The sequence below is a fragment of the Pipistrellus hanaki genome (assembly GCF_964339955.1).
Source record: "Pipistrellus hanaki genome assembly, chromosome: 9".
NCBI lineage: Eukaryota > Metazoa > Chordata > Mammalia > Chiroptera > Vespertilionidae > Pipistrellus > Pipistrellus hanaki.
The window spans coordinates 46262621-46334709 of record NC_140511.1 but is presented as its reverse complement, the minus strand read 5'-3'; the positions used below and the strand labels follow the sequence as shown (position 1 = coordinate 46334709).

At 42.1% G+C, this 72089-nt stretch overlaps 2 protein-coding genes and 1 pseudogene across 3 annotated transcripts; 2 read left to right on the top strand and 1 right to left on the bottom strand.

Moving 5' to 3' along the window:
* The first annotated feature begins 23189 nt into the window (after positions 1-23189).
* On the top strand, positions 23190-48554 carry LOC311627656 (interferon-induced very large GTPase 1-like). The gene is made up of 3 exons (XM_084894141.1): positions 23190-23308; positions 27077-27141; positions 40231-48554. Exon 3 carries the CDS (start codon positions 40512-40514, stop codon positions 47511-47513), a length of 7002 nt encoding a protein of 2333 aa, XP_084750267.1. The 5' UTR covers positions 23190-23308; positions 27077-27141; positions 40231-40511; the 3' UTR covers positions 47514-48554.
* On the bottom strand, positions 33598-64568 carry LOC311627817 (non-histone chromosomal protein HMG-17-like; annotated as a pseudogene). Its single transcript, XR_014797068.1, has 3 exons — positions 64211-64568; positions 63137-63262; positions 33598-34076 (listed from the first exon to the last, which is right to left on the bottom strand). The product of XR_014797068.1 is annotated as a non-histone chromosomal protein HMG-17-like (transcript).
* Positions 64569-66655: 2087 nt separating this feature from the next.
* Positions 66656-68457, top strand: MRPL17 (mitochondrial ribosomal protein L17). Its single transcript, XM_084894401.1, has 3 exons — positions 66656-66887; positions 67183-67251; positions 67862-68457. The coding sequence occupies exons 1-3, from the start codon at positions 66714-66716 to the stop codon at positions 68135-68137; spliced, it is 519 nt and encodes a 172-aa protein (XP_084750527.1). The 5' UTR covers positions 66656-66713; the 3' UTR covers positions 68138-68457.
* Positions 68458-72089: the final 3632 nt, after the last annotated feature.

The window sequence follows — 72089 nt, the reverse complement described above, 5'->3', positions numbered from 1 at the left end:
CTGAAAGTTAGCAGGTTTGAATACTAGAAGGAGAGAAACTGGAAGAAAACTTCCTGGTCACATATATCATACTGGTCTGGAATCCTCACAGAAACATCCTTATTTATTTCTAAAATCCCTTCATCATAATTAAGAATCAGACATTTGGAAGCTTGACAATTCATTTAATACACATTTAAAGAGCACCTTTATGTGCAGTATACCCTGGCAGGTGCAATGTGAAACCCACTGAGAGCCCTATTGCTGCTGGGATAGTTTTTCACATACTTGGTGGTTTAAAACAACAGATTATGACCTTATATTTTTGGAAGTGTAAAGTTCAATACTGGGTCTTATGGGGCGAAGCACAAATTATTCTCAGGGCTATATTCCTTCTGGAGGCTCTAGGACAGTGGTTCTCAACCTTCTTACTGCAGCAACCCTTTAATACAGTTCCTCATGTTGTGGTGACCCCCAAGCATAAAATCATTAATGTTGCTACTTCATAACTGTAATTTTGCTACTGTTATGAATCGTTATGTAAATATCTGTGTTTTTCGATGGTCTTAGGCGACCCCTGTGAAAGGGTCGTTTGACCCCCAAAGGGTAACAATCCACAGATTGAGAACCGCTACTCTAGGAGAAAGGAAATTTGTTTCTTTGCTTTTTCCTCCCAAAGGGGAGAATAAACAATTGTTGTAAGTAAAAGTGAAATCATCAAGGGACACAGAAACAAAAAATAAATCAACTTTATCTTTGTTAATAGCCTATAGTGAAATGTTTAAAAAACAAACAAAAAAACACAACACAGCACTAAGTAAGAGATGAAGGGGAGGGAGAAGAGATGGGATACTTAAGTCAGTCCTTCTCTGACCTTGAAAGACCTTATAACCTCAGTAACAGGCAGCTCGCCTCACTAATAATACTAGGAAATAAAAAGAGGGTTGGGGGCAGAGGAAGAACACAACATGCAAGCCAAGATGGAAATAGCTAGTCATAGGATGCAGTCATTCCTGGTAAAGGTACAAGTTTCTTTCTCTACTTACAGCACTTCGGACAGCAAATGTGTGATTTCCATGCCAAGCAATTCTCAATTCTCTGTGACACCAGCTGAATGTCCTACAATTCATTTCTAACACTACCTACCCGGAGTCAGCCCTACTCTACAGGTCAGGGGCTTAATCCTCTGCTTCAAAAGCCAATTGCCCATCCCAAGTTGTCACCTGCTCTTCTAACCAACCAGTTATATATTTGAGTTTCTCATGATCCTCTCCTCAAGTTTGATAATTTGCTAAAACAGCAGGGAAGTGCTTTACTTACTCTTACTAGTTTTTATAAAGGATACAACTCAAGAAAAGCCAAATGGAAAAGCTGTATAGGGCAAAGTATGTTGGAAGGTTTTCACAGCTTCCATGCCCACTCAGAGCAGGTTGAATTACCCAGCCCCCCAAAATATTCATCAATCCAGAAACTCTCCAAAACCTGCTGTTTAGAGTTTTTGTGGAAGCATCATTGGTCTTTGGTGATTATGTCAATCTCCAATCTTTTCAATGAAAGTAGGTGTAAGGGAGTGCTGACAGCCCCAACTCCTTAATCACTCTAATCACATCGCTAGCTCCTCTGGTAACCATCCCTCATCCTCCAAGAGTCACCTCATTAACATCACCTCAGGTATAGTTGAAATGGACTTTTTATGAATCACAAAAATGCTCCTCTATCCCTATTACTGAGGAAATCTCAAGGGATTTAGGAGTTCTATGCCAGGAACCAGGGTTTAAGACAAATAAATATTGTTTATTTTATCACAACATCATACAGGGTTCTCTGCAGTCCTGTGGACAGGGGCAACTCCTTTCTCCCAGCAGAAGCTGACATTCTATGTACAGCATTTTCCTACCGGCTGGAATCTTTCTTCTTCAGATGCCTCTCAGCACATTGCTTGGGACCACTTTCCTCATCTTGGCCAGAACTACAGTCAATACCTGTGCCGCACCAGCACAGCCAGCCTGAGGGAGGGTGGTGAAGGATGGAGAAAAAAAGACAGACAAGAGAATGAGCTGGGTCTAGGTGGATCTTCTGTGCCTGTCTGAGGCCACAGAACTGATCCAGACTTCAAACCTGATGCTTTATTTCTAGTCAGAGACAAACAAGGTATTTTACAATGTTCTTGTAAGTTTCACTTGTTTTTGGCAGCACTTGCTGCCCCTCCAACAGCCCACTAGGTACCCAGGAAAGATCTAGGGAGCAGTTACAAGATCAAGCTTAATTAAGCTTAGAGGACTGTGCCCATCAAGCTGGAACTTGTTTGCGACTTTGCCAGCAGGTCAGTCCGAGGCTTAACCCTATAACAGCTCCCTAAAAATACCAACACCTGCTCAGAGGCACAACCTAAACTCTCATCAGGATTACTCCAGGTGTCAACTCACCCAGAATCCTCAGATCCACTTGAATGCCTTTCCTGGGGGCTCAGCGGGACACTCAGAGCCACTGGTACCAAGGGTCAGGGAGGTAGATGCAGTCCGCCAAGGAGGTGAATCATCTGTAAAGAATTTGAAAGTAGCAATAAAACTAACTAAAAGTCTATCTGATTCTTATCTCCTTGCATAACAATACTAACAATGTTAATGATGTAATAACCTTATCGCAAAAATCTTTTATTGATCTAAATTCTAAACAATTACTCTGGTTAGTGTTGAGTCACCAACATATGCAAGCATAAATAATCATTTTTTAAAATTAATACACTAAAAATATTTCTTCATGGAAAGTAATTTTTGCAGAATTATCAGTTACACAGTTAAATTCAGCCACAGACATAACTTTCACAGCAAATTTGGAAGAATTTAATATTTTTCAAACTCACTTCAGGTGCATTTTCTAGCTCCAACCCCTATGAAAGAAGATGGCCCTGCTATTGTAGTAGTAAAATTAAAATAAACTATCTTAAATGTATGATACTTTTCTGACATCTTTTTTTTTTGATAGGTGAAGTTTCAGATGAGGTCAATGAGACACAAAATTATTAGCAATCAGCCAAAATCATCCTTGAACAACATGCAGTAAAAACAAGTTTTACAATTGTTCTTTGAACACATACAAAAAACATTCTGTAGTAATCTATTAACTATGAAAAATGTAAAGAAATCGGCATAGAAATGATAATGAAATTCTGAAGACTATCAGAAGAGAGAAGAGATGATGGTCTTGTATGATCAAATTGAATAAATAAATAAATACAATGTTACCCTGTACATTTGCACCAAGAGAACACTTCTTCTGAAGCAATGAATCAAATAATGTCAGTGGCAATGTTCATTGTCTCCAAATTTGGCAAAAGATCTTCAGAAATGTTTATCAATAGATATTTATGGTGACTTTCCAATTTTGGAGTTTATTGAAAGCTGCAAAAGTTGATCCCTAAGAAACAAGACAGGGAATTGTAGTTTCTGGAATTTATTGTGAAATGTGATTTGTATAAATTTCTACCAAAATATCCATGTTTCCTAATCATTCGTTATCTGCTGCTTCAAACTAAATAAACCTTTCAGAACTGAAATTAACAAGAAGTGTTCTCTGGTGATCTATGAGCAAAGACAAGTGCCACATTCTAAGTATGCTGTCTAGTGAACATGAGTATGTGGAGACACGTGTATCACTTTCCTAGTGCTTCTGTGACAAAGTGCCACAATGGGCACCTTAACACAAATGAAATAGATTGGCTCCAATGTGTCAGCTGGGTCAATACTTTCTTTGAAGCAGCTAGAGAAGAATGTGGTTCATGCCCTTGTCTTAGGTTCCAGTGTTTGCCAGAAATCCTTAGCTTGCAACTTCGTAATGCATATCTCTGCCTTCTTGGTCACGTGGGGTCTCCCAGTGTGTGTGTGTGTGTGTGTGTGTGTGTGTGTGTGTGTGTTCAGGAGGTTATCTTTACTCAGTGTGCCCTCTCTTTCTATTCACCCCCGTTCTTTTTATAAGGACACTGATCACTTGGATTAGATACCTACCCTACTCCAACATGACCTCATCCTAAAGAATTGCATGTGCAATGACCCTCGTTCCCAATGAGGTCATATTCTTAGGGACTGGAGGGGAGGTGAAAAAGTTTGGGGGACATTAGGACATATACTTTGCTGGATGTGGGAGAATCACATTTCAATCCATAACAGAGAGCAATATTTTTGCAAACTTACAAGCATTCAGACTGCATAACAGAAACTATAATGTTATTGTATGTTACCTTAGCTCATAAATGCCTAGTAAATTTCCTCCCCTAAAAAATACACTGATGTAATTTAAAAGTATTAACGCATTACTTTTCTTTGAGTAATTTGTGTTTTTTCTTTAGGATGATTATATGTACCTACCTCAACAAAAGAAAGTTTTTCACTATCTGTATTTCTTAACTGAACATCATTGCTACTGCTTTCATTTCACCATGACTGCTGAAAACAATTGTGTCAAAAATGACGCCCTCCCTGTGTCAGACAGGCCTGCTCTGACCGTCCATGGCAGGGTGAGCCCCCAACCCAGGAGCACGACCCCTCCAGGCATCTCCCACCTCAGACATTCACTTTCCCATCAGGCTCCAAGGTGGAGCTTCCTTTGCTCTACAGGCCACATGAAGCCTGAGGCAGCACAACAGAACCCCTAAGGCTGGCTCCTCCCCAGGATGGGGCGCCTGCTCCCACCCAGACCAGGAGCTCAGGCAATGCCTGAAGTATGGCCAGGTCTCCTGCTCTGGAAGGGGGCCACACCCCTTCTAGCTCTTCCCCAGGTTGCCCACCAGGCAGGCTCTGAAGCTCATGCACAAACATGTCCACCAAGCCTTTAACAACAAAGTGTCCTTTCGAACCACCCCTCCCTGTAGTTCCCTCTATGTTTCCAGTTGCAGCCCCACAGGAGCAGTGAAAGGGAGCAACAAGGACCTCCTATAGCCCCAGGCCATATGCCCCCTCTGGACCTTGTTCCCCAGTCCTGCTTCCACCTCTTGTGGAACTTGCTTGTAGGACTAATGCCACAGGAAGGCATGGAGGCGTCAAGGGCATGTGGGGACCAGATGAAGGGTTACCCTGAGAAGGTCAGGGCGGGATGCTCTGTCCACAGTGCTGGTCTGGCCTGAGGGAGTGGGGGCGGACTCCACATGGGGAAGGAGTGGGACCCTCCTGGTAAGCCCTGCCCCCTAAGTCTGAACCCTCCAGTATCCTGAGCAAAGCCCACTTTCCTTGTCCCCAATTGAAAGACTGGTTAGGGCTGCAGGGTGAAGGGTGGCCTGAACGAGAGAGAAGCTTGGCTGCAGTCCAGCATTAGAGGAGTAATGAATGAGCTGCAGGCCAGCATTAGAAGACTAATCACTTGTAAAAAATAAAAAACTGTAATAAAACTAACTAAAAATCAACCTGACTCTTATCACCTTGAACAACAATGCTAACAGTGTCAGTGATACAATAATCTTCAAGCAAAAATCCTCCGTGGGTTTAAGTTCTAGACGATTGCTGTGGTTAATGTTGATCAAACTACATATAAAGGCTTCAAATGATCACTTTTTGAAACTAATCCAGACTAACATATAGTTTATTCTACATGGAAGTTAATTTGCAGAATTAACAGTCACACAGTCAAACTCGGCCACATATCTTACTTTTCATAGTAAATTAGTAAGAATTTAGGATCTTTCAAGCTCATTTCTGGTGCATTTTGTGCCTTCAGCCCTTGTGGTAGAATATAGCCCTGCTTTTAAAGCACTAACTTTAAAATAAATAATCTCAGTTGTTTTGACTCTTGTCTTCTATGACATTATTTTTTTACTGAGGTGCACTTTCAGATGAGGTCAGCACAAAACTATAGGCAAACAGCCCTGGCTAGTGTGGCTCAGTTGGTTGGAGCATTGGTGTGTGTGTGTGTGTGTGTGTGTGTGTGTGTGTGTGTGTGTGTGTGTGTTTGGAGACCCTACGTCTTTGGGAGTGCTGAAAGCTAAATGTCTCTGCAGTGGTGCCTCTCTCTGCTCTCTCTAAGGTTACTCTCCTCCTCTATGAGAAGGACATGATACCAAAACTGTTTCAAGGTCAGCTTAGGGGTTCTGAGAATGCTGCTGATCCCAAATTGGAATAAGCAAGTAGGCAGTGATGGAGTATAAGGGAACTGCCTCCCACGCCCTCACAGAGACAGCAGCCTTATGCTCCTAAACCAGCTACTATAGGTGCTGTGACAGCACCAGGAATCAAGCATCCACAGCCCACACACCTCAAACACCAGGGATTGAACAGGACTCAAAGGGTGTGCAGCCTTCATCCTTACCCATGATCATGTCTTTGAATCTCTTCACCTCTAAGAACTTAAGCTAGAATTGTGACATGGGCAGTCTTAATGGAGCCCAGAAGCTTCTGGGGAGCCAGATAACCCTCTCTCTGTTCAAAAGCTAAAATCCCTTGTGTTAATATATGCAAACTGACTTTCCCCCTTCCCTTGGGATTTCTGAGAATGAGAACTATCCAAATGCACAGCATATGTTGCTGGCTCTTAGATCTGGGTTTTATTTGGTTAGCACATTTGTTTTTCTTAATGTTGGTTTATATGGGGCATGTACCCTATAATGGCAAACTGACCCATACGTAATTGACTTATAACATCAAGCACTGAGACTGAGCCCCTGAGATTTCTTAGAGTAAGACTAAGTCCTGGTAGGGGTTGGAGAATCATCTGTGCCTTAACTGAGTAGCTCAGTTGGATAGAATGTTGTCCCAATACAACAAGGTTTACACAGTCAATCCCCAGTCAGGGAACACACAAGAATCAACCAACGAATGCATAAATGAGTAGAACAACAAGTCAATATTTCTCTCTCCCTCTTTTTCTCTCCCAAATAAATAAATATATGAATTATACATCTTTTACCTAAAAATCAAGATGAAGATGAAGAAGAAGAAGATGAAGAAGAAGAAGAAGAAGAAGAAGAAGAAGGAGGAGGAGGAGGAGGAGGAGGAGGAGGAGGAGGAGGAGGAGGAGGAGGAGGAGAAAGGAGAAAAACATCTCCATTAATTAAAGAGTAAGATGCAAATTGCCCGTACCCTCAAAATGCCCAACAGCCAATAAGGAGAGAGTATGCAAATTAAACCAACAAAGATGGCAGGTTAATGTACATACAGAGGCTCCAAGTGGCTGAGGGCTGGGCGGGATGCTTGCATCGTTGCCATGGCAATGACACAGGCCATCTGCACCACCCAAGCTGCTTCAGGCCTCTGGGCATCGTGGGAAGGTGGAAAGGCAGCTCTGGGCCAGAGCTAAGGCAGTGCCTGTAGCCAGGGGAATGAAGGCCCATTCTTGCACAAATCTTCGTGCATTGGGCCTCTAGTCTATAATAAACATCTATATTAATCTGGTACCCTAAGAACTATCAGGGAATACTACAAACATTCCTGTTTCTAGGCAGGAACACATAGTACCCTCATGCATTCCCCTCAAGCTCTGAATAGGCCTCAAAAGAGGAACAGAACTGAGATGTACTACTATCTTGGCCAAAGGAGTGCAAGCATTGACCAAGGCTATTGGACTCCAGGATCAGCTACTTCTTTTTGGAATGAAATAGGGGTTTGTGGGGGAAGTAAGGTGGAATGAATGAGAGGGTTGAAGTGGAAGGATGATTAGGAGGTTAAACCTGCTGAGAATTTTCTAGAAAATTTTTATTGGCAAACCTGGAACTCTCTGGGAATTCAGAAAAGGGAAATCCAGCTTTGATATAGCCAGGATATCTGAGAAGGAGGAAGCTACCTTATATACACTAATTAGTGTGAAGCCAAACTTGTCCCAGTCAGGATGTCCATCTCTCAGGGCTATGTCTTAACTAGGGTGAAGACTCAGTGCTTCATCCTAGTCTAACTGCGTCATAACCGAGGCCAACAGTTCCCATATCCACGATATGGTAGAAAGGAAAGATTTTTTTTAACCAAAACCTTCAGAGCGTAGCCGAAACCGGTTTGGCTCAGTGGTAGAGCGTCGGTCTGTGGACTGAAGGGTCCCAGGTTTGATTCCGGTCAGGGGCATGTACGTTGGTTGCGGGCACATCGCCGGTAGGGGGTGTGCAAGAGGCAGCTTGTCGGTGTTTCTCTCTCATCGACGTTTCTAGCTCTCTATCTCTCTCCTTTCCTCTCTGTAAAAAATCAATAAAATATATATTAAAAAAAAAAATCCTTCAGAGTGTATTGGGCCACCTTACCCACACATTGTCTTAGATGTTAAGAGTGTAGGTGAAGAGGTCCCTGGCCTAGCAGACAGATAGTAGCTTCAGTCACAGCTATTCTTGTGCTGTTTCACTGCAGCTTCTTCAATCGCACACTCAACTACTCCCAGCAGGGCTCTCCATGCCTCCTACTGCTCCAACCTGTCTTTCACATTATTACCAGAAAGCTCTGTCTGACATTATCTTTGAGTGACATACTAGACAATCAAGGGATTTATTAAATAAACATACAACTCTGAAAGCTTCTACCCTTCACTTATTCCTTTTCTGTGTTCTTAGAATGAACATTCACCTCAGCTACATAACTTAGAGTCATCCCTGACTCCTAGAGAAAGCTCTTTTCTTAATATTAAAATGACATCTTTAAGTATTATTGGCAATAGGTGGATTGTGGCTGACTCTTGTAGCTTTTTCATTTACCTCCATTCTATATCCACCATTGTAGTTTTCAGCAGTTCCCTAAGTGCTTATTAAGCATCTGCTAGCACCCATCATCAGTAAGCAGGGGTGGGGATCGTTCTGCACGTGGGCTGTATGAGGCCCATAAAATCGTCTAGTCAGGCCCTGCCAAACACTAGGAGTCAGTTAATAAATGTTGACCAAATATGGCAGGCTAATTTTTTAAGTTGATAAATTTGTGTGGCTTGCAAATGATTCTATAGATATCCAAATGGCCCATGGCAGTAAAAAGGTTCCCCACCTCTGCACTAGGGATAGAGTTTTTATAAATATTTGCCATATGTTGGACCCTTAGCTCAATACAAGGGATACAGATTGGAGAAGAAACAACCTCCCACTTCAACCTCCCACTACAATCTAATGCATCTCTACTGACGTTCCCCACTACCTTTGGTTGATGCAGTCTCTACCAGCCAGGAAACCCTCCTCCCTCTTTTACCGAACTAACTATGCACAAACATGGCATCTCCTGGTGGCTCCTCTGACCATGGACACACACAAGTTCATTACTTTGTGAACCAAGGTGCACTCCTATGCTAAAAGAGTAACATGCAAATTAACCATCACTCCACTACACCCACAAGCTAGGCCCATCAACCAATCAGAGCGAGTATGCAAATAAACCCAAACCAAGATGGCTATGGCCACAGAGAGCAGGAGGGAGGCTTGCATTTCCCAGGCAATGGAAGAAGCCAAGCTTTCTGCCTGCTCTTGCCAGCCTAGGCCTCCACTCAAAGCTACAAATTATAGAAGGTAAGCAAATCTAAACAACAATGGTGGCAGCCACCGAGCCAGAGAGAACAGGCTAGGGTTTCCTCTGTCAACAGACAAATAAAGTTTCCATACACACTGGCTGGCCCAGGCTTCTGCTTGAGGCTACAAACTTTCAATTGTAAAAGGTAAATATATCCGAGATCCAGGGGCTCTGCATGGATCACCAGGGGGCATGGCTGGCCTGCAAACCACCATAGGCCCCTCATTCAGGCTACCCCACGCCCCAAGGGAACCTCCACCCTGATTAGGGACACCCTTCAGGGCAAACCAGCTAGCCCCCACCCATATACCAGGCCATTAATAAAAGAGTAATATGCAAATTGACCACTAACTAATAAAAGAGTAATATGCAAATTGACCATCACTCCAACACACAATATAGCTGCCCCCATGTGGTCAAAGATCCTGCTCATATGTGGACACAAGATGGCCACCACTAGAAGGTCAGCAGGAGAGGGAAGTTGGGAGGGGCCAGGCCTGCAAGGGACGGCAATTGTGGGCAATCAGGCAAGCAGGAGAGAGCATTTGGGAGGCATCAGGCCTGCAAGGGAGGGCAGTTGAGAGAGAGCAGAACTGCAAGGGAGGGCAGTTGAAGGTGATCAAGCCTTCAGGGGAGGGCAGGTATGGGTGACCAGGCAGGCAGAGGAGGGAAGTTGGGGGCAAAAGGGCTGGCAGGGGAGGAGTTAGACATCAATCAGGCTGGCATGGGAGTGCTTAGGGGGTGATCAGGAAGGCAGGCAGACAAGCAGTTGGGCACCAGCAGTCCTGGATTGTGAGAGGGATGTCTGACTGCCTGGGATTGGGCCTAAATGGGCAGTTGGAAATCCCTTGAGGGATCCCAGATTGGAGAGGGTGTAGGCTGGGATAAGGGACACCACCACCACCCTCTGTGCATGAATTTTGTGCACCGGGCCTTTAGTACCTTAATAAAAAAAATAAATTAAAAAAAAAAAATTAGCAGCCAAAGGGCAGAAATTCTGCAAGGGTAAGCCTTTGGAGCCCCAGCTGCCTTGTGGCCCTGTGGCCCTACCCCCGACCTGCACTCCCCCTTGGCCTGATACTGCCAACTTCTGTCACCACACCCTCGGGCTTCCCTCTTTGGGGCAATTGCAGAGCCCCGTGACTGATCACCCTTCTGGCCAGTGGCTCGGGCCTCCCTCTGCAGGGCAATCATGGCATGATGGCCCAGGCCTATGACCAATCGCATTGTACCCGACTTGGCTGGCCTGGCACCAGTGTGTGTCATAGCGTGGTCCCAGATGGTGTCCAGATGGTTGTTCCACTGTTTGGCCATTTGGTCGATTTGCATATTACACTTTTATTGGATAGGATTGGGCATTAGTTTATCCTATTTGTTTGACTTATTTGTATGAAAAGCTGTTGAATCTGTTATTTTTCTCCCTATTGTAGTTCATCTTGGACATTGCATCCTGAAACTCATATTTAAATCATTTGTTTACAAACTTTTGAAAACTCCTCATTGTTTTAGGATATGATCATATTACCTGGCCATGGCCTTCAAGGCCTCTAAAATCTGGCCCCAACCCAGTTCCTTCCACAGCCACTCTTTTTCCTCTTGCTACTTCTAGCTTAATTTCTTCTCTTAGAAATCTTCTTTCCTTCCTGAATCTCACAGTTATCTTAATCCTGTATCCTGAGGGAATACAGAATACATGTGCCAATATGGCAAGTGGATTGTTTTGAGTTAAAGGAAATTAAGACCCAGGAGACTCAGGAAAAGCTTTTAACTTCTCTCTCAAATGCTAATTTAATTTTTTTACATAGGAGGCCTATACCAGGAAGAGAGCTGTCACCAGAGATAACTATTTTTTTAAATATATTTTATTGATTTTTTACAGAGAGATAGGGAGAGAGATAGCAAATTAGAAACATCGATGAGAGAAACATTGACCAGCTGCCTCCTGCATACCTCCTACTGGGAATGTGCCTGCAACCAAGGTACATGTCCCTGACAAGATCATATGTGGGACCCTACAGTTGGCAGGCTGACTCTCTATCCACTGAGCCAAACCGGTTAGGGCCAGAGATAACTTTTATATATTAAAAAACAGCTTATCTACCTGGTACAGAAAACATTGCTTCACCAAACGTTTGCTTTTATTATCATTCTGTGAACTGTTCTTCTCCCCCTTGAAGCTCCAGAGTCCGAAACACTTTTCCTTAGCTCAGGATGGTGTATGAGCCTCAACTGCCTGACTGCCTTTGACTTTTCATGTATTTTGAGGGCTTCTGTATATATGTAATTATATTTGGTTTTCTCCTGTTATTTACTTATCTATTTTTAAATAAATCTTTATTGTTCAGATTATTACAAATGTGTTCTTCTTTATGCCCCCCCCTGCCCCAATTGCTCCCCTCCACCAGGTTCCCACAACACCCTCTGTCCTTTCCCCACCCCCATTGTCCTCATCTATAGATGCACAGTTTTTGTTCAGTCTCTTCCTGCACACCCCACTCCACTTTTCCCCGAGAATCATCAGTCCACTCCACTTCCATACCTCTGATTCTATTGTATTATATTCACCAGTTAACATTGTTCATCAGTTTTTTTTAATTCCCTTTGTTTTTAGATTCACTTGTTGATAGTTACGTATTTGTTGTTCATAATTTTTATCTTTATCTTCTTTCTCTTCCTAAATAACCCCCTTCAGCAATTCATATACTTCTGGTTTGGCGGTGATGAACTCCTTTAGCTTTTTTTTTTTTATTAGTGAAGCTCTTTATCTGGCCTTTGATTCTAAGTGATAGCTTTGCTGGGTAGAGTATTTTTGGATGTAGGTTCCTGCTATTCATCATCTTGAATATTTCTTGCCATTCCCGTCTGGCCTGCATGGTTTCTGTTGAGAAATCAGCTGACAATCGCATGGGTGCTCGTTTATAGGTAACTTCCTGCTTTGCTCTTGCTGCTTTTAATATTCTCTCTTTGTCTTTTGCTCTTGGAATTTTAATTATGATGTGTCTTGGTGTGCTACTCTTTGGATTCCTTTTGTTTGGGGTTCTGTGCACTTCTTGGACTTGTAAGTCTAATTCTTTCACCAGGTGGGGGAAGTTTTCTGTCACTATTTCTTCCAGTATTCTTTCGGTATCTTACTCTCTTTCTTCTTCTGGGATCCCCACAATTCTGATGTTGGTTCGCTTGAAATTGTCCCAGAGGTTTCTTACACTATCTTCAACTTTCTGGATTCTCTTATCTTCTTGCTTCTGCAGAGCAGTGTCCTCTGGCTCTTTGTGTTCTAAATCTTTGTCTTGATTCTTGCAATCTTCCATTCTCTTTTTAGGACTCTGTGTAATATTTTTTATTTCAGACAATGTTTCCTTTATTTCTAGTTGATCCATTTTCATAACCTCATAGGTCTCATTTATTTTATCAGCCTTTTTTAGGATATTCTTGAAAAACCTTATAACTGTACTTTTGAATTCAATGTCCATTCTTTTCTTTTCCTCCTTCTCCTTCCTTTGTGTCCTGCCTCTTGTCTGCATTTTAGTTGTTTCCCTGATTTGATGGAATAGTTTTGTGTGCTAGGTGTTCTGGTAGAGCCCAATAGCACAGCCTTCCCAGTTACCTGCGGTGGACAGTCTTGGTGTAGCCCTTTGTGGGCTGTGTGTGCAGTCTTGTTGTTAAGCCTTGCTTATAGTTGGTATCACTGGGAAGCGTTGATCTCCAAGCCAGTTGGCTGTGGGGATCAGCAAGGAGGGCTTCTGTGCTCTGTTTGGATGGGGCAGAGTCTCGGGGTGGTGCAGGCAATCTTTAGTTCCCTGTCAGTCTCACCTTAAAAAAGTTCTGTTTGCGGTGAGTCTCGCAAGATTGGTTGCAGACGCATGCACCTCTTTGGTAAAGGCACAGACAAGCTTTCGATTTCAGCCAGTCCCTCCTTAGAGAAAGCCAGCCTCTGGGAGAGCTTGTGTGCTCAGCTTGGATTGGGCAGAGTCTCGGGGTGGTGCAACAAGCTTTGTTTTCCCGTCGGCCCCTCCCCAAGTCCCGCAGTAATGGCTGCTGGCTTCACACACCTCTGAGAGATCTCTTCCCGCTGCCGGGCAGTCTGGCCTCTCCCTGACTGGGGCCATCTATCAGAGCAATACGGTGATTCTGTTTTCCTCCCAAACAAGCAAGCCAGTCGAGCATTAGCTGTCCACCTTTCCAGCAACAACCTCGGTCCGGCCCTTCCTCTTCACGTGTTCTCCGTACCTTCACAGTTCCTGAGGTTCAGCGTGCCTTTTCTCTCCTTCCCAGATGGCAGAGCCTCCTCTCAGCTAGCCGTCTGGTGCTACAGGGCAATGCCTCCCCTGTTTTCAAGTTCTGAATTCAAATTTGTTGTGGTAGCCTACATTTGCTGTGTTAGATGCCATACCCTATGCCGCCATCTTGGTTTCTCCTGGTTTTCTCCAATTAATGTGTTTTATGTCAATTTGATTATTAAACCAGTCAACAAAACTAAAAGGGAAGAAGGGGTGTCATATGTCTCCATCAGTAAAGGGTCTGGAACATGTAGGACTCTGTGTTTAACCTTCTGCCCCTGTTTCACTCTGTAGCCTCAGGTTTGCTGAAGAACCAGAAAGCTGGCATGCCACCCAGAGGTAAAGGTCATGTCCCCAGGAAGGAGGTTAATGAAGGTATAGAATGTACAATAGATGTTATCTGCTAACATGGAAATGAATTTTCCTTTCTGGTGATCTCTGTGACTACCCACCATATGCTTTCAATGCTAAACACTATAGAGAAGAGGCCCTGCCCTTGAAGGGTGTGAATTTATTCCCTGCTGGCCAACACTGGGAGCAAGCAGCTGCTTTGCCCGTGGATGTGAGCTTCTCCTATTAAAACTCTAATGAATTTGAATAAGGCTGCAGGTCAATTCTTCAGAATCAAACATGAATTTAGACTTTGGGGGTTTCCCTTAACACATGGCTTACTGCACAGAAGCACCCTGCCCCATATGACTTAGAGATAAAACTCACTAATGTCCCTTTTCACTTGTAATGAGGCCAGGCACAGACCATTTAACCATTATTTATGTCTCAATAAAGATGAACTGAGCTCTTTGCCTCCACAGATCAATCAAAATAAAAGGCTTTTACCTTAATTCAGCTTCCCTCCTTTCTCCTGTCCCCTGAACTTTGACCCACCCTCCTTGTGACTCAGCCAACAACTCTTCTCTAGGAGGTAAGAGAGGCAGCTGCCCATTGACCCATGGCCTTTCCCCCAGCAGTATGTGGTCACAGAGAAATTTCAAGTCAGTAATTTGGTGCACCCAGAATTTAGTATTTGAGGAAGAAGTTGAGAAAATGAAAGCAGGAAAGCCAAGCAAAATCATATTCCATAGGGCCCTGTAAGACATGATGAAGTGTTTGGATTTTACCCTGAAGACCATGAGGAGCCAATGCAGAATTTGTATATGAAGAGAAAAGGCATCAGATTAACATTCCAGGAAGATGGATTAGACAGAGAGACTAGAAGCAAAGAAACCCAATAGGAACCTGGTTTAGGAATTCAAGGGGAGTTGACTGAAGACTAGACTAGGCCAGAGGCAGGGGAGGTAGAAACTGACAGATCGGACAGCACTGGAAAAAACAGATTTGATCAGACATCGCGTGGGGTTACATGAGGTAGAGGAAGAAGTTGAGTTCTACTGACTGTTTATTTATTACTTAGGGCATAAGAGAACCTGAAGTTACCTTGCTTATTCAAATATTTACAAGCTCATAGTCTGCTCCCGTGCCCAGTCCCAACTGTAAGTTCTCAAAGGTCAGGTATCTATCCTCCCTTATTCATCCAACATCTCACAGCACTTAAGCATTTCTCACCATTCTGAAAACCCTCAGTAAATATGTCTGGAATAACTGCTGGGATTTTAAACATATTTTTGCTAAGCCTGTGATCCAGAGCACTTATATAATAAAGTTCCCTTAAAGGCACAGTACCATGATAGATTCAAGAGAGGAGAAGAATCAACAAAGAGAAGGTTGAAAATGTTGGGAGAGGCCTTCTGGACTAGGTAAGGAATATATTAGCATCTGGTTTATAGAGAACTAGAGGCCTGGTGCATGAAATTCGTGCACTTGGAAAGGGGAGTCCCTCAGCCCCGCCTGTGCCCTCTTACAGTCTGGGAGAACCTTGGGGTATGTTCTCCTGCTGGCTTGGGCCTGCTCCCCATGAGGATCGGGCCTAAATTGGCAGTTGGACATCCTCTCCCAATCCAGGACCCCTTGCTCCTTACTGCCCTCTGCTGCCTGCTCCTTAGTGCTGCTGTGGAGGAGGGAGAGGTTTCCACCACTGCTGCTGCACACACCAGCTATGAGCCCGGGTTCTGGCTGAGCAGCATTCCCACTGTGGGAGCGCACTGAGCATCTGCCCCCTGGATACCAGTTGTTCTAGTTGTTCTGCCCTAATGGTCGCTTAGGCTTTTATTATATAGACTAGAGGCCAGGTGAATGAAATTCGTGCAGGGGAGGGGGGTGTCCCTCAGCCCAACCTGCACCCTCTCCAATCTGGGACCCCTTTTAGGATGGTCCATTTAGGGCCGTCAGATATCCCAATCCAGGACTGCTGGCTCCCAACTGCCCTCCCCTGCAGGCCTGGTCTCCCCAATTCCTTTTTCTGCTGGCCTGGTCTCTCCCAACTGCCCTCCCCTACTGGCCTGATCCCCACCAACTGCCCTCTCCTGAAGATCTTCTCTTCCCCCACCCCCCAACTGCCCTCCCCTGCAGGCCTGGTCTCCCCAATGCCTTTTTCTGCTGGCCTGGTCTTTCCCAACTTCCCTCCCCTATTGGCCTGATCCCCACCAACTGCCCTCTCCTGTAGGCCTTGTCTCTCTCCCTCCCCCCCCCCTCCGCCCCACAAATGCCCTCCACTGCAGGCCTGGTTCTCCCAACTGTGCTCTTCTGCAAGCCTGGTCACTCCAAAATGGCCTCCTCTGCTGGCCTGGCCATCCCTAACTTCCCACAACTGCCCTCCCCTGCAGGCTATCTGGTGGTGGCCATCTTGTGGTTGCCATCTTTGTCCACATGAGGGTGGCTATCTTGTGTCTTGTGTCTTGGTGTGATGGTCAATTTGCATATTACTCTTTTATTAGATAGGATTCGTTTAGAGAAAGATAAGGGCAGAAGTGAGAGTAAATAAGGAGAAGTGAATAGGAAGCACTAATATATTTCATCAACAAACATTAAGCCAGAAATACAAAACCAATTCCAATTCCCGCCAACAGTACAGTAGGGTTCCCTTTTTTCCAAATCCTCCCCAGCACCTACCTGGCTTCTTGTTGACAGCCACTCCGAGTGGTGTGAAGTGCTACCTCATTGTGATTTGATGTGAATTTCCCTGATGATTGGTGATGTTAACTATTTTTTCATATGTCTATAGGCCATGTGGATATTTTCTTTGGGAAATTTTGCTTGGCTTCACTGCCCTTTTTTAACCATTGTTTCAGTTTTTTGGTTTGTGTTGTATAAGGTGTGTGTGTGTGTGTGTGTGTGTGTGTGTGTGTGTGTGTGTTTGTGTGTGTGTGTTTGTGTGTGTGTGTGTTTGTGTGTGTGTGTGTGTGTTTGTGTGTGTGTGTGTGTGTGTGTGTGTGTGTGTGTGTTTTGCATTTTGGATATTAACCACTTATCCAATATAGGATTTGCAAATCTATTTTCCATACTGTAGATTACCTTTTTTTTAAATTTTTCTGTGAGGAAGGTTTCTGTTTTTTATTAAATATATTGGGGTGATATAAATTATATAAATTTCATGTGTAAACTTTAGATGACAGCATCTGTATACATTACTGTGTGCATACTACCTGAAGTCTAGTCTCGTTCTGTCAGTTTGTCTTTGAACCCCTTTATCTTCTTCATCCTTTCCCCACCTCCTTTCCCCCTGATAACCACCATTCTATTGTCTCTACAAATTTGTAGGTTTTTGTTCTTCGTTTTATGTGTTAATTTCTTGCTTTTTGTTTTATATCTTACATAAGTGAAATCATGTGTTTCTTGTTCTTTTCCACTTGACTTATTTCACATAGCATCAGACCTCTCAAGATCCACCAATGTTGTCACAGACGATAATATTTCATTTTTTATGTTTAAGTAATATTCCATTGTATATGTGTACCACTTTGTCTTTACCCAATCATCCATGCAAGGATACTTGGGTTATTTTCATGCCTTGGCTATTATAAATAATTCTGCAATGAACATAGGGGTGCATTTACCTTTGAAAATACACGTTTTCAAAATTTGGAGGTAGATATCCAGAAGAGGAGATTCTGAATCATAAAGTAACTTCATTCTTAAATTTTCTGAGGAGCCTTCATACAGTTTTCCATAATAGCTGTACCAGTTTACATTCCCAGCAGAAGTGAATGAGGGTTCATTTTTTTCCATAACCTCTTGAACCCCTGTTATTGCTTGTCTTGTTGATAACAGCCTTCCTAACAGGTGCGAGGTGGTATCTCCTAGTTGTGACTTGCATTTTCCTAACAGGTAATGAAGTTGAGCATCTTTTCATGTGTCCATTTAACCATTTGCTTTCTTGGGAGAAGTGTCTGTTCTCATTTTTAAATTGGATTGTACTTTGTTGGGCTTTGATTTGTATGTTCTTTGTATATTTTGTAATTAACCCTTGTTACAGCTATGAATTGCAAATATCTTCTTCCATTAGGTTGATTGACTGTTTCTCTGGTGACAGTTTTCTTCCCTTGTAATAAACTTACCTGCCATTGTTTTTCGGGTAGTTCTGGCCTAATTAAATGAGTTTGCAGGTGTCCTCTCCTCCTCATTCTTTAAAAATATATTTTTATTGATTTTTCAGAGAGGAAGGGAGAGGGAGAGAGATAGAAACATCAATGATGAGAGAGAATCATCGATTGGCTGCCTCCTGCACCTCCCCCGCACTCCCAATAAGGATCAAGCACATAACCTGGGCTTGTGCTGTTGATCAGAATTGACCCTGGGACCATTCAGTCCACAGGCCGACGCTCTGTCCACTGGGCCAACTAGCCAGGGCTCTCCCCCTTATTTTTTAAAGAAGAGTTTAGAAAGAGTTGGTGTTAATTATGTAAATGTTTGGCAGAATTTGCATTTGGTCCCATGGTTTGTTGTATTGAGCAGTTTTTCTTATCAACTCAATCTCCTTACTTATTATAGGTCTGTTCAAATTTTATATTTCTTTATTATCATCCAAGGGAAGTTATATATTTCTAAAACTATATGCATTTATTCTAGGTTACCCAATGTTCATAGTAGTGTCTCCTGATTCTTGTGCTTTTTTTCATTTATAAAAAACACTAAGATATTTGTTGTCTCTTGACTATACAGCTTGAATTTATAATAGTACAGTTATTATAACATTGAATTATAATTTCCCCACTTATTCTTTTTTTTATTCTTTGTATTTCTGTGGTAGTAGTTTAAATGTCTCATCTTTTAATTCTGCTTTTATTTATTGGCATCTTTATTTTCATTAGTGACTCTAGCTAAATATTTGTCAGTTTTGTTTTGTTTTGTTTTTCAAAAAGTCAGCTACTGATTTAATTTTTTTCTATTTCAATTATTTATTCTCTGATGTTTGTTTTTCATCCTACTACTAATTTGAGCTTAGTTTCTTCTTCTTTTTCTAGTTTTTGGAGGGAAGTGTTACTAGTAAGTTAGATTGTTTAAGGTTTTTCTATGTATGTACTTATCACTATAAACTCTCCTGTCTGAAGTGCTTTTGATGCATCCCATTGATTTTAATTATTTTGAGTTTTCATTTTCATTTGTTTTAAAATATTTTTATCTCCTTTGGATTTTTCTTTGACCAATTGGTTGTTCAGGAGTATGTTGCTTAGATTTGCCTTCTAACCTATGATCTATCCTGGAGAATATTTTGAGTGCACTTATAAGGAATATGCATACAACTGCATGGAAATTTCTACCTTGTTTCCCCGAAAATAAGACAGTGTCTTATATTAATTTTTGCTCCCAAAAATGCGCTAGGTCTTATTTTCAAGGGATGTCTTATTTTTCCATGAAGAAGAATACGGCACACATTTATTGTTAAATGAAAATAAAGGAAATTTATTACCTGTATACAGTACGGTAGTACAGTAGTTGTCAACACAAACCAGACAAACTGTGAATCCTACAGTATCAAGAATTTACTCATTTATTCAATGACAATCATGTCATCATCTTCTGGAACATCATCATTACAATCCAATTCCTGAATTTCCTGGTGAATTTCTTGTGACTCCATTTCTTTCAGAATCAGTGGACCAAATCTCTCATGTTTAGCAATAGCACTGTCTTTAAATGAGTACTTCTTGTCAAGGTAGCCTGCTCACGGTGCATTTGCAATGCAACTGTCAGTGATTTTCTCCCATGAATTCTTCACCCAAGTCACAACTTCTTGAAGTTTAGGTTTCACAAAGTTTCCACGCTGATTTCTCTCCATTCTATTTTCAATGTAGTCATTAATTTCCATGTGCAAATTGTCTTTGAATGGCTTGCTTATTGCAATATCAAGAGTCTGGAAATAGGCCGTCATTCCTGCAGGAATTATTATCTGATATATTTTTCTTTCGTGAAGAAATGTCATGTCTTTAGTGCGGTGAGTGCTGGCTGCATCCCAGACTAGCAGACCTCTTTGGCTCCCTCGCATAACAAGCGGCAGCATTAAATCGACCCACTTCCTTATAACTGCTTGTGTGGCCCAGGCTTTTTCAGTTCCAAGAATAAAAATGCCCAATACACGTCCAATCTTTTCCTTCTTGCCCTTAGAAATGATTAAAGGTGGGATTTTAGTGTCATCCAGACGAATTGCCAAAATACAGGAAACACGTGCACTTTTGTAAGCAGTGGAGGGAATGTACACTGAGGGGGCACCCTGCTGTTCAATTGTTGTTTGACATGATTGGCCCATAAACACTGCAGTTTCATCCATAGCAATCATTGTTGGAAAGATTGTATTTAGAGAAGTCAGCATCATCAGTAAAGGACTTGAATGCAAGTGCTCGCTTAATAACTTGAGTATCTTCCAACCTAAATAATGTGGTAGATCTTCTTAAAGACAGTTCACTTCGCTGAAGGAAATTATCCAGCCAGCGTTGTGATGCTTTGAAGTCTTCGGGGGGCTATGTCAAACTGTGGTGCCATTGCAAGGGCAAATTCTTGAATCTGAGCCCTATTCACAACCAAAGCCTTTGCTCTCCTGTCAACAACCCATTCACAGATCAGGTCTTCCATCTTGGAAAATAATGGTTGCCGACCTGATCCAGACTTGAGCTTTTTAGCATTTCCCTTGTCCGCTTGTTCAATGAGGTTACCATACTCTGCTCGCCATTTTGGGACCAATCAGATACTCAACATCTTCTCTTTGTAGAAAGCAGTAAGATTTTGGCCCCAAGAGTCTTCCACAATTCCTTTCTTGTACTCCACGGAGTAGCTTTTACTTTTTGCGCTCATTTCTAGGGGTAAAAAAAAAGCAATTGGGGTATCACTCCTCACAAAAAAACAAGCATTTCCCAGAATTGAGATAAGAATGAGAAATGAAACCAAAAGTCTTTTGTCCATTTTGGGATTGGTCCTTAGTAAGCAGAGGCACAGTGGTGGAATGAACTCTTTTGTGAATCTGATTTTGAGGCTATAGGTCATTCAAACAACGTTTGCTATTTTATCACATACGGAAAATGTGTTCAAATGTGACAGACTCCGAGGCAGTTCAGGCACGGACGCTATCATCTGTAGACTCCTAGTGTTGCCAAAGGCAGGTTTGGCTGCCTGCTGTGATGAAAGCCAATACTCATGAAACAGGTGTTGGTGAGTTCAGGTGCTGTCTTCCTGAGAAGAAGGCTGATTCCTGTCTGAAAAATGAACTTCATATCTCTGGTGAAGCTGATAGCTTTCACAAGGAGAGGGAATGGAAGTATAATAGGAGCATGCAGGCAGTGTTCTTCCTGGTTATGGTAAAGATCTTAGTGTCAGCAAGTTGAACAATCTGCATCAGCCAAATTTCTGTCATGGGTTATCTCCTATCTGGACAGGAACAGAAACTGTTGGTCCTTGCAATGTACTAAAATAGAAGCTAAAATACAGATTGCTAGCAGAAATAATCTGATTCCTCTTTTTGTTCCAACAGACTTATTAATTTGTTAATTCATATTTAATTCTGGTTAGTACAATATTGAATAAATATTTTATGTTTTATATGCTCTGTTACAATAGCATCACAATAGATGAGATATGGACACTGATATAAGACACAGCCTATGAGTGGGAAATAAAGGCTCTAAGAACCGTTAAGATGGTGGTTCTCATATAGAAAATCTCAAAGATTTGAATTAAACAACTCATGGAATATTGCACTTGTAAACATTCCCCTTGATACATCTTCTTTCAATAGATTTGAACTTCAAACCAATCATGCCAGAAAGAAAAATCTGAATTTGAATCATTATTTCAGGCTAAGCATTTTATCCCCTTTAATGTTATATGAGGTAGATAGTACTACTGGCAAAAATTCATTCCACTACTCAGCTGTTCTCATTACATGGGTTGCAGTTCCCATTCCCAAGACCTAAGTAAATATAATTATTAATAGTACCTCTTGGATGCTGGGTTCAAATCTGTCCTAACTGGTATTTCAACTACTGCCTATTAGAAAACACCAATGCCTCTAGGGAATATAATCTATAATATTGCAATAACTATGTATGGTGCCAGGTGGGTACATAAATTATCAGGGGAATCATTTCCTAAATTATATAATCGTCCAACTACAATGCTGTGTACCAGAAACTAAAATAAAATAGTGTTTAATGCCACTGTAACTGAAAACTAAAACTTAATATAAAAAAAAGAAAACACCAATGCTCCTATCTAAGGGAAAGTCTAGGAAAAGAGATGTGGGTAGGATTTGTGGAGGAACTGAAAGGAATGTGTATGATGTTCCCTCAAGAATACCTGTGTATCAGATCACAAAATTTTGAAATAAAAAGAACAGTATGACAGGGAGCACCGGTCTGCAATCAATATTATAATGCATTATATTCAGAAAACATGATAAAGCAAAATGCTTTACATAGGTTTAAGTCTGAGGATCAACTGACAGAAATAACATTACTAGAAAACTCTAATATGAAGGATACAAAATAGCAAAATTCTCTTTTTCCCTCCAAAAACACAAAATATGCTCTTTAGATTTTTACACAACACACCATTAAGAGCTTAGCACACTTTGGAGTTGGATGATCCAAATCAGGTAATAAAATATTGAAAGATTTGTTCATTTTCAAACTAACCATTTCTGGAAAACAGAGTTTCAAGACTTGAAACTAATTCTAGCATAAAAGTCCTTTACGGAAGTAAAAACTAACAGATTTTATTAGCAAGGGAGCGTGCTTCACTCTTTGTCCTTAGGTTACAGGAGAATTAGAACAGCAAAGCTGAAGAAATCACTGACCTGCAAAATATACCTGTCTTCTCCCAAATTCTATGTCTATCCTGTTTGTGACTGGTGTTTTCAATCTTGTGTTCACCCTAACCCTCATTGGCTCACACACACACACACACACACACACACACACACACAATTAATTAGTCTTATAATTACAGTAATTTTAAAATAAAGAGTTGCAATAAAATAAACAGAATTCCTTCTAGTCAGCTAATTTTTTTTTTAGAAAAAAAAAATAACAGCCAGCAAAACCAAAAGTGAAACCACTCTTTTACATCCTTCTTGGTGTATAAATTCAGACCTTGACCACAGAAGAGCCTAGGTCTCAGGTGGAGGTCAGAGTCAGCAGCTTACCAGGCTCTGGGAAGGAACCTCCTCTCCATGCAGGGCTCTCTGGAGTGATCTGAAGACAGGAGCTGACCTGAAGAACACAGGTAAGTGAAGAAGGAGGAACATGGGGTGGACAAAGACAGACTCAAACTAAAATAGAAACAAAAATGTATGGAAACAGCCATAGGGAGCAGTCAGAGAAACAGCAGATTAAAACATGCTAGAACACTACATAAATCTGGCAGTCATTGTTCAGAAACACACACAGAAAAAACAGCTCCACATCTGGGAAAAGGGAGCAAACTATTAAACAGGCAATGAAACAATTTAGCAATCTGTATTATCCAATAAAAATAATCTAGACCAGTCAAAAGAGACTTTATTTGACAGGATTATTGCAGTAAGGGAAGGAGACTATTGCGGTGTGGAAAACAACCCAGCCATAGAGCTGCAAGCATCTCACAGGCCGCGAAGAAAGGAACTGTCTTCACAGGGAAGGAGCAACAAGGTTCTGCTGGAGAGAACAGGGGTGGAGGGAGTGGGGCAATCAGGGAACGTTTTCCCCAGAGGTTTGCTGACTCTTAGGCAGGATCTATAAGGAAGGGCTGTTGACTGGACAGCAGGAAGGTGGGTCATAGTTCAGGGGACCATAGAGGAGGGAAGCTGAATTAAGTTACTTACAAGAGGTTTATTTTGACTGATCTGTGGAGGCAAAGAGCTCAGTTCATCTTTATTGAGACAAAAATAATAACTAAATGATCTGCGTCTGGCCTCATTACAAGTGAAAAGGGACATTAGTGAGTTTTATCTCTAAGTCATATGGGGCAGGGTGCTTCTGTGCAGTAAGCCATGTGTTAGGGGAAATCCCCAAAGTCTAAATTCAGGTTTGATTCTGAAGAACTGACCTGCAGCCTTATTCAAATTCATTAGAGTTTTAATAGAAGAAGCTTACATCCACGGGCAAAGCAGCTTCTTGCTCCCAGCAGGGAATAAATCCACACCCTTCATGGGCAGGTCTCTTCTCTATAGGAGTTAACAATGAAAGCATATAGTGGGTAGTCACATTGATCACCAGAAAGAACAATGCATTTCCACATTGATAGATAACATCCACACTCATTAACCTCCTTCCTGGGGACATGACCTTTACCTCTGGGTGGCATGCCAGCTTTCTGGTTAGTCAGTAAACCTTAGGCTTTGAGTTGAATTGGGACAGAAGGTTAAACAAAGAGTCCTACATGTTCTAGACCCTTTTCTGCTGGACATATATGACACCACTTCTTCCCTTCTAGTTTTGTTGACTAGTCTAATAATCAAATTGACATAAAACACATTAGCAGGAGAAAACCAAGTATAATGACATGTATACAGAAGTCCTCAAAACACATGAAAAATCAAAAGCAGTCAGGCAATTAAGGCTCATACACCATCCTGAGCTAAGGAGAAGGGTGTAGGACTCTGGAGCTTCAAGGGGGAGAAAGACAATTCACAGACTGATAAGAGAAAATGTTTGGTGAAAAATGTTTGCTGTACCAGCCAGATAAGCGCTCGCTCTCTCTTTCTCTCTCTCTCTCTCTCTCTCTCTCTCTCTCTCTCTCTCTCTCTCTCTCTCCAAATATATATATATAAAGTTATCTCTGGATAGAGAATCAGCCTGCCAACTGAAGGGTCCCAGGTTTGATTCCAGGCAAGGGCATGTACTTTGTACATGCACATTCCCAGTAGGGGGTGTGCAGGAGGCAGCTGATCCATGTTTCTCTCTCATTGATGTTTCTGACTTTCTATCTCTCTTCATATCTCTCTGTAAAAAAAATCAATAAAAATTTTTTTTTAAATTAAATTAGCATTTAAGAGAGAAGTTAAAAGCTTTTCCTGAGTCTCTTGGGTCTTAATTTGCTTCAGTTCAAAACAATCCACTTTCCAAATTGGCACATGTATTCCGTATCCCTCAGTTTACAGGATTAAGACAACTATGAGGTTGAAGAAGGATGGCAGAGTGTAGATCCTAAGAGAAGAAACTTAGCTAAAAAGTAGGAAGAGGAAAAAGAGTGGCTGTGGAAGGAACTGGGTTGTGGCCAGAGTATGAGAAGCCTTGAAGGCCATGGCCAGGTAATATGATCATATCCTAAAACAATGAGGAGTTTTCAAAAGTTTGTAAACAAATTATTTAAATGTGAATTTCAGGATGCAATGTCCCAGATGAACAACAATAGGGAGAAAAATAGCAGATTCAACAGCTTTTCATACAAATAAGTCAAATAAATTGGATAAACTAATGCGCAATCCTATGTAATAAAAGCATAATATGTAAATCAACCAAATGGCCAAACAGTGGAACAACCATCTGAACACCATCTGGGACCACACTATGACACTCGCTGGCACCAGGCCAGCCAAGTTGGATACAATGCAATTGGTCATGGGCCCAGGCCATCACCCCTTAATTGCCCTGAAAGGGAGGCTGAAGTCACTGGCCAGAAGGTTGATCAATCAGGTGGCTCTGCAATTGCCCAAAGATGTGGTGGCAGAAGTTGTCAGCGTCAGGCCAAGGGGGGTGCAGGCAGGAGCAAGGCCACAGGGCCACGAGGCAGCTGGGACTGCAAAGGCTTACCCGTGCAGAGTTTCTGGCCTTGAGCCGCTAGTGTTTTTTGTTACGTTTTTCCTTTTTCCTTTTTTATTAAGGTATTATATGTGTACATATCTTACCATTTCCTCCCCATACCCCACTCCCATGTATTCCCTCGCTCCCTAGAGTTTTGCATCCATTGGTTTTGCTTATATGCAGGGCTGCTAGTGTTAAATACCTATCCTACAGGAACCACATTTTAGAGAAAGAAATAAGAAAACTGAGATTCCATTATATAAATGGTGCCTACATCACCATTAATCCCATCAAAAGTGGATGGATACCCCAAAATGGCTAGAGCCAGGAAGTTTGGATGATTCAATAAGCCATTCTACATCTTTAATCCAACACGGACAAAGAGCATCTCCAAACTCAAAGGGAATAATAACGTTACTGGACGGGAAGGGACCTGGATGGCCTGGACCAGGTCTGCCTCAGGCCAGCCTGCAGTGCGTGGGTTCTTGACTTTGTATAGAAAAGATTTCACAACACGAGTCCAGGTGATTTTCTCAGTATATTTATGAAAGCTGGAGGCTGTGAAACACAGGAAGAACTTAGGGTAGGCTATGCAATGCTTTAGATTCCTAGAAACATAGGAAAGAAGGGAGCCAAGGCATCTGCTCTTAGCTCACTGGGAAGTCAAATGAAAGGGGACCTTGGAGATGGGATCAGGGGGTAAGCCCAGGACAAGCTGGCACTGCCTTATTCCCTCCTGGTTGCAAGTCCTGTGGGGACCCCTTAGAGGTTAGGGGAAAGGGACATGGGCATGCTCCAGTCTAGAGTGAAGCCACAGTGAGTCTTTATCCTGAGGACATTTTTTTTTTCAAGGGCAAGAATTTTAGGGCAGGGTTTCAGCAGATTATTCATAAACTTTCCAGGTGCATTTTTAATGCGCTGTTGCATCAAAATTAAGGTATAGGGGAATTTGGGATCATTCTGTGGTCTGCTTTACTGTTTTACTTTTATCCTGGGTCTGTCTGGCTTTAATGGTTTTTTGGTTTTTATTCCTCTAACTTCATTTGTCCTTCGGTTTAGCTGGCACAAATGGCATTAATTGGGTCTCTGTTCTCTATTTCCCAGACCAGGGTGATTTAATCTCTGAATTCCCTGGTTAGAATGGTGAAGTATACACCATTTGCTTTCAAGTGACCATGATTGGGGAAGATAAATTTTTGTGGTTCACAGGCTTGCTGAACATTATTCAAATTGTTTGTCATCGTTTAATTTCCTTGTCTCACTTCCCCAGGAATTTTTTTAGCTTCTTACTATCCTGCCGCAATAACATCTAGGATAGAAGACAGAGATACTGAGGTAAGTGAAAAAAATTTTAACTTTTTTATTGGGATATAATTGACATATAACATTATTGGTTTCTGTTGTACAACACAATGATTTGACATAGGTGTATAACAAAATGATCACCACAATGTCTACTTAATATCCACCATCACACAGAGTTGCAACCATTTTTTCCTGTGATGAGATCTTTTAAGGTTTTACTCTCTTAGCAACTTTGAAATACATAATATGGAATTAACAACTAGAGTCACCATGCTGTACAATACATCTTCAGGGCTCATGTGTTTTAGAACTGTTAGTATCTTTAGACCTCCTTTTTACATTTGATCCCCACACACCCACCTCTAGAACCTACCAATCTGGTCTTTGTGAGTTCCCTTTTTTTTTTTTGTTTCTGTTTTTTTGGTTTTAATTTTCAAATACGAGTGAGATCATACCTGTTCTTCTATCACTGACTTACCTCACTTAGCATAATACCTTCGAGATACATTTATATTGTTAAATGGCAAGATTTCCTTCTTTTTTATGGCGGAATAACATTCCATTTTCTGTATCCGTTTACCCATCAAAGGACACTCAGGTTGTTTCCTTGTATTGGCTATTGTAAAGAATACTGTAATGAAATGAGGGTGCCAGTCTTTCTAAGTTAGCATTTTCATTTCCTTCAGATGTTTACCCAGAAAAAAGTGGGAATGCTGGATAATTCAATTTGATAGACACTGGAAAAAGTTGGACATGGCAAGAGGAATCTAAATCAGCTCATGATTAGCACCAGAGTCACAACTCCTCATACACATATTCTCTAACAACTCTCCATCCTAATACCTGCCATTTCTTTCTTAGCACTTAATACAATCTGAAGTTATTTTGCTTATTGGAGTATTTACTGGTTTGTGGTTTGTTTACTCCCACTCGCAAAGGGCAGGAATCTAACCGATCTTATTCAATTATCCTACAGCACCAAGAGCATTCCCCACCTTGCTGACACCCCTCAATAAATATGTGTGGAATAAAGGCTGGTATTTTAAACATATCTTTGCTGATCCTCAGATCCATAATATTAATTTGATCTCTTTTGTTTAGTAGGGGTGTCGAACTCAATCAGAGAAGGGGCCAAAATCTAAAATCCAGCCTAAATCGCGGGCCAAATGGTTTACTGAACAGTCATAAACTGACAATGTCATAAACTGACAGCGGAGTGCAGTGATGACAGCGCGGTGCGGGCCACATTGCAAGGCCTGGCGGGCTGGATTTGGCCCGCGGGCCTTGTGTTTGACACATGTGGTTTAGAGGCACATCATCATGATGGGTACAAAAGAGCAAAGAGAGAGTTAACACAGAGAAGTCCCTAGATTTATCAGGATGAAAAGGTTGGAGTGGTTTTCTGGACTGGGAAAGTAGAGTATGACTATCAGGTTTACAGAGAATTTTTCTTTAAAATATGAGAGCAGAACTGAGAAAAGAGAATAAGTGGGCGGGATACATTCATTGGTTCATTTTAACAACAAACATTTATTGATCCAGAGGGGCCTTTTTTTTTTTTTTTTTTTTTTGAGAAATCTGACAATTAAGGATATCTACACTAATAAAAGAGAAAAATTCAAATTGACTGTACCTCTGCTACACTCACCAGCCAATGAGAGCAAGTATGCAAATTAACCCAGCTAAGGTGGCAGTGGCCACAGAGCTGGAGTGAGCAGGAGGCTTGGGTTGCCCCCAGTGATGGAGGAAGCCAAGTTTCCCATCCATCCTGGCAGGCCCTGGCCTCACCACAGACTTAAAAGTTTCAATTATAGAAGATAAGTAAATCCCAAATACCTGCTTCCAGCTGGCCTGGTCTCTGCTTAAAGAGGCACTGAAAAAAAGAAAAAGAAAAGAAAAAATGAGGGGGTGGGAGCTTAGATGGCCAGCCTGAAAATGGCCATCACCCCCTCACCCAGGCTGGCCAGGAACCTTAGTGGGACACCCCCACACCCTGAAGGGGCTGTGGATAGCCTGAAAATGGCCCTCAACCCCTCACCCAGACTGGCCACACCCCCATGAGTGAGGGCTCCCACTGGGAAGCTTGGCCAGCCTGGAAACAGCCATCAGCCCTTCATCCAGGCTGGCCAGGCACCCTAGTGGGGACCTCCACCCTGAAGGGGGTGTTGCCAGCCTGAAAACAACCCTCAGCCCCTTACCCTGGCTAGCCAGGCATCCCAGTGGGACCCCCAACCTTATCTGGGACACTCTTCAGGGCAAACCAACCAGCCCCCACCCATGCACCAGGCTTCTATCTATACTAATAAAAGGATAATATGCTAATTAAACTGGGAGATCTCCAAGAGACCTGCTGGATGTTTTTCTGGACAAAGCCATGGTGGCAGGGCCAAGGTATAGGTGGTTAGAGGGCAAGATGGGAGGGCAGTTATGGGGGGGCAGGACCGTTGGGGGTAAGCAGACCAGCAGGGAGGCCAGTTGGGGGTGAGCAGGCCATCAGTGGGGATCAGTTGGAGGTGATCAGGACAGCAGAGTGGAGAGCAGTTTGGAGAGTGCAGGCCAGCAGTGGGTCAGTTGTAGGCAAGCACACTGGCATGCGGGACAGTTGGGGGTGATCAGGCTGGCAGGGGGCTATTGGGGGCAAACAGGCCAGTGACAGGGGCATTTGGGGGTGAGCAGGATGGGAGGCAAAGTGGTTAAAGGCAACCAGGTAGGCAGGCAGGTGATTGGTTAGGAGCCAGCAATCCCAGATTGAGAGAGGGATGTCCGATTCAGGTTTAGGCCCAATCCCTGTAAACTGGCAGGACATCCTTCGAGGGGTCCCAGGTTGGAGAGGATAAAGGACAGACTGAGGGACACACCGTCCCCAATCAAAATTTTGTGCACCAGGCCACTAGTATACAGAAGATAAAAAGCTACGGAGGAGTCATCATTCAATTGTATTTAAATGGGATGGGAAGATTTGAGCATGTTTTCTTGTCCAAAGCAAAACCATGAAAGCAAAGTACTCAATATATTTGACCTGATATATGGAACACAAGACCCAAGGGGAGGTGAGCAGGAGCAGCATTTGGAGCACAGTGAGCATTGCAAAGACATTCGGGACACTTTTCCTTAGGGACCAGAAAAAGAACACAAGAATGGAATTACAGTCTTAATTTGAAGGTAAAAATATGTGAGAAAGGTCTGACCATATGATTTCTCCATTCTCTAGAATTAGAAGTGAGGTCAACAAAGGTGAGGTCACCAAAGGAGCCTCAACAATACTGTTTCATACCATCTTTCCTACTGTCCTAGTCCCTCTCTATGCTTCAGGATTGTGGGTTCATAGGACCCTTTCGGGCATTTTCTTAATTATTTCCCTATCCCCATTGTCAAGCAAAGTGCCTGCATTTAGAAAAAGATCAATGAGTGTCAGTGCATTATGATGATGTCATATCTAATTGTAAGGTCAGAGGAGAGAGAAGAGTCAAACATGACTCTGTTTGGGGCCTGAGATACTACCAGTAGTAAGATGAGAATAGGACGAGTTGTGTTAAAAGAACAAAAAGAAGAGGTTTGGGAAGAGGTGGGTCCAATTTGGAATGCACTTGTTTACATTCCACCGCATGGCCCCTGCTGCTGAGAGCCACATCTCTGTCTGAGGCTGGCCCTGAAGGGGTTCATTCCCTTCAGCCTCCAGGGCTCGAACCTTCTTCTTCACTCGCCTCAGCGATCCACACACACCCTCCCAGCACGTGGATGTCCCTGGTCCAACGTCCAGTGCAGTTCCTGTCTGTCCTCAAAGCAATGCCTCATGCTTCAACTGCTGCTTGGAATTTACTGTTAACCACTAGATACACAAGGACAAAAATGGACAAAACTGTGGGAAGGGAAAAATTACCCTCCTGCTATCTGACTTCAGAATACTTCAAGTAAAGTTGCAGAATCTCACTAGTCTAAAAGCAAATTAGAATATGGGGTGTAACTGGTTTTAGGAATATCATGTCTAATGTGAGCACATACCCCATATAAAGGGGCTCTATGAACCCCTACTGAAAGGTCTCATTGAAGCAGGAATCATGTGAGATCCTCTATCCTGACTTAAAATATAAGTTTTTATTATTTTATGTTAATCTCATTGAGAAATAACTTATGCACAATAAAATGCACCCATTTAAGGTATACATGAGTTTTGCATGGTTAAAACCATCAAACCCTTGAAACATTCCCATAGTTAAGATATAAAACACTTGCATCATGCCAAAACATGCCTAGTGCTCTTTTGGTATATATGCCTCCCTGACCATCCAGCCAACCACTGCTATGCTTTTTGTTACTATTAATTAGTTTGTATTTCATAAAAATGAAATAATACACTCATGTATCGTTTTTACTAATGCATCCTTTCACTCGGCAGTATAATTTTTAAATTCAACCACATTGTTGCATGTATAAGTAGTTACCCACTTTTACTGTTGAGTGTGTTTCAATGTATAGAATATTTTACTTATTTGTTTACATATTGTAACCTTTGGCCACCTCTACCCAGGAAATTCAGGGAATTTCCAGTTTGGACTATTATGGGAAAAAGCTGCTATCAATATCTACTCACAAATCTTTGTTGGACATATATTTTGCTTTTTCATGGGTAGATGCCTGAAAATGATATATCTGGGTTGTATGGCAGGTACATATTTAACTTTTTAAGAAATTGTCAAACAGCTTTTAAAGTGGTTACCAGCAACAGTGTATGAGAGTTTATTGGTTCTACCTCCTCCCTGACATTTGATGTTGTCAGTCTTTTCAATGTAAGCCATCCAAAGGAGTTGCCTCATTGCAGTTTTAGATTGTGTTTCCATGATGACTTATTATGCTGACCATCTATTCATGTCCTTGTTGACCATTTAATATCTGCTTTTATGAATTGTCACTTCAAACTTTTCCCATTTTCATTGCATTCTCTTACATATTAGAGCCACAACAGTGTTTATATCAGCAGCTCTCAACCTGTGGGTCGCGAACCCTTTGGGGGTGAAAAGACCCTTTCACAGGGGTCGCCTAAGACCATCGGAAAACACAGACATTTACATTATGATTCATAACAGTAGCAAAATTACAGTAATGAAGTAGCAACGAAAATAATTTTATGGTTGGGGGTCACCACAACATGAGGAACTGTATTAAAGGGTCATGGCATTAGGAAGTTTGAGAAACACTAGTTTATATAATTGAAATGTAAGCCTTTTTCCAGATACAAGCATTACAAATATTTTATTTTATTCTATAGCCTGGCTTTTCATTATTAGTTGTGTGTGTGTGTGTGTGTGTGTGTGTGTGTGTGTGTTTAATTATTGACACTATTACAGATGTCCTCCATTTTCACTTCCTTTGGCCACCTCTACCCAGGACACGCCACCCATACCCTGGCCTTCACAACTCTGTTGTGGGTTTCCATGGGCTGTGTATATATATTCTGTGGCTACAATCTTCCCTATCATTTATGAAGTTCACACACTCACTCCCATCCCCTCTGACCTCTGTTGGAGTTTTCCATGTATCCATGCCTCTGTTTTGTTTTTTCCCAAGCCAAACTTTATCCAGCTTTATTAAAGATACTTTTCATGAATACTCATAGTATTTCAGGCAGGACATGGGCTGACAGTTATCAATAGTATACAACAACTTTCAAACTCCCTTCTTCAATGAACTACCACAACTAGATAGCCACCATAAAACCCAGGGGAGTCTTCATCTGATGCTCTGAATAGGGAAAGTTTAGAGTGAGGCTTGACATTTCACACTGAGCATGTTGTTTAACTTTTCACAAGCCAACCCTGAGGTTCAGGACATGAAATGAAAATGGCAGAGAATATCAATCTGTACATCCACAATCAATAAAGGAGCTGCTGCTCTTTTGAGGGGGACCATCTCAATGGTGACACTGGAAAGTTCAGATTGCCCAACATACTGGAAATCAGTTTTTTGGGTCAGGTCCCAATAGGTCGCTGGGCTTAAGAGAGCCAAGTCTATGCTTAAAGTGGAGAGGGAGAAAAGGACATAAAAATGAATTTTAGTTTCCCACATGAAAAGGTGTTTGTGTCACTGTGGCTAATGTGTGTCAACATCCTCCCAGGAACCAAGAGGAAGTTTCTCAAAACTAGAAGGAAAAGGTATTTCTCCTCCCCCACCCCCATATCAGTCCAGGTTTGGAGACATTCTATTAGGACTGTATGTCCTTCCCCCCAAAATAACAATGAAGTGTTCTGTGTGCTAACAGCATAGCTTTAAAAAAGTAAAACAAAATTCTGCATTTGTATAAAACTTGATTTTTAAAAAAAAACCAGTATTTCGCCGAAACCGGTTTGGCTCAATGGATAGAGCGTCGGCTTGGGGACTGAAGGGTCCCGGGTTCGATTCCAGTCAAGGGCATGTACCTTGGTTGCGGGCATATCCCCAGTAGGGGGTGTGCAAGAGGCAGCTGATTGATGACTCTCTGTCTCTCTCCCTTCCTCTCTGTACAAAATCAATAAAATATATTTTTTTGAAAACAAAACAGTATTTCTAACTGTGCAGTCACCAGAAATACACAGTTATCAAAAATGGGAGAACTTCACTTGGCATCTCCAGCACCTTCAGCTTTCTATGCCTGATCTGTTTTGGCATCTCCATTTTCTGCAGGGTTGTTCCCATCTTTGCCAGCATCAGCCTTCCCTTTTCCCTTTTGGTACCTTCTGTCCCTTCTTTGCAGGGGCCTCTTAGGCTTGGGCTCTGGCCTTAAAGGAGCAGGTTTAGCTGATAACCTGGCATATCTTCTCTGTGGTTTGTGCTTCACCTTGGCTTTATCTCCTGAGGCTTCCCCTTCAGCCTTTCTCTTGGGCATGATGGCGATGGTGGAGGGACGTCCCAGTGGGACGCTGAGAAGCAGCAGCATGCAGGATTTATTGGTTCAGGGGTCAGAGTCATCTCCTCACACTGCTCTCCGGTTCCTTTTTTTAAAATTTAATAAATATTTATTGTTTAGATTATTACAATTGTTCCTCTTTCCCCCCCCCCTCCCTAATAGCTCCCCTCCACCCGGTTCCCACTCCACCCCTTGCCCTCCCCCCCACTGACCTCATCCATAGATGTATGATTTTGTCCAGTCTCTTCCCGCACCCCCCACATCCCTTTCCCCCTGAGAATTGTCAGTCCACTCCTTTCTATGCCTCTGATTCCATTATATTCACAAGTTTATTCTGTTCATCAGATTTTTAATTCACTTGATTTTTAGATTCACATGTTAATAGATATGCATTTGTTGTTCATAATTTTTATCTTTTTGTTCTTCTTCCTTTTCTTTAAGAATACCTTTTAGGATTTCACATAATACTGATTTGGTGTTGACTAACTCCTTTAGCTTTTTCTAATCTGTGAAGATCTTTATCTGACCTTCAATTCTGAATGATAACTTTGCTGGGTTCTTGCTATTCATCACTTTGAATGTTTCTTGTCACTCCCTTCTGGCCTGCATACTTTCTGTTGAGAAATCAGCTGACAATCATATGGGAGCTCCCTTGTAGATAACTGTTTTTCTCTTACTGCTTTTAATATTCTCTCTTTGTCCTTTGCTCTTGGCATTTTAATTCTGATGTGTCTTGGTGTGGTCCTCTTTGGATTCCTCTTGTTTGAGGTCCTCTTCACTTCCTGGACTTGTACGTCTATTTCTTTCACCAGGTGGGGGACGTTTTCAGTAATTCTTTCTTCAAAAAGGTTTTCAGTATCTTGTTCTCTCTCTTCTTCTGGTACCTTTATAAGTCTGATATTGGTACACTTGAAGATGTCCCAGAGGCTCCCTACAGTAACTTCAAATTTTTGGATTCTTTTTCTTTTTGCTTCTTTGTATTTCACATCTTTGACTTGATTCTTGCGGTCCTCTAGTCTGCTGTTGGGTCTCTGTATATTTTTTATTTCAGTCAGTGTATGCTTAAGTTTTAGTTGGCTCTTTTTTATATCCTCGAAAAAGGGGTCTCACTAAATTTATTGGAGTTTTCTAGGAAATTCTTGAAAAATCTTATAACCATGGATTTAAACTCTATATCTACTCATTTGTTTTCCTCCATTTCTTTTGTTTGTGATCTGTTTCTTTGTCTCTGCATTTTTGCTGCTTTCTTGAATTGGAAGGGTACTTTGTGTACTACTTGTACTATATGGGCCAGTGGCTCGGCCTTCCCAGTTTCCTGAGGTGGACACTCTTGGTGCACCCCTTTGTGGACTGGATTTACAGCCTTGTTATAGTTATGTTTTGATTATTATTGGTATCACTGGGAGAAATTGACCTCCAGGCCAGTTGGCTGTGAGGATCAGGAGTGTCTATGCTGGGAGAACTTCTGTGCTGGAAATAGCCTTATGACATAAGACTTGCAAAATTGCAAAAGCCTCTGTGCTCAGCATGGATGGGGTGGAGTCTCAGGGCTGAGCAGACAGTCTTGGCTTCCTGTCTGCCCTGCCCTATGAGGCCCCTGGGTCTCAGTGTCCCTCAGTAATTGATGAATTCCCAGATTCTCACCATAAACTGGTGTTCACTGCAGTTGGAAGCTTCTGCATGTAATTTTGCACATGCCTCCAGACCCCTGCCTTCTACGGCTCCCCCTAGTCTCAGTCTGCCTTTCTCTCTACCTGACAGTCCAGACTCTCCCCGTATGAGCCTGGGCCCACAGGGTCTCTCCCGGAATTTGGGTTCAGTGCAGTCGGGAACTTCCTTCTCCCTCCCACCAGAGAAAGCCAGCCAGGCAATCAGCTACCCTTCCTCTCTGCGCACGTGTCTCTGTACCTCAGCCTTTTGCAGCTCCTTTGATTCCACTCAGCCAGCTTTGCTGTGGTTCTGGATGATGTCCTTTTTGTCTTTTACTTGTAGTTTTGAAATTGTTGTGTGAGGCAGCAATTTAGGAGTTTACCTATGCCAACATCTTGGTTTCTCATCCATCCTCTCTCGTTCTTTTTTTATCATGTTTTTTGTGTTCATTAGATTCTACATATCAGACAGAACTGTGGTATTGGTCTTTCTCTACCAGATTTATTTCACTTAGCATGATAATCTCCAGGTCCATCCATGCTATCTGAAAGGGTAAGAAATCCTTCTTTTTTACTGCTGCATAGTATTCCCTGGTATAACCGTACTACAGTGTTTTTTATCTACACATCTGATGATGTGCACTTGGGCTGTTTCCAAATCTTAGCTATTATAAATAATGTGGCTATAAACATAGGAGTGCTATATTCTTTCTGATTGGTGTTTCAGTATTTGTTGGATATATTCCTAAAGTAGAATCTCTGGGTCAAATGGAAGTTCAAGTTTTTAATTTTTCCAGAAAACTCCATACGGTTTTCCATAGTGTCTGCACCTATGTGTATTCCCATCAGCACTGTACTAAGGTTCCTTTTTCTCCACATTCTTGCCAGCACTTGCTTTTTGTTGATATGTTGATGGCAGCCATAATGATGTGTGAAGTGATATCTCATTGTCATTTTGATTTACATCTCTCTGATGATTAGTGACAATAGCACTTCTTATTCTTTGGAAATGTGTCTATTTAGGTCCTTTGCTTATTGTTTAATTCTATTGTTTATCTCCCTTTTGTTGAGTTGTATGAATTCTATATAGATTTTGGAAATTAACCCCTTATCCAATGTTATCATTGGCTAATATGTTCTCCCATACAGGTGGTTCCCTTTAGATTTTGAAAATGGTTTCGTTTGCATTTTTCCAGAAAACTCCAAAACCGTATGGAGTTTTCTGGAAAAATTAAAAACTTGAACTTCCATTTGACCCAGAGATTCTACTTTAGGAATACATCCAACAAATACTGAAACACCGAACTTCTTACTTTGATACAGTTCCAGTTGTTTATGTTTTCCTTTGTTTCTCTAAACTAGGAGTTGTTTCTCAAAGTTCTGCTATGTGAGATATCTAAGATTTTGTTGCATGTATTCTAAAATTTTTATGGCTTCACAACTTACATTAAAGTATTTTATTCATTTTGCATTTATTCTTATGTATAGTGTAAGATGGTGCTCCAATTTCACTTTTTTTGTATGTACCTGCCATATTTTCCCAATGTCATTATTTTAAGAGACTATCTTTACACCATTGCATGTTCTTGCTTCCTTTGTCAAATATGAATTACCATAGAGAGAAACCAAGATGGCGGCACAGGTAAACACCTATACTGCTGCCTTGCACTACAATTTCAAAACTACAACTAAAAGACAAAAAGAACATCATCCAGAACCACAGCAAAGCTGCCAGAGTCGAAATTCTACAAGTAGAAGGGAAAAGTTCATGGAGAATCAAAGGAGCTGCAAAAGGCTGAGGTACAGAGACACGTGCGCAGAGGGAGAAGTCAGCTCTTGACTGCACTGAACCCCAGTTCCGACTGCACTGTACCCCAATTCCTGGCGAGACCCTGTAAACCCAGCCTCATATAGGGGGAGTCTGGAGTGACAGGAAGAGACAGAGCTCACAGAAATATGGAAGGGGGGCGCAGAAGGCAGGGGTCTGGAGGCACACTTGCGAGTGTGTGGACAGAGGACTGACTGCTGAGTGTGCTGCTGGCTTTCTCTAGCAGGAGAGAGACAGAAGCTCCCAACTGCGCGTAACTCCAGTCCGGGTGAGAATCTGGGAATCCAGATTCATTGGAAAAGAAACTGAACTGTCTGGCAGTGGGTTAAACTCAAGGGCTGCTTTCTCTTAGAGGTGCTTACAGCAATTATTGAGGGATACTTAGACCCGGGAGCTTCATAAGGCAGAGCTGACAGGAAGCCAAGACTGTCTGCTCCGCCCTGAGACTCTGCCCATCCAAGCTGAGCACAGAGGCTTTTGCAATTTTGCAAGTCTTATGTCATAAGGCTATCTCCAGCACAGAAGTTCTCTCCGCATAGACACATCTGAACCTCACAGTCAGTTTCTCCCAGTGATGCCAACAACAATCAAGACTTAACTACAATAAGTCTGTAAACACAGTCCACAAAGGGGTGCACCAATAGTGCCCACCTCAGGTAACTGGGGAGGCCAAGCCACTGACCCATATAGGACACCTAGCACACAGAGACACTTTACCAACTTAGGGGAGCAGTGAAAATGCAGAGACAAAAAAACAGATCACAAACAAAAGAAACGGAGGAAAGCAAATGAATGGATATAGAGTTCAAAACCATGGTTATAAGGTTTTTCAAGAATTTCCTAGAAAACGCCAATAAATTTAGTGAGACCCCTTTTTTGAGGATATGAAAAAGAGCCAACTAGAAATTAAGCATACACTGACTGAAATAAAAAATATTATACAGAGACCTAATAGAAGACTAGAGGACCGCAAGAATCAAGTCAAAGATGTGAAATACAAAGAAGTAAAAAGCACTCAACCAGAAAAGAAAAAAGAAAAAAGAATCCTAAAATTTGAAGATACTGTAGGAGCCTCTGTGACATCTTTAAGTGTAACAACATCAGAATTATGAGGGTGCCAGAAGAAGAGAGAGAACAAGATCCTGAAAACCTATTTGAAGAAATAATTACTGACTACTTCCCCCACCTGCTGAAAGAAATAGACTTACATGTCCAGGAAGCACACAGAACCCCAAACAAAAGGAATCCAAAGAGGACTCCACAAAGACACGCCATAATTAAAATGCCACGGACAAAAGACAAAGAGAGAATATTAAAAGCAACAAGAGAAAAAAAAGTTAGTTACCTACAAGGGCATACCCATATGACTGTCAGCTCATTTCTCAACAGAAACTATGCAGGCTAGATGGGAGTGGCAAGAAATATTCAAAGTGGTGAATAATGAGAACCTATAGCCAAGATTACTCTACCCAGCAAAGCTATCATTCAGAATTGAAAGTCAGATAAAGAGCTTCACAGATAAGAAAAAGCTAAAGGAGTTCATCACCACCAAACCAGTATTATATGAAATGCTGAAAGGTACACTTTAAGAAGAGGAGGAAGAAGAAAAAGGTAAAGATAAAAAGTATGAAGAATAAATACATATCTATCAACATGTGAATCTAAAAATTAAGTGAATTAAAAATCTGATGAACAGAATAAACTGGTGAATATAATGGAATCAGGGGCATAAAAAGGGAGTGGACTGACAATTCTCAGGGCAAAAGGCGTACGGGTAAGAGACTGGACAAAAATCATACACCTATGGATGAGAACAGTGGGGGAAGGAAAAAGTAGAGGGTGGGGTGACAATCAGGTGGAGTGGAGCTATGGCGGTAAAAAGAGGAACAATTGTAATAATCTGAATAATAAAGATTTATTAAATTATTTTTTATAATAAAACAACAGTAATCCTATATAATAAAATAATAATAAGCAAATCGACCAAACAGCGCTCACCATGATGCACACTGACCACCAGGGGTCAGACACTCAATGCAGGAGCTGCCCCCTGGTAGTCAGTGTGCTCCCACAGGGGGAGCAACGCTCAACAGAAGCCAGGATCACAGCTAGAGAGCACAGTGGCGGTGGTGGGAGCCTCTCCTGCCTATGCAGCACTAGGATGTCTAAATGAGTGGGCCTAAGCCATCAGTTGGACATCCATCCTCCAAGGGCTGCCAGACTGTGACAGGGCATAAGTGGGGATGAGGGAACCTTCCAAGGGTATGAATTTCGTGCTCCAGGTCTATAGTATATTTTATAAAACATGAAATGAAAAGTTGAGAAAGCCATAAAGGCTTGCATCTTTTTGCTGCTGTTGTTAATCGTGAGGATATTATTTCCATTGCTTTTCTGAAAGTGTAAAAGGGAAGGTAGGAGGAAGAGTGGGAAGAAGAAGGGGAGTTGGGGAGGGAGAGAGGGGTAAGGAGGAAAGGACAAGAAGAATGGGGGGAAGGGAGGAAAAAGAAAAAGAGAAACATCAGTGAGAAACCTCCATCCACACACACCCCAACTGGAAGCAGGGAAAGAACCCAAAACCATGGTACAGCCCTTGTTCAGTAATCTATATCCCATTGGTGTGTGCCAATGCTCTAACCACTAAACACACCTGCCAGGGCAGAGATTTTATTACTCTTACCCAACACATTTTTTTTTTTTTTTTTGAGGTGGCTGACACTTCTAAGTTCATGGCAGAGGCTAACTGGGTGTTTTTCTTTCCACAGTGATGGAGACAGCAGACTCCACATCTGATGAGACCTTTGTCAGAGGTAAAAGGAGGCAGGATCTCCAAGAGATGCTGAGAGAAGTAGGACTGGCAGTTGAGTACTAGTTGCCAAAGCTGAAGGAATATCTAGGTGTGACCAGTGCACAGGCCTTACAACACTTAGAAGAAGAAGACCTCCAGAAGCTGAAATCCCAGGCACAACATCCCTGGGAGAAAAGGGCTCTGGAGAAGCTACTTAACTCAAATAGCCTTTCAAAGTTACAGGAGTCTCAGGTGAAAATGAGAAAGGAAGAACAGAAGAAGGCCGAACAGGCACTGCAGGGGCTAAGAGACTTGCTATCAGAAGGGAGGCAACGACAAGAAGAGGCTGTGAGGAAAAAGGAGGCAGAGCTGAGGCAGGCAATGGAGATTCCCAAAGAGTACTGGCCACCCCCTGAAAAGTCCTTAAGAGAGGTGGTGGAACACATGCAGGAACAACTCAACCTCATAGAGGGCACACTGTCTCACAGGCAAAACCTCCCAGACAGAGATCTCGTGAGATGGGCATCTGGAGGACTGGCCCTGCAGGGGATTTACAAAACCAGCTCCCACAGCAGCCTTCTAGAGAAGAGAGAGGAGCTACTCAGTGTCCCCAAAGAGTTCTTACTCTTTGGCCCTGAGCACAGCATTCGGATAGAAACCAGAGATTTTACATCTTCTGAAGAAGAATCCAAGTTCACCCAGATGACAGAGAAGCTGGGCTTCAGTGTAATTGCCTCAGCCAAGGGCGGAGGTTGGGGATTTAGCATGGAAGCTGGTATGGACCACAATAAACATTCGGAATCCAAGGAAACTCAACAATCACGTGCTGAGCACTCATATTTCTGCTCTACCAAGTTCAGCTATGTTCCACTTGCCTCCTGCCACTTTTCCATGGATCAGCTCCAGTTCTCCAAAGCTGCTCTCCAGGAACTGAAATGCATTGAAGACCTTCTGGGTCATCCTGCGGGCCCAGACAGAATCCGCTTGATGAGGAACAGGGTTGAAGCTTTCTTCCATAGGTTTGGCTCTCATGCCAACCAGGGCCCTCTGCACCTGGGAGGAATCTACTGGTGGAAAGCCATATCAGAGGGTTTCCGAAGTGAGCAGCTGGCAGAAGTAAAACAGCAGTCAGCAGAGGCCCTGAATGGTTACATAAGGGGCAGCTACAGTGGCTTTGGAGTGAAGGTTGCTGCAGGTGTGGATGGATCATATTCTCATTCAGAAACTGCCAGCCAAAGAACAACCTTCCAAAATCTCCAAACCAAAGTTGAATTATCTGTGGCCCAGACAGGTGGCCCACCAGAAGCAAATGGCTTTCTCCATTGGAAAGCTGGCCTAACTGCCAGTAATCAAACCTGGAGTGTGATCGACCGGGGACTTCAGCTGGTGCCCATTTGGGACATCATCCTTTCCAACCACAGAAGTGATTTTAAGGATCCATTTCAGGTAGCTAGCTTACTGAAAGATAGCTACACTGCTCTGTCTGGCATCACTGCCCAGACCCAGGATGGAGAAGAATTATTGAGTGTTGTGAAGGAGGCTAGGGTTTTCCTAGAGGATGTCAAATCTTGGGAGGTATGTTATCCTGAAGAGCAGCTTCAAAAAGTGATAAATTTCATGCAAATGTTGAGTCAAAAAATGAAAAGTTATGACACTTGGGTTAATATTTGCCTCAAAGATAGGGGTCTGCAGAATTTTCTGGTAAACACTGTAGACTTTTGCAAAAAGTCTTCCACCTATGAAACTAAATTTATTAAATCTCAGTTGCGCAGCCTTTTAGATCCTCACATCTACGGAGTGAATAACTTTCCTCAGGCTCATTCCATCATGCAGTGGGTCTTTCAGCCAGAGTCAGAAGAGCACGTCAACATCTTCCAATTTTCTGAATTAATTAAAATCTTAAAGGAAACCAAGAATGACCTCATGGAAGCCATGGCCAAACCTGAGTCTGCAGAAACAGTGGAAGAAGCTCAAAGAAAGGCCACTTATGAGGTCAGTTCATCTCTTGGCTCCTTCTTGAAGTCCCTCCGAGAAACACAGCAGCCAGACACACAGCTCTTGCTACTGTGCATTGCAGCTGGTGCAGGGTATCATGTGGAAAACAATAAGTTTCAGTATCTCCTGGGGTGTGAGGAGTTAGACTTCCTACTGCATAAAATGCAAACTGCCCAAGATAAATACCAGGAACTCAAAAATATTTGCATGTATAGAGCTCAGGCATTCCTGGTGCTCACAGGTCTAACAGCTACCGTTGGAGTCATGGCTGTTCCTCCAGAAGAAAAAACACAACGCTTGGCATTAATAAGGCATCTCCTGGCCCAATCTTTGTCAAATGAAGTTGTCAGTGTCCTCTCCAAACCTGGAGCAGATCAGGATTGGGAAAACCTAGAGAAAGACTTGGGATTGCTCATTGATGGTAATTATGAAGCTACCATCTCTTCATTGCAAATGGATGAGATAAGAAAAAACTTACAAAGTATTTTCCATGAAAAGAAACAATCCCATGATCCACATGATAATGGAAATAGCAAATGGGAAGGCGTAGAACATCCAGCTTTCCTTAACTTACTTCAGTGTCTAGGCCTAGAACATCACTACCCCAAAAAAATGAGTAGAGCTATCTTCCATCTGATTAGCAACACTTCTGTATACAACACTCAACCCAGCTCTGAAAGGGAGCTTCCCTTATATTTTCTTCAGAAGCTACAAGTGCTGGATTATGGGGTGAGATACCTAGTCTTCAGAAATGAAGACAACACACAGCATCAAGTCTATCCAAGTGCCTCGTATAAGGACAATGAGGCTTTTGATCCATATGAAGACTTGTTTGAAGACAGTAATACTCCCATTAATCCTTACGATACTAACCCTAGGCCCCATATTCACCCTATGGATATTCAGATGGCAATTCTTCACTGTGCAGATGATTTTGCCAGACAGTATATTTTGTCCAAACTTTCCATTTGCCAGTTTGCACTCCCTCTTCTCATACCTAATCCCTGCAATTCTGAAATTGAATTCTCTCTCTGGTCTCTCAGTCAAATTAGAAGGAGCTGGCAGGAAGCAAGGAAATCACCAAGAGAGGAGAAGATCAGTTACAAGAATAAGCAGATGTGTAGAGTCTCTACCCCCATTGTGTCCTTTATAAGAGTTGGAAATGGCTTTTCTGCTTCCAAATCTCAGATCATGAACTGTCTTCTCAGTAAACGTAAACATGATGTCTTTTTCCACCGCCATTGCAGAGGGAGCACCAAAGACTGCCTCTTGATGGGGGGAGTGGTGGAAATCTGCTGGTTCTGCCCTGGCGGGGAAGATGAGGACAGATTTAACAACTGTGTGGCCTTCACCAATCTTCATGGAGATGCAAAGAAACATAAGAAGCAACTCACCTTCCTTCAGGAGGTCTCTTCTCTCATCGTTGTCCTCATGTCAACTTCTGATGACAATGAAGAAAACCGAAAAATTGTTCGTGATCTGAATCAATCACCTAGACCTTTGATCTGGTTAGCTGATAACAAAGAGAAAAGCATGGGCAATAATTCTAAACAAAAAGTGATGATTGGTCTCAGGAACAGAAATGAAGCAGAATTAACAGAGGAGCTTGTTACTACAATTGGACGCTTGCTGGAGCTCTCGGACACTACTCTTAGCTTAGAGGACTGTACCCCAATGGCTCGCAAACAAGGATTCATTATTGATGAAGACCAGAGAGACTGCAAGGAAGCCAGAGAAAATGCAGAGGTCCTAATAGCTCTACTGAGAAATATGAATATTTCTCAAGTGAAGGAAAACTTAATGCCACTTCAGGGACACCTATGGCATCTTTGGTGTAGAAAGGACAAAGAACTCTATCATCTAAGTGAAAAGGGGAATCGAAGCATTGAACAACACAAGAGTGAGATTGAGACAGAAAAGCAAAGAATACGGAATGAACAGTTGAAAAGAGCCTTTCCTCTCAATGAATTGATGCAGTCTGTCCTTGAAATTCTCCAAAATCACTCAGAAACTCAAACCACACACTACTTTTTGCAATGGCTGAGTGTGTTTTTGGACAACCTGACTGCAGAACACTTGGAAAAACTGAATGAAAAGAAAAACAATTTGTGGTCACTGATACAAACAGAAAAGCAAAAGGCACCAAAGAGCACTGACCTACAACGCTGGCAAAAAGAGATAGAAGCTATCTCCACAGAGATTGGTGACTGCACATTGGGAATTGAGCAACTTCTCAGAGAAGTTGGCCAGATCTATGAAGCTCTAGAAGAAGCTTCCCCCACTAAAAATACCCTTTATCTCTCCCTTCCCCAGATTGCTGCCGATCTGATGATATCTGGTGCTCCCATTGAGCTGATGGATGGGGATGCTTCCTATGTGCCTGTAAAGTGGGTGGCAGCTGTTTTTGACAAGGTCTGTGAGAAACTTGGCAACAAACGGCTGTTTGTTCTCTGCATCCTTGGCCTACAGAGCTCAGGGAAGTCCACCCTACTGAATGCACTTTTTGGGCTGCAGTTCACTGTCAGTGCTGGCAGGTGTACCCGGGGGGCCTACATGCAGCTCCTGAAAGTCGAGGACACTTTCACAGAGGAAATGGGCTTTGACTTTGTGCTTGTTGTGGACACAGAAGGCCTTCGGGCCCCAGAACTCAGCAATAAATCCAACAATCGTGACAATGAGTTGGCAACCTTTGTCATTGGACTTGGAAACTTGACTCTGATCAATATTTTTGGGGAAAATCCATCAGAAATGCAAGATATTCTACAAATAGTTGTCCAAGCCTTTATGAGGATGAAACAAGTAAAAATCTCCCCAAGTTGCATTTTTGTCCATCAGAATGTGGGGGAAGTCACAGCTAAAGACCAAACAATGGAAGGAAGGAGGCGGTTGGAGCAGAGACTAGATGAAATGGCTGCAACAGCAGCTGATCAGGAACAGTACTCAGATGTAACCCGCTTTGCTGATATCATTAAATTCGATGTCAATACTCATGTCTACTACTTTGCTCACCTCTGGGATGGCAATCCCCCAATGGCCCCTCCCAACCCTCGCTACAGCCACAATGTCCAGGATCTGAAAAGGAGAATTCTTATGGCTGCCAAACAGGAGTGTAGGGGCAGCATCATGAAGATAACAGATGTGAAACTGCGAGTTCAAGATTTGTGGAGAGCCCTATTGAATGAGAACTTTATTTTCAGTTTCAGGAACACCCGAGAGGTTGTGGCCATGACCAAGTTGGAAACTATGTATAACTACTGGACCTGGGAACTGAGGAGTCATGTGCTAGCTTTGCAGAACCAGCACATCAAGCAGATTAAGAATGGCAAAATCCAGGAACTGACAATGAGCACACTTGAGGCTCAGGTTACCGAAAAATATAAAGCCATCAAGCAAGAGCTTGAAAAATATTTTAATGAAGATCCAGAGAGTGAAATAATGATTCAGTGGAAAGCAAGTTTTGAAAATAAACTAACACACCTTAAGGAGGCACTTATTTTTGAGACCAAAAATAAAGCCGAGGGACATATTAGTTACAAAAAGAATCAAGAAATACTGGATAACCAAAAGTCAAGCTATGAAAAGGAACTATTGCAAAGAAGTCGAGAATTGGCTTTAACTGTAAAGGATAAAAAATTGAGTGAGGAAGAGCTGAATATCAAATTCAATCAACTTTGGGGAAAATGGGTCTATGCTGTGTCCTCAACTCTCCCTCCAGTCACAGAGCCTAACATTGATGTGGATTCTGAAAACATCCTTTTGGACTATTTTAAAAAAGAGACAGGTGTGGTTAATAGAGTGAAGGAAAAGTCTATAAAGAAGTTTGAAATCAATTACAAAATACATATCAAAGTGAACAAACGGTTTTATGAAATTCTAAAGAACTTAGAAGTACGTGATAAAGAGTTCATAGAGAGAACTACTGACTGTATTATTTCAAGATTTACTGAAAAAATTAAAAATTTAAAGGGGCAACAATGTGATTACAATCCAAGTTATTTCCATGAAATCCTGAGAATAATAGAAGAGGGGGTGAAATCTGCACCCACTGAAGACAGATACACATTTACAAGTAAGTACAAAATTGACTTATCTTTGTGTTTATTCCAAAGAGCATCTGAGAGTTTTAAGGAGATGCATAGGATATTCAAAAGAGCAAATGATCCTGTAAATTATTTGGAAAGCAAGAAAGATGATTTCTTCATGAGTTTTAAGATCTCTTGTCAAGGAGCAACCTCAGTCACAGAATTTGTTGATTTTCTATGGCACAAACTCACTCCTGCCGTCTCCGACACGCTTTGGGAAAAAATGGCCCTTAAAATTGCTGGGGACATGCGAGCTACCTGCCCAGAATTCAATGGAAACAGGGCGAACCTGGAGAAACACGTTCTTATCTCCCTGGCAGAAAACGAAAATTTTGATGATTACTGGAAGTACATTCATAATCCCGAATCATTTTTTAAGAAATATATTCAAAAACATATTGAAAGATATTTTTCAGAACAAAGAAGTAATAAAATAAAGACTTTTTTAAAACTAAGTGTAGATGACATAAAAAGTGCCATCCTCTCAGCTATTCATGAATCCACACTGATAGCTAAAGATAAAAGCAGCACTGTGTCTGGGTGGTTGGATTTGTTCTGTGACGACTTGGGGAGTAACTTGAACTTTCCACGAAAAGATCTGGTAAGCATTGAACACCAGGAGATAAAAGATATTGAGTTTCTCAAAGAAGCCATGAGTGAAGCTTTGGATCCCGCAATGATCAGAGTAGAACAGGAGTGTTTGAGTAAGCCTGAAGAAGGAATGGTTTCTGACATTCAGAAAATGCTTTCTGAACATCTCTGTGGCTGCTGGAAACAGTGTCCCTTCTGTGGAGCAATTTGTACAAACACAATCCCGAACCATGACGGAGACCACAGTGTTCCTTTCCACCGTCCTCAGGCTATCAGTGGATGGAAATGGATTAACACAGACGACTTTATCATTGACTTCTGTACTAGCTTGGTAGCAAGTGATTGTTATTTTATTTTGAAGGATGATCTGAAGACCCCATATAAGACCTATCGACAGGCAGGAGGGGAATTTGCCACATGGAGCATCACCCCAGACACATCCACCCAGCCATACTGGAAATGGTTTGTCTGTCACTTCAGATCAAACCTAGAAGAAAAATACCAGCAAAAATTTAGAGGTAGAGGTGAAATCCCTCATGCATGGACCAACATCACAAAGCAAAATGTGCTTGGTGACTTGAAAAAGCAATAATACTCAATACTCACAAAAGAATGCCAGAATCTGAACAAGAGTCACAGTACCAGAACAATCCAAAAATACCTCCTCCTCACAATTATTTCTATTTTTTTCAAATGAAATGGCTAAATATAAATCAATTAACATTTCAAAAGTTAAATATTTTCTGTTGAAAGAACTTCCTGTTTCTTCATCTTAATTCTTTCTGGTTGAAAAACAAATTGCTAAAATATATTAACATACAATGAAATCTAATAATATCTATTTAAAATTCCTACTTCATATTTTAAGCTATTACTCAGAATGCTTTTTTTTTTCAAAATATATAATATTATATGCAATCCCAGAGAAAGTTGTTTCTGTGGAGGGAAATCAAAATCATTATAGACAGCTAGATTAACTATATGAACATTTCAAATGAATGTACAGTTCTTGGCTGAATGCTACAAATTGCCTCTGAAATCTTGTGAAAAAGTTAACCCTTGAATGGAAAAATATTAATGGAAAGATGATTACCAAGCATAGTGATATTTAGACATGTTCTGTTCTGGAAAATAGTAACACAGACTTGACAGAGCCTGTATCAATTCAGGAAACATTATAAGCAAATATAAAAAATTTAGAAATTGAATTATTATCTTTCTCATGTAAATAACACCCTCAATCTCCTCAGTCACCTTAGCAGTTCCCTGTGCCATGCTTAAATAAAAATAAAAAATAAAGGTTCATAAGAGCTTAGGTATTCAAAGCCTCGTATTTGTAAAAGCTTAAGAAGAACTGGCTTTTGGAACAAGACTTATGAGCTAGTGAGAAGGGCCACTTTAATCAAGGCTGTCAACAAAGGTCAGATTTCATTATGCCATTAATAATTTTAAAAACTATTTCTTTAAAAATCAAATAGCAAAGACTATATAGTTTTTAGATTCTGAATATTTCAATAAGATACTCTTTCATATAGTAAAATGTAAGGAAATGCTGGTCTCTAAAATAGGCACCTTTGTGACTTTTCACACTGTATGAGTCATAGGATCATAATCAGAATACAAATGAAAAACTCTCTGATGGTAAACAAGAATCACCAATCTGCAAACATACACCTTCTGAAACAATGACTTATGCTAGGTTCTCAAAGCTAATGACTTAAAGTAATCTTGATACAAAAAAAAAAAAAAATGTCTTCATGTTGGAAATAAGAGCACCCATGTCTTCCCTTTACAGGCACACTCTATCCCTCCATAGCCAGTGTAAACAGACAGTGAACAGCAGTCAAAACCCTGCATCTTCAGAGCTGGCAGATAGTGCTGATTCTGCTTTGAACCTCCAAAGAGCTTCAAGCATACTCTCAGTTTGAGGTCAAATGACCCAGGTCTCCAAAAGAAATGCTTGAACAGAAAAACTATAAAGGAAACAGGTGTTCTAGAAGAGTGTAGTTTCCCTTTTGTTCTCTGGGAAACAGTCTCAGTAAGAGTGGGAAGGACCTCTGTTATAGTAATATGTAGAAATGTTTAAAATGCTTTAAAAATGTCTAAAAATGATTACAAGGTTTTAAAATGTTTGAATTAACTTTCTTGAAACTTAAAGTGTGATCTTAAGGACACATTTTCTACTGCCCTGATGTATGTGTACCCCATGGATAAGAATTTGAACTTTAATTACTGACTCAGAGTGACTTGGGGATAGCCATATGTGTGAGTAATATACTCTCCCTAAACAACCACAAACAGCCCCTCGCCTTGTTTAAGACTAACCTGTATGCCTGGACATAATTCACTGATAGCCACCGAAACTTCTGCGGGTAGGAACAGGCTCTAAAAATGGATTCTGGCCAGCCAACAATGCTTGCCTGTTGAGACAGCCACAAAGGCATGTCCCTTTGTCAGTTTGGCAAGTGACACACCTCCATGCTCCTCTCCCTGCCAGACTACAAAAAAAAGAAGAAAAAAAAATGGCTAGTACCTCCCAAAGGAGGAGCAACCAAGCTCTCAGGTGAGGAACTCCGGCCCCCTGTATCCGGACCAGACCTGACCAGCTACTGAGCTCCAGAGAACACCACCATTGGGATCCCATTAAGCTTGTACCCGCAGCATCAAAAACTTTTGTAAGTAATAAAGTGCTGTGTGATTTGCAACTGCATATGTTTCATGTGGTGTAATTCCTCTGGCAGTTAGTTAAATCATTTTGTGTATGCTTAAAATTAAAATTAAAGCTTCTGTCCCTAGCTGGTTTGTCTCAGTGGCTAGAGTGTCGGCCTGCAGACTGAAGAATCCCAGGTTCGATTCCAGCCAAGGGCACATGCCCAGGTGTGGACTCGATCCCCAGTAGGGAGCGTGCAGGAGGCAGCTAATCAATCATTCTCTCTCATCACTGATGTTTCTATCTCTCTATCCCTCTCCCTTCCTCTCTGAAATCAATAAAGAAATATCTATTTTTTAAATCAAATTAAAGCCGAAACCTGTTTGGCTCAGTGGATAGAGCGCTGGCCTTTTGGACTCAAGGGTCCCAGGTTTGTTTATGGTCAAGGGCATGTACCTTGGTTTCGGGCACATTCCTAGTGGGGGTATGCAAGAGGCAGCTGATCGATGATTCTCTCTCCTCGATGTTTCTAACTCTCTTTCCCTCTCTTTTCCTCTAGGTAAAAATCAATACTGTAAAATTTTTTTAAATTAAATTAAAGCTTATGGTCCTTTTGGTCCTAGGCCTTCCCTTGGTCTTGCTTGCATAGAGTAGCCTCTTTGATAGCAACTACTTAAATGTCCCAACACCTGCACGGTTAAAATTTATCAAAAGGAACACCTTAGATAAACACCCCAGATCCTTTCCCAAGATCCACTTAGGACAACCTTCTAATATGATCATATTCAAATAGTGACAGAAACAGTATCCCTTGCATACCCTGGAGCATGGCTCTCACAAGACTGCAACCCTTAAAACTGCAATGTTCAATTAACATTTGCTGAATGCTTTTGTTATTTGTTTGATGATTCTAGAATGGGCTTTAAAGAGGTATCATGTGCCATACATTCACTTTGATGTTCAATCTAAAATTGTGTATAAATAAAAATCACCTTTGACAAATTCCTCAGACATTTAAGTAGTGTGATTATTACATGCCTGGGTTGCCATCCATCACCTCTCAAAACCTTTGGTCACACACACTCTCAAGGAGACTCCCAGCTTGCCTCTGTTGTGCATGGAACTACCTTGTCTTCAGGGGGGGAAATGCTACCTGCCATCAAGGATTTCCCTGCAAAGATCAGCCACATACCTGACCCAGACCACAGTGATGGAGCACAAGCGATGAGCAGGGCCTTTGTAGAATCCTGAACCAAAAGTGAGCAGCCAGCTGGACAGCAGCTGATGCCCCAGGACATGCCTGATCCCAGTCTGCAGCCCCCAGTCTCTAACCTCTCCACAGCCCCCAGGATGCACAGCAGATTGTCAGTGTCCTCAAACTGAACCCTGAGGAGATACAAAAGAACTACAAGCACCTATTCAAGGTGAACACTAAATCTCTAGGCAGTTCCTTCTACCTGGTCCCAGCAAAGGTGCACCTCCAAGAGGAGGTTACAGTCTAGGCCCAAGAGGATAGAGAAAGAGAAAATGCCCAAAATGTGACCTCTTGGCTCCCACCAACTCTTCCTGCCACCTACAATTTGTCGCTAAGTGTCTTTTACATACACACACACACACACACACACACACACACACACGAGATTCAGAGGCTGTGTTGAAGGGATTTAAAGAATAACTGACACAAAATAAATGAAAACAGAGGAAAGAGTAGGTAGGAACTGGGTTTTCTGCCATCAAAGAGGGATCAAACTTAAGGTAATTACAATATCCTTAGATTGGGGTCAATGGAGAGAAGCCCTCAAAACCAGTGCAGTAGGAGTAGGCATTAGTAGGAAGGAGAATCATAGGATCACCACAAGTAGGAGGCACTGGGCCAGGTGGTGTTCACAGGACTAGAGGTGATCAGACTTGTGGGTCAGTAGAGACAAGGTCAACAGATCGGGATTCTAAAAATATCATTGAAAATAGGGGACATAAAAACAGGAATTGAGATTACCAAATACATAGATTTGGGGGATTTCCAAAATACGTTAAACAAAAGATCCCAAGTGCGGTGGGAAAGAAGGAATCAGAAGGCCTTTAAATATAGGGCAAGAAGGGTGATAGTTTCTAAGACAAAATCAAACTTCACGAATAAGGTGTAAGTTTCTTAAAGAAAGAGGAAAACTTGCACTGCAGTGTTTTTATTTTAACAAAAAAAACACCTTTGCCGAGACTGGTTTGGCTCAATGGATAGAGCGTTGGCTTGGGGACTGAAGGGTCCCGGGTTCGATTCTGGTCAAGGGCATGTACCTTGGTTGCGGGCATATCCCCAGTAGGGGGTGTGCAAGAGGCAGCTGATCGATGACTCTCTCTCATCGATGTTTCTGACTCTCTATCTCTCTCCCTTCCTCTCTGTACAAAATCAATAAAATATATTAAAAAAAAAAAAAAAACACCTTTATTTTCATCTTCAAATAACTGTTCTTTTTTTTCCATGATAAACCTGATTAATTTACAAAGATGCCCTATACATTGCCTCTTCAAAGCATTCCCCTTGAATGAGAGATTTACCTTCATATAATCCAGACATAGAAAGGTGTGTCATTGTTTTGTTTTTTTTTCTAGAGAGAGGGATAGAGGAATGGAAACATGGATGAGAGGGAACCATCATTAATCAGCTGCCTCCTGCATATCCCCGACTGGAGATTGAACCCACAATCCTGGCATGTGCCCTGACCAGTAATCAAACAAGTGAACCTCTTGGCTCATGGGTTGATGCTTAATTACTGAGCCACCCTGGCTAGGTTTGAAAGGTTTAAAAATATATATATTGTTATCATTACAAGACAAAACAGAAACTAGCATAAACTAAGGGAACCCATTCAGATTCTTCTTTTCCAGGAACCAGCATTGTTAGACTGGTTCCATTCAGCAAAATCTAGTCTAATTTAGTAATCCTTTTTCCCTTCTGGTGTGTACTTCATTAGAGGCAGCAGCTGCAATGGGTTAGTGGTAGCCTTACTAAAAGTGGTCTGCCTGCAATGAGAAATCTTTTCTTGTTTTTTTGTTTTTTATATATTTTATTGATTTTTTTTACAGAGAGGAAGGGAGATAGAGAGTTAGAAACATCGATCAGCTATCTCCTGCACGCTCCCCACTGGGGATGTGCCCATAAACCAACGTAGTGCCCTTGACCAGAATTAGAATTGAACCTGGGACCCTTCAGTCCTCACACTGATGCTATATCCACTGAGCCAAACCACTTCTCTCCCCCCCCCTCTCTCTCCCTTCTCTCTCTCTCTCTCTCTCTTTCTCTCTCTCTCTCTCTCTCTCTCTCAAACTGGTTCTCTCTCTCCAAAACCAATAAAAAAACATATTTTTCAAAAACAAGGTGCAAAAAGGAAATAAGGGTTGCATAAGATTCCTACACCTGTTGGAAAAGATAAGCATTTTTTTTTTTTTTTGAGAAGTGAGAGAAAGTAGGCCTTCTAGAAGTGGCCAGCAGGCAAGAAAATAAGCAGAGGTTCACATCAAGTTGAGAGTAGTAAATAGGAGCATGAGACAAGGCTGTCAGATAAATCACTCAGTAGTAAGCAATAATTAGAGAAAGAAAAAAAAAGAGCTGGAGGGTGAAAAAAGATAGATAAAACTGATGAGCAGAACAAGAATAAATTTGTTTCTGCATGACCTTCAGGGTGAGGGTAAGAAGGGTGGGGCCAAATTGATAGCCTAGGCCTTGAAATGGATGCCCCTCAGCACATAGTTATTCTGGTCTCTAGAATCACAATGAAACTGGAAATTTTAATGTAGGGTTTACAAATACTGGTCCTTGTAATATCACAGATCCTGTCAACCATAAATTTTCCTTGCTCTTCCCCTGTCTCCCATTCAAACTATAGCTATCCATCTTATGGCCTTCCATCTTTTTTTTTTTTTTTTGGAACTTCTTTTTTTTCTATTAAATTATTATCTGTGTACATAGTTTAACATTGCCTCCCCCCTCCCATACACACCCTCCCTCCCCAGAGTTTTGTGTCCATTCATCTTATTTCTGAGACCCTACTTCAATCATGTGAATTCCCTCTGGGGCTACATGGAACTTGTAGATCCTTCTCTAACCACCAGATGGCAGTAAAGAACCTTATGAGGACAATTCTGATAGATATTTTCACCTTCACTGTTGATACTTGAGTCCAGATAATCCTTTTCTTGTGGGAGACTGTCCTATGCATAATAGGAAAAGGCCATCCATATTGTTTTCCAGCAGATGAAACAATTTATTTTACCATTGTCTTTAAAACCATAAAGATTCTAATGTCACATAAAAACATTAGTACATATATTTTCTAGATAATGATTATATAGACCCTCTCAGAAAAAATGCTCCCCATTATATGGTTTCAGTGAAAGTGCTTAGAAAGAACTCACATCTGGACTGATTCCTAAAACATACCATTTCACCACTGCATCTTTTGATTCAAAGCATAGATTATTGTCATTATACATATTCCTGTGTTCTTACATTTTGATGATACACATATAGAATGGAGGATTATCAATGTGCATTGATTTATGTACCTGCAGGTACATCAGCAGGTTAAGCAGGCTGAGCCTGTAGGGAGTGGTTATAGAGTTAAGCCTAGGACTGACCAGATGGCAAAGTCACAAACTCAGCATAGAGACCACAGCCCTCTTAGCATAATTAGGCTTGACCTTATGACACTCCCTAGATCCTTCCTAGGTAGCTAATGGGCTTTGGGGAGGTGCAGCAAGTGCTGCCAAAACAAGTGAAACTCACAAGAACATTGTAACCATGGTGACCACTACCTTGTTTACCTCTGACTATAAAATAAAGGCTCAGCTTGCCATCTGGATCTGTTCTGTGGTCTCAGCCAGGACAGAAGATCCACCTAGACTCAGCTTATTCTCTTTGTCTGTCTTTTCTTCATCCTTCCCTGGTCCTCGCTCAGGCTTGCCCAACCCTTGGCTGTGCTGGAGCGGCACATGTGCCTTTCTCTGTGTCCTTTCTTCAAGGCCTTCCAGGAATGGAGACACTTCATCATCATCATTATAATCATAAACTCCAAGTCTTTACCAACAATTCCAATGGAAACATTCTTCATAGTTAGGTCCTGTTCTGTAGGAAGTGTCTCTCTTAAAGCATGCAGATTATGCTTAACCAGTTCTTTCAAATTGCATTCCATAAACTCAGACATATGTCTGTCCAAGTGAATATGAGCTAATTGAGAATGAGCTTCAATGGACACAGCTCTACAGTCAAAAATAGTTAGCAGAGAGAGAGGTTTGAAAAATATGAAGGCCCATATCATTGATACCGGATTTTTGGACTGGAACCTGGATTCTTTGTCTGCCAGAATCGAAGAATAAATCCACGGACAGAAAGTGGTATAGCAAAGATGGAGATTTATTGAAGAACAAGTACAGACTCCCACATAGGGAGGAGGAAGAGTCCCTGAACTGACTCCCATGTGGGGAGGGGAAGAGTCCCACTGGGCTCCCTATCCCTATGGCTTATAAAGGCTACAGACCCTGGTGTCTTGATCTCCCCACTTATTGGTCACTATTCCCATAGACTGGTTACTATAGTAACTCCTGGGCTCAAAGGTCAAACCTGTGGAGAAAAGGAGCCACATGCTAACCTGACAAGCTCAGGGGAGGCCTGTGTGGCAGTCTTATAAACTCAGAGACCTAAAATAACCACAAAAGATGGTTTGAAAATTAAATATTTAACTTCAAACAGGTTATAGTGGGTAGTCAATATTTTCTGTGACAAAGATCAACTTAGATCTTCTTGACTGAGCCCATTTGCCATTTTGCCTCTTAGATAACATATCTGTGAGATGTCTGCTTAACTTGTAACTTCCCTTTTTCTGGAGCCCCTGGGGCGCAACCAAATGTAATGGGCACCAGGACAGATGCCTCAAACTCTTTTATCATGTTAATTGTCCTTGTACCCACCTAAGTATGTAGCCATCATTTTACTTTTTATCCAACCCTAAGGGTTTCCCACCACTTTGCTTTCTTGCACCTCTTTAATCCATCACCAATGAATTTCATGTGACCCACCTATGTCCCTCCTTTGATTGCAATGTATAAATACAGATGTAAGCAGCCATTCTTCGGAGCATTATCTCAATTCATTGAGGTTCTGCTTCTCTGCATATGTCAACAGTTTGGCTCAAACAAACTCATAAAAATTCTTTACAGGTTTAAATGGGTGTTTTTTGTTGTTTTTGTTTTGTTTTTCCGTTAACAAACCACACATGTCCCCTTCCTTCCTCATTTCCCTATTCCCTTTGGGCTTTCTTCCTCCTCTCCTTCTGAATGAAGGGCTTCCTTCTCTGTATTTGTAAATATGACCTGGGCATTGTTGTTGCCACCTGCCGACCTGCCCATCAGTGAGCACTGCCTAAACTACCTCTAGACCAAGCATGTCAAACTCAAAGACAAATAAATGAGGCATGCGGCCCACCAGCAGTTAGTTTGACATGCTTGCTCTAGGCCATCTTTAGGAAAGTCTGTGCAATCAGGTTTTGATGGAATTTTTAAAATTTTTGTTGTTGTTTTATTTTTTTCATTGAACTTATTGGGGTATAGGTTTCAAGTATACAACTCAGTAAAACATCACCTACACACTTCATGGTGTGCCCATCGCTTTTAATAACATTTACTCACTGAAAAAAAATTTAATGTGGAAAAACACACAAAAGGAAATTAAAAACACACAAAATCCCACCCCTCAGATAAACTTCCGTGAACAATTTAATGATAATATTTCCAGGCATATAGACACATACCTAAATGTGTGTAATAATGCACATATAATGTTACATTGTACCCCAAAGCTCACAAAGGACACCTCAAGAAGTTGAATTATGAAGTCATTTATTAAAGGCAGGCAGCATACCAGGGGGCAATTCACTCCAAATCTCGCAGCACCCAACATTTTGCCACATCTGGCTTATATTGGAAGAATATCACAACTTGGGTCTGGAAAGAGGAGCCAGTTTGCACAAAGCAATTACAGAAAAGAAATTGAGCAAGTTAGTTATCTATCGCGATAGATCCTCCCTTCCCCCAACTGATGGACAGAGTATGACATAATCTGCACCTGGGGCCTGGACATTCCTGAGCACCTAACCAGGCACCTTATATAGACTGTACATCGAACCACCAATCAGCACCTGCCAAAAACCCTAAGTCCCCGATTCCTAAGTACCTAAGTGACTAACCATGTGCCTTCTATGAAACCACCAATCAGCACGTGCTGCATGCCCTAAGCCCCATCCCTTCCCATTGCTCCCCTCAAAAGGCACGTTCACTCCTGCACGTGTGCTACTCCCCCTTCGGGGCAGCCGGCAGGGTCCTTATCCTCTAATAAAGCCTGTAGTCCTGTCTTCGGCCCTCTGTCTCATCTTTCATAAAGTATAGTTTTGGGTCTACAGATCACTGAATCAACAGAAACACATTATCTGGGACCACCAGGGCAATTTCGAATAATTGTGCTGTCCAGATTCTGGAACCACTGATTCAACTGGAATGCATTATCTTTAGCTACTGAAGCAATTTAAGGTTTGTTCTGATTCCAGGACCACTGAGTCAAGCAAAACTCATTATCTGTAGCAAGTGAGACAATTTAGGATAATTGAGCTGTCCTGGCTCCCAGAAGAATATGCTTCAGTAACCAGTGAGATCACAATCAATGGGATATTCAAACCACCATCAATGGATTGGGATAGCTATCATACACAAGTTAAAAAAATCAAAATAACTTTTCTATTGTTTTAGCAAGCAAATGATTACAGAACCCAAAACAGCAGGTTAAAATATTAAACAGCTATTTTTACCCAAGCATCGTTGCTACCATGTTTCAAATACAGACTGTCCTATAATCTCCATTCCACTCATAATTTCCTAAGGACATCTTTTGAGATAAACAAAATTGGTCTATTGTAATAATTTTAATGCCTGAATGATATACATTTATTTGTACTTAAACAGATCTCCACCAGGTGGCAACCAGGTTCCTAAATTTCCACTAGTATAGATTGCATTACAATTAACATCTTTGAACATATATCTTTGCACAGGTCGAGATTGACACTGTTTCAAGCTCAACATTTCTGTGTATCTAAAATTTTGCCAGGACCCAGAGCTTGACAAAGTGAATTAGACGTAGATCTTGCTCCCAAGATGTACACAGGCTGGTAAGAAATATGAGCACAGGACAAAATAAACTATGGTAAGTGGCATGGAAATGCAAGGTAGACTGTTAGCCAAAGATGAAGAGAATATAACTGATTTGGGGTCAAGGATGGCTTCACAGACATAGGCTTCAGAAGAATCAGTATAAATGGAAGTCTCTACTTTTTATTTCAAATGATTATTTTATAACAACCATTAATTTAAATGCCTATTTCCCCTGCAGTCTTGTGTGTAGGTGAAAGCTATCCTTTCCTTCTTCATAGGGCCTCATATGTACTGAATCTTCAGTAAAGGGTTGCTGAATGGGGGCATTTATTGTAAACCTTCTTGTCATGAGAGCATTCTCCTGAAAGGAGAGAAGGGAGAATCATATAGAAACAAATAGGCTATGGATACAAGTTTAAATTCCCTCTCAACTTTCCACACTCAAAAACAGAAAAGGAAACAGGGATGGGAAAAAAGAGAGAGGAAGAAAAAAAAGGTAAATTAATATATACATTTTTGGTCCTCCCTTTTCTCATCCAAGAAAAAACCTGAATGACCTTGCAGAAGAGCACAGTAAAAATCAGATGATAGAAAGAAAAGTTTTACTCTCCTTATTTTGGTCTAGAATGTAATATCCTCCCGCACCCCCCGCCCCCCGCTACCCCCCCCTTTCCCCCCGCAGCCTCCATTCATTGTCAGCAGGAGAAAACCATTAAAGTCTCAATCCAGTTTAAACTTAATTCAATCTGACATTTTAAACATTCTTTTAGAAAGTGTGCTGTTTCCATTGGAAAAAATAATGCTTAATCACTCAGAGGGCCTTTCCTTGAGAAAGGCTTTTCCTGTTGTGGTGGCTGCCACCTGCTGGTCTCTTTAGCATTCTCCTTCATACATCCAATTGCTAACCATTCCGGATAACCCTGCTGAATTGACTAGTTAGCTTGGGGTCTAGATTTTTGGCAGGGACCATGTCCCTGAGTTGTTATTACCAAGGATTCTGCTGCCTGCACAACCATGTAGTTTACTGCCACATCCTCCATTCTGAAAGTTGGCTCAGCATTCCACACTACTTGATAGTTGAGTGAGCTCACTCTGCTGTGGTAGGCCTATGGCAGCCCAATGGGTTTCTTTTCTTGGTGCTGTTAATCCTCATCCCAGGTTATTTTCCACATTGATTTCTTCAGAGAGAATGGAAGGGAGTGCAGAAAGGGAAGTAAGGAAAGAAAAAGAGAGAGAGAGAGACAACAATGTGAGGAGACACATCAATTGGTTGCCTTCTGCACGCATCCCCAACCAAGACCTTGGATCAAATATGCAACCCAAGTACACAGCTTTCACTGAAAATAGAAGCCATGACCCTTCAGTGCACAAGCTGATTCTCTAACCACTTAGAAATACAGGCCAGGGTCCAATTGAGCACCCAAAGCACACCAACACTCAGGGCATCTATGAAAAGTTAAACCCCAGAGCCTCACTCTACCTGACCTTGATGCACTACATCTCTGTGACTGAGTCTTCACCTTAAACATAGCCAAATCCATTTTGGATAATAAAAACTAATTATTACCTCAACCTTATTTGTAAAATATGTTTTTATTAACTTCACAGAGAGGAAGGGAGAATGAGAGATAGAAACATAATTGACAGAAGAGAATCATTGATAGGCTGCCTCCTGCACACCCCCCACTGGGGATCAAGCCCATAGCCTGGGCCTGTGCCCTGATTGGGAATCTAACCATGACCTCCTGGTTCTTGGGTCAATGCTCAACCACTGAGCCACATCAGCTGTGCCAGCCTTATTTCTTTAGACATTTCCTTTATTTATTTATTTATTTATTTATTTATTTATTTATTTATTTTTATCCTTATTGTTGAAAGTATTACATAGGTCTCCTTTTTCCCCCTTCTAGCCTACTCCCCTGCTCCAGGCCCTCACCACCGCATTGTCTGTGTCCACAGTTTAAGCATATATGCCTCAAATTCATTGGTTGATCTCTTCCCATCTACTCTCACCTGTCTTACCTCTGAGGTTCAACAGTATACATTTCCTTTATGAAGAATTTTAGTCTTCTGTTGACAAATAAATGTGCCTCATGGACAAGGAAAAGCCCTAACCATGTCATCTTCATCTACATCCTCAGACTACAAAGACTGTGCTCTTTCCACTTCCCTCCAGTCCTTTAGCCTGAAAGTTAGCAGGTTTGAATACTAGAGGGAGAGAAACTGGAAGAAAACTTCCTGGTCACATATGTCATACTGGTCTGGAATCCTCACAGAAGCATCCTTATTTATTTCTAAAATCCCTTCATCATAATTAAGAATCAGACATTTGGAAGCTTGACCATTCATTTAATACACATTCAAAGAGCACCTTTATGTGCAGTATACCCTGAAAGGTGCAATGTGAAACCCACTGTTAGAGCCCTATTGCTGCTGGGATAGTTTTTCACAGACTTGGTGGTTTAAAACAACAGATTATGACCTTGTATTTCTGGAATTGTAAAGTCCAATTCTGGGTCTTATGGGGCAAAACACAAATTATTCTCAGGGCTCTATTCCTTCTGGAGGCTCTAGGACAGTGGTTCTCAACCTTCCTAATGTCGCAACCCTTTAATACACTTCCTCATGTTGTGGTGACCCCCAAGCATAAAATTATTTTCGTTGCTACTTCATAACTGTAATATTGCTACTGTTATGAATCGTAATGTAAATATCTGTGTTTTCCAATGGTCTTAGGCGAACCCTGTGAAAGGGTCGTTTGACCCCCAAAGGGTCACGATCCGCAGGTTGAGAACCACTGCTCTAGGAGAAAGGAAATTTATTTCTTTGCTTTTTCCTCCCAAAGGGGAGAATAAACAATTGTTGTAAGTAAAAGTGAAATTATCAAGGGACACAGAAACAAAAAATAAATCAACTTTATCTTTGTTACTAACCTATAGTGAAATGTTTTTTAAAAAAACAGAACACAGCACTAAGTTAGAGGTGAAGGAGAGGGAGAAGAGATGGGATACTTGAGTCAGTCCTTCTCTGACCTTGAAAGACCTTATAATCTCAGTAGCAAACAACTCACCTCACTAATAATACTAGGAAATGAAAGGGGGGGGGGGGCAGAGGAAGAACACAGCATGCAAGCCAAGATGGAAATAGCTAGTCATCATTTCTAGAGGGAAACATCACCATAAAGGGTTTTGTTGACTCCTATCCAAATTCCATGTCCCTCAAGAGCCCTGGACCACCTCAAATTTATTTGCATATAGATCAGTAATCTTTGTTACTAAATTCAACTGCTTACAAGGTTTCTTGTTTCCATTTGGGATATCTTTGATTTATTGTTATCTTCAGTGTCCTAGTGATGATTCTAATTATGGAAAATTCGTTTTCACTGAATGTAATATGATCACAGTTCCATCTGATACCAGAGATTGCTTTCTCTCAGTCTAGTTCTTCCCATAACATCCTATCCATAAAGGTTTTGAGACCTTGACCAGAGTGTATGTGTGTGTGTGTGTGTGTGTGTGTGTGTGTGTGTATCAAGAATGAACCAAACCCTCTACTTCTAGACTAGCGGATCTCAACCTGTGGGTCTCGACCCCTTGAGGGTCAAACAACTCTTTCACAGGTCGCCTAAGACATCCTGCATATCAGATATTTACATTACTACTCATATAATAACAGTAGCAAAATTACAGTTATGAAGTAGCAATGAAAATAATTTTATGGTTGGTGGTCACAACAACATGAGGAGCTGTATTAAAGGGTCGCGGCATTAGGAAGGTTGAGAACCACTATTCTAGACCTTCATGATTCTAAGGATAATACCAAAAGTTGGCTTTGAGTCCAACTGACAAGTGCTTCCCTGACTAAACACTCGTTGAGCTGCCTGTACTGGCTCCCAGGACATTGCTTCAGGGAGGCTTCAGCAGAATAGAATGCAGTCATTCAGGGTAAAGGAATGAATTTCTTTCTCTACTTACAGCACTTTTGACAGCAAATGCGTGTGTTTTCCTTGCCAAGCAATTCTCAATTCTCTGCGATACCAGCTGAATGTCCTACAATTCAATTCTAACACTACCTACCCAGAGTCAGCCCTACTCTAAAGGTCAGGGGCTTAATCCTCTGCTTCAAAAGCCAATTGCCCATCCCAAGTTGTCACCTGCTCTTCTAACCAACCAGTTATATATTTGAGGTTTTCATGATCCTCTCCTCAAGTTTGATAATTTGCTAAAACAGCAGGGAAGTGCTTTACTTACTCTTACTAGTTTATACAAAGGATACAACTCAAGAAAAGCCAAATGGAAAAGCTGTATAGGGCAAAGTATGTACAAAGGCCTTCAAAGTTTTCATGCCCACTCAGAGCATTGAACTTTCCAGTACCCCAATGTGTTCATCAACCGAGAAACTCTCCAAAACCTACCATTTAGGGTATTTATGGAAGCATCATTGGTCTTTGGTAATTATGTCAATCTCCAATCTCTCCAGTGAAAGTAGGTGTGCTGGAAACCAAATCAGTTTCACTGAAAAAGAGATGTTGACAGGAAGCCAGGAAGGCTGGTCAACAACCTTAATTGCTCTAACCTTTAGTTGAGATTTTGTTAGCTGAAGCAGAATCTACCTTGTCCTGAAAGTTTCTGTTATTTCCTGCCTAAGGGCTACATGTAAATTTCTGTTTATGTTGCCTAAGATGTCTTCCCCAAAGCCTCAATAAAAGGGGATGGCAGGCCCAGAGCAGGAGTAGTTCTCCCACTAGAGTTGGACTACCGCCTGGCCCCCCATACCGCCAAATTGAATTTCTTCAAGTCTCTTTTCATTTGTGTGCGGCCCTTCTCCAGAACCTGAACCCTGAATTGGAACTCTTTCTATGCGGACCGTGAAAGAGAGTCCTATATAGGTGTAAGGGAGTGCTGACAGCTCCGACCCTCTAATCACTCTAATCACATGGCTAGCTCCTCTGGTAACCATCCCTCATCCTCCAAGAGTCACCTCATTAACATAACCTCAGGTATAGTTGAAATGGACCTTTTATGAATAACAAAAATGCTCCTCTATCCCTATTACTGAGGAAATTCCAAGGGATTTAGGAGTTCTATGCCAGGAACCAGGGTTTAAGACAAATAAATATTGTTTATTTTATCACAACATCATACAGGGTTCTCTGCAGTCCTGTGGACAGGGGCAACTCCTTTCTCCCAGCAGAAGCTATGACATTCTGCGTACAACATTTTCCTACCAGCTGGGGTCTTTCTTCTTCAGATGTGTCCCAGACATTGCTTGGGACCATTTTCCTCATCTTGGCCAGAACTACAGTCACAACCAACACCTCCTCAGAGGCTCAACCTAAACTCTCATCAGGGTTACTCCAGGTGTTGACTCACCCAGAATGGTCAGATCCATCTGAATGCCTTTCTTGGGGGCTCTGATGGACACTCAGAGCCACTGGGTACCACGAGTCAGGAGGTAGATGCAGTCTGCTCAGATGTAAGCACAAGGAGGTAAATCATCTGTAAAGAATTTTAAAGTAGCAATAAAACTAACTAAAAGTCTATCTGATTCTTAACTCCTTGCACAACAATGCTAAGTGTTAGAGATACAATAACCTTCACACAAAAATCTTCTGTTGGTCTAAGTTCTAAACAATTACTATGGTTAGTGTTAAGTAACCTACATATGTAGGTTTCAAATTATCACTTTTTAAAAATATATATTGTATTTTATTGATTTTTTACAGAGAGGAAGGGAGAGAGATAGAGAGCTAGAAACGCCGATGAGAGAGAAACATTGACTAGCTGCCTCTTGCACACCCCCTACCGGGGATGTGCCCACAAGCAATGTACATGCCCTTGACCGGAATCGAACCTGGGACCTTTCAGTCCGCAGACCGACGCTCTACCACTGAGTCAAACCAGCTTCGGCTCAAATGATCACTTTTTAAAACTAATCCACTAAAAATACTTCATTCTATATGGAAATTAATTTGCAGGATTATCAGTTACACAGTTAAATTGAGGCACAGACATAACTTTCCCAGTAAATTCAGAAAAAATTTATGATCTTTCAAACTCACTTCAGGTGCATTTTCTAGCTCCAACCGGTCCTATGAAAGAATATAGCCCTGTAGTAGTAAATTTAAAATAAACAATCTTAGCTATATGAGAATTTTCTAACATCTTTTTTCACTAAGGTGAAGTTTCAGAATGGGTCAATCAGATTAAAAAATATTGGCAAAATAAGCCTTGAAAACATAAAAAACAAAAAGGTTTAAAATTGTTTCTTGAACACACACACACACAAAAAAAATCTGGAGAAATATATTAACTATGTTAAAAGCAAAGAAATTGACATAGAAAAAGAATCAAATTTTGAAGACTATCAGAAGAAACAAGAAAATACGATCTTATATTACCAAAGATGAACAGGTAAATCTAAAATAATAATCTATAATCCTGTACATTTTCACCAAGAGGACATTCCTTATGAAGCAATAGATCAAATAATGTCAGTGGCAGTGTTCATTTTCTCCAACTTTTGCAAAAGAGCTTCAGAAATGTTTGCCAATAGATATTTATGGTGAGTTTTCGATTGTGGAGATCCTTGAAAGCTGTAAGATTTAATCTGAAAGAAACAAGACAGGGTATTGTAGTTTCTAGAATTTATTGTGAAGTGGGATTATATAAATTTCTACCAAAAAAACCCATGTTTCCTAATTACTTATTTTCTGTTGCTTCAAACAAAATAAACTTTTTAAAATTAAAATTAACAAGAAGTGTTCTCTAGTCTCCTATTAGTGAAGTCAGTGACAAATCCTAAGAATGCTGTCTAGTGAACATGAATATGTGGAAACACGTGTATCACTTTCCTAGTGCTTCTGTAACAAAGTGCCACAACTGGGCACCTTAACACAAATGAAATGGATTGGCTCCAATGTGTCAGCTGGATCATACATTCTTTGAAGGATATAGAGAAAAATCTGTTCCATGCCCTTGTCTTAAGTTCCTATTTGCCAGAAATCTTTTAGGGTCTTTGGCTTGCTACTGCCTACTTTAGATCTCTGCCTTCCTGGTCACATGGGGTCTCCCAGTATGTGTGTGTGTGTGTGTGTGTGTGTGTGTGTGTGTGTGTGTGTGTCTTCATGAGGTTATCTTTACTCGGTGTGTCCCTTTCTTGCCTCTTCACCCCTGTTCTTTTTATAAGGACACCAGTCACTTGGATTAGATGCCCACCCTACTCCAACATGACCTCATCCTAACGAATTGCAACTGTAATGACCCTCCTTCCCAATGAAGCCATATTCTGAGTACTGGGGAAGCGGCGGTGGAGGAGGTTAGGGGACATAAGGACTTAACATATCCTTTGCCCTATATGGCGGGAACCATAATTCAACTCCTAACAAACAACAATTTTTTTCATGTTCGTTGTAAACTTGTAAGGCTCCAAAGCAGACACTATAATGTTATTGTATGTTACTTTAATACATAAAGGTATATGTTTTCTCCCTTTAAAAGAAATGCACTGATGTGCTTAAACCGGTTTGGCTCAGTGGTAGAGTGTCACCCTGCGGACTGAAAGGTCCCAGGTTCAATTCCGGTCAAGGGCATATACGTTAGTTGCAGGCACATCCCCGGTAGGGGGTGTGCAAGAGGCAGCTGGTTGATGTTCCTCTCTCATGGACATTTCTAGCTCTCTATCCCTCTCCCTTCCTCTCTGTAGAAAAATTAATAAAATATATTAAAAGAAAGAAATGCACTGATGTAATTCAAAAGCATAAATTCATTATTTTTCCTTTGAGTGCTTTTGAACAAAAGCACTGATTATATGTACCTACCTCAACAAAAAAAAGTTTTCACTGTGTTTCTTAACTGAACATCATTGCTAACTCCTTTCATTTCATCATGACTGCTGAAAACAATTGTGTCCAAATGACACCCTCCCGCCCTGACCAGTTTGGCTCAGTGGATAGAGCATCAGTCCACGGACTGAAGGCTTTTGGGTTCCATCCCAGTCAAGAGCATGTACCTTGCCGAAACCGGTTTGGCTCAGTGGATAGAGCCTTGGCCTGTGCACTGAAAGGTCCTGTGAACTGACAGGTCCCGGGTTTGATTCAGGTCAAGGGCATGTACCTTGGTTGCCGGCACATCCCCAGTAGGGGGTGTGCAGGAGGAAACTGATCGATGTTTCCAACTCTCTGTCCCTCTCTCTTCCTCTCTGTAGGAAATCAATAAAATATATTTTTTAAAAAACAAACAAAAAACATGTACCTTGCTTTCAGGTTCTCCCCCCCCCGTCCCCCCCCCCATACACACACCCACACCTCCCACTCCCACCCCTTTCCCCTGGTTGGGGCGTGTGCAGGAGGGAACCAATGGATGTGTCTCTCTCACATAGGTGTTTCTCACATAGATGTTTCTCTATCTCTCCCTCTCCCTCCCACTCTCTCAAAATCAACGGAAAACTATCCTAGGGTGAGGATTAACAAAACAAACAAACAAAAAAAGGATGCCCTCCCTGGGTCAGACGCGCCTGCTCCGCACGGTCCAGGGCGGGGCTGAGCCGCCGGTACCGGGTGCGTCAGATCCTCACTTTCCCCGCAGGCTCCGCGGGGGAGCGTCCGTCGCCCTAAGAGCCTCAAAAGGCCTCGGGCGGCAGCGCAAAAGATCCCGACGGCCAGCTCCTCCCTCACTAGGGGGCGCCTGGTTCACCCGCCGACGGGGAGCGCACGCGGTGCCTGGATGCCCGCCCAGCTCGCCAGCCGCCCTGGATGAGGTCAGCAGCCCTTCTCGGGCCTCCCCCTCTCCCCCTTCGGTTGCCAACCCGGCAAGGTCCTGGTGCGCACGCGCAGACACGTCCCCCACGCACTCGGCTACAGCGCATGCGTCCTCTCTGCCCCGCCCCCTCACGCAGTTTCCGGTGCGTTTCCAGTTCCGGCTCCAGGGGTTTGGGGAGCTGCGGATAAACATGCGGTTGTCGGTGGCCGCCGCCATCTCCCACGGCCGCGTTTATCGCCGCCTGGGCCTCGGTCCCGAGTCCCGCATCCACCTGTTGCGGAACTTGCTTACGGGACTGGTGCGGCACGAACGCATCGAGGCGTCCTGGGCGCGCGTGGACGAGATGCGGGTTTTTGCGGAGAAGGTCAGAGGCGGGGCGGGTCCGGCCTGAGCGGGCGGGGGAAGGAGGGGCGCCTCCGCGGTAAGCCCTGCCCCCGAAGTCTGAGTCCTTCAGGAGCGTTGGCGGAGCCCACTCTTCTGGCCCCTCAAAGGGCAGGCGGCTAGGGGGCTGCGGGGTTAGGAGATCCCGGATGTAGAGAGAAGCTTGGCTAGTGGGATGAATGAATGAATGAATGGGCTGCAGGTCCAGCATTGGAGAAGTTAAGATTGCCGCCCCGCTTCTTGCTCGGGTGGGATCAGTGATGTTCTGCCCCTCACAGCTCATCGATTACGGAAAGCTGGGAGACACCAACGAAAGAGCCATGCGCATGGCTGACTTCTGGCTCACAGTAAGTGCCTCTGTTCTTTCACCCAAATCGCATTCTTATGTTTCCTGTGTTGGGAGGGGGTGGTTAGAGAAAGGGAGGGAGTGGGGGTGTGGAGGCTGGGCACAATTAAGCAAAAACACTCCCTTAAGGTAAGGTGACCAGATTGTCCAGGTGTTGGCGGGACAGTCCTGATTTCTAACAATTTTTCCCGCGTCCCACAGCATTTAAAAAAAAAAGTCCCCATTTTTTGAAAGAATCTTTCCAATGTTTCCAATCTTTCCAAAAATCCGGATTTTTTTTTTAAAATGCCGCGGGACGCGGGAAAAATTGTTAGAAATCAGGACTGTCCCGCCAACACCTGGACGATCTGGTCGCCTTACCTTTAGGACAAATGTTGTCGACTAAATTGGAAACTCATGACTTGATAGATACAATTCGGTGAGAATCTTAATCTGCCTGTAACTAACCCCTCTGCGTAACTTTGACTCTACCACATTGGGGTGAGCGTTTAGTGGGCAGGGGTCTGGGGGCATGCGTTTGGAGATATATCCTACCTTTGGGAGTGCCGAAAGCTCAATGTCTCTGCAGTGGTGCCTGACTGCTCTCTTGTGGGTAACTCTTCCCCCTCTAGGAGAAGGACTTGATCCCAAAGCTGTTTCAAGTGCTGGCCCCTCGATACCAAGGTCAGAATGGGGGCTACACGAGAATGCTGCAGATCCCAAATCGGAATAAGCAGGATCGGGCTAAGATGGCAGTGATCGAGTATAAAGGGAACTGCCTCCCGCCGCTGCCCCTGCCTCGCAGAGATAGCAACCTTACACTTCTAAACCAGCTGCTTCGTGGGCTGCAGCAGGACCGGGAAGCAAGCACCCACAGCTCCCACACACCTCCAACACCAGGGATTTAACTGGAGCCAAAGCGTGTGTAGCCTCATCGGTGCCCATGATCATAGGCCTTTGGATCTCTTCATCTCTAAGAACTGGAGCTGGAGTTGTGACGTGGACAGTCTTAATGGAGCCCGGGCCTGTTGGGTAGCCATATAACCTTCTCTTTGCACAATAGGTAAAATTATTTGTATGAATATATGTAAACTGATTTTTATTTTTTTTCTCTCTCACCTTGGGATTTCTGAGAATGAGAACTATCCAAATGCTCTATCTTCATGGGATAGTAAATTCACAACATACGTTTCTGGCTCTTAAATACAGGTTTTATTGGTTTACAACAGTTTTGTTTTTCTTAATGCTGGTGTATATGGGGCATCTATAATAACAAAAGTGTAGTATGCTAATTACACTATATGTTCCCTCCAGATGGAGCTGGGGCTACGAGGGAAGCCCGGGTCCCAGGTGCCAGAGGGGATCCGATGCCAGCAGCCGATGCCAGGGGGAATGAAGGCCTACTCTTGAATGAATTTCATGCATTGGGCCTCTGGTGTACCTGTAATTCCAAACTGGCCCCAAAAGGGATTGAGTTATGACATCTAGCATAAAGACTGAGCCCCTGGGACTTCTTAGAGAAAAATTACTTCCTAACAAGGGTTGGATGGAGAGTGCGGATCTAAAAGTGAACCTTCCATAAGAATCTGGTACCCTAAGAATCTTTAAGGAGCACTGTAACCATCCTCTGTTTCTAGGCAAGATAACGTAATACCCTTATGTGCTCTTCAAGCCTTGAATGGGCTTCAAAGGAGAGGATCTCAGGACTCTGGTGTATTACTATCCTGACCAAGGAAGTGCAAGCATTGAGAGAGGATACTGGATTCTTGCATAAGCTCTTTCCTCTTCGAGTGGAAGGGAGGTGGGAGGGAAGAGTAAAAGTGAAGGACTGAGTTGAAATGGGAGGAGGGTCAGGAAGTTAAACTTGCTGGGAATTTCCTGGAAATTTTTTATTGTCAAATCTGGGCCTCTCTTGGAACTGAAAAAGGGGAAATCCGGCTTCACAATGGTCTGGGCATATGAGAAGTAGGAAGCTTCTTTATTTATACTATTACTAATTAGTGTGAAACCAAACATGGCCCGGCCAGGCTGCCCATCTCTCAAAGCTCAGAGGCTTGACTAGGGTGATAGTCATGGGAAGTCTTGATTTTGTCATCCCGTGCTAAATGCGTCAGAACAGGGCCCGACAATTTCCATAACCCCCATATAGTGGAAAGAAGAGATTTTTATCTTGGGCTGGACCTTCAGAGTGTATTGGGCCAACCAAACCCACCCATTGTCTCAGATGATAAGGGTGAAGGTAAAGAGGTCACTGGTCTAGCAGGTAGAATCTTCAGTGCCTGCTATTCTTGTGCTGTTTCACTGCAACTTCCCTAGTCAGACACTTACATACTCCTAGCAGGGTTCTCCACGTCACCCTCTGTTCCAATCTGCCTTTCACATTATTATCAGAAAGCTCTTTCTGATGTTATATTTTGAATGACATACTAGACACTCAAAGCATTTATTAAATCTACAACTCTGATTGCTTCTGCCCAAAAATTCATCCCCTTCCTGTCTTCTTGGCATGAGCATTCACCTCAGCTAGATAATTTGGAGTCATCCCTGATTCCTAGAGAAAGCACTTAAACTATTAAAACCACATCTTTACATCTTATTGGTAATAGGTATATTGTAGCTGACTCTCCTAGTTTTTCCTCTTAGCCCCAGAAATATATGCCCCTTTGGAGTTTTCAGCAGTTCCCTAAGTGCTTATTAAACATCTGCTAGTACATTTAGGCAGTAGTAGTCTTTATCAAGTGTTTGCCATGTGTTGGGCCCTGGGATCCATACTAGGGATACAGAGATGAGAAGAAACAACCTCCCCCTTCAAGGAGCTCACAATCTAATGGACCACCACAGTGGCCTCAAGGGACAATTCATCTCCTTTGATATTTTGGCCAGATAAGAGTACATGAATCCTGGAATATTTACTGAGGCTCAGTGACAATATAAGGGAAATAATGCTGTTTTACTAATCTGGCCTGTAAATGATAACTTTTCATCCCAGTTGTTGAACTATGCCATCTAGACACCTTAAAAAAAATTTCAGACCCCCAAGAGAGTGGACCAGATACATTGCAAATGTCTACTTTTCAGAGGTTCTCAGGCTCCAGTTTTTTTACTGCAAGGTCGTCAGCTATGCCCACTCCCTCCAAAAATAATGAACTCTAGCCCAGTTGGCATATCTTAGTAGTTGAGCATCAACCTATGAACCTGGAATTCATAGTTTGATTCCCAGTCAGGACATATGCCCAGTAGAGGGCATGCAGGAGGCAGCCAATCAATGGTTCTCATCACTGATTTTTTTTTTTTTTTTTTATGGGAAGTAGTTGCCTTCCGAAGGTGCCCCATTTTTTTTTTTCTCATATATTTTATTGATTTTTTACAGAGGAAGGGAGAGAGAGAGAGAACTAGAAACATCGATGAGAGAGAAACATCGACCAGCTGCCTTTTGCACAGCCCCTACCAGGGATGTGCCTGCAACCAAGGTACATGCCCTTGACTGGAATCAAACCCAGGACCTTTCAGTCCGCAGACCGACGCTCTACCACTAAGCCAAACCGGTTTCGGCATCATTAATGTTTCTATCTCTCCCTTTCCCTTACTCTGAAATCAATAAAAATGTTTTAAAAAATCATAATAATGAATTCTAGCCTCAACAGATCAGTGACACAGTATCACCCTAATATCCAGAGGAGACAGCTATAAAAGCTAGTGACTGCTTCTTTGTACTCATATATAGTCAAACACTAGTCATGTTGAGTTCATTTCCATGTTTCTGAAATCTGCAGTCATTCTCTCTAGTCTGAAATTTAAGACATCTTTCCTAGATTACTGCAACAGTCTCCTAACTTGCTTCCCTCCACACTACAGCCAGAGGGATAAGATTATGATATCTTAATTCTCTGCTTGATAGTTTTTAGTGGCTCCTCCATTTATATAGGAAAAGAATCCAAATTCCTTACCATGACTCCCCTCAGTGATTATTCACTATTTCAGCTACTTCTACTGCTGTTAATCTTATGCTCCAGAAGCATGGAAGTCCTTATTTTGACTCTTCTTTTTGCACAGCTCCACTTATTACCTTGAGTTGATGCAGTCTCTACCAACTAGAAAACCCTCTGCCCCCTTTTACATACCTAACTATACACAACTTAGCATCTCTGACCATGGACACACACGAGTTCATTACTTAGTGAACCAAGGTGCATTACTATCCTATATAATAAAAGCCTAATATGCTAAGTGTCCAGTCATCTGTTCAACCAATCAAAGCATAATATGCTAATGATATGCTAAGTCCACTCAACTCACTATGATGTGCTCTGGGGGGTAGGGGAAAGGCAGTCAACTGGTCAACCAGTTGCTATGATATGCACTGACCACCAGGGGGCAGACACTGAAAGGTTATCTTGCTGCTGGAGTCCAGCTGATAAGGACTGGGTCTGAGAGAGATGGACCCCACATGCCCTGGAGCCCTCCCTGCAGTTCCTGGCTGGCCAACCTCCTGCATCCTTCCTTAGCCCAGATGGTGCACTGATAGGGTCACTCGGCCAGGCCTGCACCCTCTTGCAATCCAGGACCTCCTCGGGATGTTGGAGAGCCCATTTTGGCCCCATCATGCAGGCTGAGGGACCCCACTGGTGCACTAATTTGTGCACCAGGCCTCTCGGTCTTTCTCTAATCCGCTGAATTTACCTAACTATTACACTTACCTGGGTTGATTCCCAAACATCCATCCCAGAACACTCTAAAGCAGCAGTAGTATTTCCATCCCTTGCAATTGATGGTTCAGTGATGCACAGGCCTAAACTAATTTCTGCTGAACTTTTAGTGTTGTGTAAGGTTCTTGGTCTTTACTGTGATCAAAGAGCATTT

What these genes read in the sequence shown, in the direction of transcription:
- LOC311627656 (XM_084894141.1), top strand. Translation starts at nt 40,512, where the DNA reads ATGAGAAAGGAAGAACAGAAGAAGGCCGAACAGGCACTGCAGGGGCTA.
- MRPL17 (XM_084894401.1), top strand. Translation starts at nt 66,714, where the DNA reads ATGCGGTTGTCGGTGGCCGCCGCCATCTCCCACGGCCGCGTTTATCGC. An exon ending in TGCGGGTTTTTGCGGAGAAG is followed by an intron (nt 66,888 to 67,182) that starts GTCAGAGGCGGG and finishes TGCCCCTCACAG; the next exon opens with CTCATCGATTACGGAAAGCT. An exon ending in TGGCTGACTTCTGGCTCACA is followed by an intron (nt 67,252 to 67,861) that starts GTAAGTGCCTCT and finishes TTCCCCCTCTAG; the next exon opens with GAGAAGGACTTGATCCCAAA.